Source organism: Pristiophorus japonicus, chromosome 24 (genome assembly GCF_044704955.1).
Source record: "Pristiophorus japonicus isolate sPriJap1 chromosome 24, sPriJap1.hap1, whole genome shotgun sequence".
In the NCBI taxonomy this organism is placed as follows: domain Eukaryota; kingdom Metazoa; phylum Chordata; class Chondrichthyes; family Pristiophoridae; genus Pristiophorus; species Pristiophorus japonicus.
In genome coordinates, this window is record NC_092000.1 from 3,408,018 (window position 1) to 3,470,076 (window position 62,059).

Genomic DNA, 62,059 nt, shown 5'->3' on the forward strand with positions numbered 1-62,059 from the left:
ACACACGGTGGTCTTTCAGGACGACATATTGGTCACGGGTCGGGACACCGCCGAGCACCTACAAAACCTGGAGGAGGTCCTCCAGCGACTGCATCGCGTAGGGCTGCGACTGAAGAGGTCGAAATTCATCTTCACGGCAACAGAAGTGGAGTTTTTGGGAGAAAGATCGCGGCGGACGGCATTCAGCCCACAGACGCCAAGACAGAGGCTATCAGGAATGCGCCCAGGCCACAGAACGTCACGGAGCTGCGGTCGTTCCTGGGACTCCTCAACTATTTTGGTAACTTCCTACCGGGGTTAAGCACCCTTTTAGAACCCCTACATGTGTTATTGCGCAAAGGTGAGAACTGGGTATGGGGAAAAAAACAAATAATTGCTTTTGAGAAAGCCAGAAACATTTTATGCTCCAACAAGCTGCTTGTATTGTAAAACCCGTGTAAAAGACTTGTGCTAGCATGTGACGCGTCGTCGTACGGAGTCGGGTGTGTATTACAACAAGCTAACGTTGCGGGAAGTTGCAACCTGTCGCCTATGCTTCCAGGAGCCTGTCTAAGGCCGAGAGAGCCTACAGCATGATTGAGAAAGAGGCATTAGCGTGTGTGTTCGGGGTAAAGAAAATGCATCAGTACCTGTTTGGCCTCAAATTTGAGCTGGAAACCGATCACAAGCCCCTCATATCTCTGTTCGCTGAAAACAAGGGGATAAATACTAATGCCTCAGCCCGCATACAAAGGTGGGCACTCGCGCTATCAGTGTATAACTATACCATCCGCCACAGGCCAGGCACCGAGAACTGTGTGGATGCTCTCAGTCGGTTACCATTGCCCGCCACGGGGATGGAAATGGATGGAAATAAGCCCAGTCGATCCAGTCTTTCTTCATATGTCAGCCCTGCCATCCCGGGAATCAGTCTGGTGAACCTTCGCTGCACTCCCTCAATAGCAAGAATGTCCTTCCTCAGATTAGGAGACCAAAACTACACAATGCTCAAGGTGTGGCCTCATCAAGGCCCTGTACAACTGCAGTAAAACCTCCCCGGAAAGAATTTGAGATCGTCGATGACTTTGGTTGGGTGAACCACGAGGTGTGATTTTACATAAGAACATAAGGAATAGGAGCAGGAGTAGGCCATTCGGCCCCTCGAGCCTGCTCCGCCATTTAATACGATCATGGCTGATCCGATCATGGACTCGGGTCCACTTCCCCGCCCGCTCCCCATAACCCCTATTCCCTTATCGTTTAAGAAACTGTCTATTTCTGTCTTAAATTTTGAGCTTCATAGGCTGGGAGGGAGCCGCCTGATTGATCTTCTGTCCTCTCTATGGGGACAGTGGTTAAGGGATGATGGTGGTCTCTCTATCCCAGCCCTGTGGTGAGGAATAATCAGCCAGGGCTCCTGTTGTTGGTCATTGTTTGGCGGTCACTGTGTCCGTGGTCAGCCTCAGCCTGACTGCGATGAGATGTAGAGGAGAGGGCAACCTGTCTCCCATCCCTCGCCCCCTGCCAGACTCTGGACCCACTCCCGAGCGGGGTGGGCAGTGGGCCAAGGCTGCCTGATGAACTCTAACCTCGTGTCAGCTGGGGAGGTTAGACAAGAATACCAACGCAGAAATGGAGAGAAGGCGGTCCTTTTATTAAAGTGCGGACAGTGAAATCATTTCATCACCTCAACACCCATTCCAAGTACGTGCTTTAAAAAATTTATTCCCGAGATGTGGGCGTCGCTGGCCAGGCCGGCATTTATTGCCCATCCCTAATTGCCCCTTGAGAAGGTGATGGTGAGCCGCCTTCTTGAACCGCTGCAGTCCTAGAATTATAGAAATGTACTGCACAGAAGGAGGCCATTCGGCCCATCGTGTCCACGCCAGCCGACCAAGAGCTACCCAGCCTAATCCCACTTTCCAGCTCTCGGTCCGTAGCCCTGTTGTTACGGCACTTCAGGTGCACATCCAAGTACTTTTTAAATGTGGTGAGGGTTTCTGCCTTTCAGGCAGTGAGTTCCAGACCCCCACCACCCTCTTGGTGAAGATATTTCCCCTCAAATCCCCTCTAAACCTCCCCCCAATTACTTTGACTCTATGCCTCCTGGTTGTTGACCCCTCTGCTAAGAGAAACAGGTCCTTCCTATCCACTCTATTGGGCCCCTCATCATTTTATACACCTCAATAAGCTCTCCCCTCAGCCTCCTCTGTTCCAAGGAAAACAACCCCAGCCTATCCAATCTTTCCTCATCATTACAATTTTCCAGTCCTGGCAACAGTCCGTGTGGTGAAGGTGCTCCCACAGTGCTGTTAGATGGAAGTTCCAGGATTGTGACCCAGCGACGATGAAGGAACGGCCGATACATTTCCAAGTCGGGGTGGTCTGTGAGTTAGAGGGCTAATGTTTCAGGTCGATGACCTTTCGTTAGAACTGCAAAAAGTTAGAGATGTAACAGGTTTTAGGCAAATGTCGGGGCAGGGAAAGGGGGAGGGGAGGGAATGTGTGTGATCGGGCAGAAGGGCAGGAGAGATTAAATGACAGAAGGGATGATGGGCAAATTGAGATGGTAATGGCACAAGTTAGGAAACAAAAGATGGGTCTAGATGGGGTGTGAATGGCGAAATCATCAACCAGCTGCCACACCTTCCCTTTAGTGTTCTTCTCCCCTCCCGCTCTCACTGCCCCTGCTCTGCCTCAACAATCTCTCACACCCCAAGCTTTTTCAGTTCTGACAAAGGGTCACCGACCCGAAACGCTAACTCTGTTTCTCTCTCCACAGATGCTCCCTGGCCCGCTGAGATTTCCAGCATTTTCTGCTTTTAAGGAAAGGAATGTTAACCTGCTTACGTTTGTTAATGAGTTGTTCTGTTTTGCGGGGCAGTTTAAGTCGAGCTGCTGCAAGCAGGTGTCTGTCGTGGGCTGGATGTCTCTTGTGCCGGGCGATGTGGAGAATGTGGAGACGTTCCTGCTCACAGACTCTGAGCACGGTGAGCCCCACCTGGTCTGGGTCACGAGGGGAATCGCTTCCTGCTTAAACACCCGAGGCCCCTCCGGCCAATCCCTCTGGGAGGGGGCTGTGCGGGGTGTAAAGGGGAGAGTGTTGAGCGATCGCTGTGTCGATGGGGTCGGTTAAGTTGCTTGTTATGCCGATGCTGGACGTGAAAAGTCTCCAAAAGGGGCAACAGGGCACGAGCTTAAAAACGGCCCTTTAGTCTCCTAACCACGTGATCCAGGGATTGAAAAAATATTTATTGGTTCCTGGGATGTGGGCGTCACTGGCAAGGTCAGCATTTATTGCCAATCCCTAATTTTTTTTTTTTTTTTTTAATTCGTAGCCAATCGTTCCAATTCTTTGTCAAATCACAAACGCCAGAGGTCACCTTGGGCCCATTTAAGGATCACTCTGCGCCAATGCTCTTAGCCAAAAGGCCTAGAGCCACTGCACCGTTCCTGGAAGTACTGCAATACCAGGTTCGTGCCATGGAGGTGGATGGGTCAGGTCCCCCACACACCTCCGTGGAGGTGGATGGGTCAAGCCACCCCACCCACCTCCTGTTTCCAAAAAAGCAAGCATATACCTTCCTGATCCAGGGAGAACCACCCGGAGGTCATGGTGGCTACTCCCCTGTCAGGTCAGTTACGCATGATCTTAGCCAAAAGGCCGAGAAGCTCGAGAAGGTGGTGGTGAGCCGCCATTTCACAGGGCAGTGAAGAGTTAACCACATTGCTGTGGGTCTGGAGTCACATATCGGCCAGACCGGGTAAGGCCGGCAGATTTCCTTCCCGAAAAGACACGAGTGAACCCGATGGGTTTTTAACAACAATCCACTAGTTGCATGGTCACCATTACTGACACTAACTTTTTATTCCAGATTTATTTAATTAGCTGAATTTAAATTCCCCAGCTGCCGTGGTGGGATTTGACTCGTGTCTCTGGATCATTGGTCCAGGCCTCTGGGTTACTGGCCCAGTAACATCACCACTGGGCTACTGCAGTCTGTCTGTCAGATTGTAGAAGGCAGCATTGCTGATTGGAGCAGTGTAGATTAGGGATAAGGACAGACTGACCCTGGCCAAATGGCCCACAATGGCCACTTCCAGCCCTGCACATTGCTGAGTATTCCAGGGCCTGTAGTGCCTCACCCGGCTGTCTAATGACAGATTTATAATCCGCTGTCGGCTTCCATGCGTTGAGGAGTTTCTGCTGGAACGGAGCATGGACTGAGTTACATAGAAACATAGAAAATAGGTGCAGGAGTAGGCCATTCGGCCCTTCGAGCCTGCACCACCATTCAATATGATCATGGCTGATCATTTTTGCAACTTCAGTACCCCATTCCTGCTTTCTCTCCATACCCCTTGATCCCTTTAGCTGTAAGGGCCACATCTAACTCCCTTCTGAATATATCTAACAAACTGACCTCAACAACTTTCTGTGGCAGAGAATTCCACAGGTTCACCACTCTCTGAGTGAAGAAGTTTCTCCTCATCTCAGTCCTAAATGGCTTACCCCTTATCCTTAGACTGTGACCCCTGGTTCTGGACTTCCCCAACATCGGGGGCATTCTTCCTGCATCTAACCTGTCCAATCCCGTCAGAATTTTAAATGTTTCTATGAGATCCCCTCTCATTCTTCTAAAAGATCCCCTCCTCCACCCTCACTGCAGGGGCATAAGTCACACTTTGCAAACGTACCCTCTCGCCCCGCGTACCCTCTCGCCCCACGTACCCTCTCGCCCCGCGTACCCTCTCGCCCCGCGTACCCTCTCTCCCCATGTACCCCTCGCCCCCCGCACCCTCTTGCCCCCCCGCACCCACCCAGATGACCCGTGGGCCCTGGGCGTTGTCACACTCTGGTCTGGTGCAGTCTGTGAGCGACCCAAGGTTGGGTTCACCCAGACCCGAGATCAGGAGTCCGGCACGTGTAAAACCCAACACTCGGCTGGTTTGGGCGATGTCTGGGTTGACAATCCTTCTCTCCCTCTCTCTCTATACAGCTGGAGCAGGACTTCGTTGCTTTTATCTCCTTCCATTTGCCACTTTGCACCTTTCCTGTGTGACCAGGCTAAGGTTAGGTGCTCACTATGTGCAGCATCACAGACATAACCCCATGTCCCATTTACAGCACAGTGTGAAGCTCTGCGGGTAATACCTTGCTCCCTGTTACTTGAGATCTCACAAGTAGTTTGTGCTTTGGGGCACTGTCCTTTCTCGTATTGTGCTGTGCTGTGCCGTGACAGTCTAAGCCTATATCCTCCTGCACAGGGAAGTCCTGCTCCAACTGTACAGGGTATTGGTGAGGCCACACCGAGAGTACTGCGTACAAGATTGGTCACCTTATTTAAGGAAGGATATACTTGCACAGGAGGCAGTTCAGAGAAGGTTCACGAGGTTGATTCCTGAGATGAAGGGGTTCTCTTGTGAAGAAAGGTTGAGCAGGTTGGGCCCATACTCATTGGAATTGAGAAAAATGAGAGGTGATCTTATTGAAACATATAAGATTCTGAGGGTACTTGACAAGGTGGATGCAGAGAGGATGTTTCCACACGTGGGGGAATCTCGAACTAGGGGGCATAGTCTCAGAGTAAGGGACTGCCCATTTAAAACTGAGATGAGGAGGAATTTCTTCTCTCAGAGGGTTGTAAATCTATGGAATTCTCTGCCCCAGAGAGCAGTGGAGGCTGGGTCATTTAAGGCGGAGATAGAGAGATTTTTGAACGATCAGGGAGTAAAGGGTTATGAGGAGCGGGCAGGGAAGTGGAGCTGAGTCCATGATCAGATCAGCCATGGTCTTATTGCATGACTGAGCAGGCTCAAGGGGCCGAATGGCCGACTCCTGCTCCTATTTCTTATGTTCTTATGTTTTCCAAGCAGGGAATTCCTACACGTTTCACGCAGGGAGCAGACTGGTCGCGGTGCTGTGGTTCAAACACCTCAGCAGGGCCTGCAGGAGCAACAGGAAGCAGGTATGTGCGGCCCGAGTGGGGACAGACCGATTCCAAGGTGTAACTTGGCAGGAACGCGCAGCGCTGGGCCGACATGTTTCGGGCAGCTGCTCGCTGGGCCATGGAGGGGTCATGGGGGGGGGGGGGGAGGGGGAGAGAGGAGAGGAGAGGAGAAGAGCTGTGTTCTGCCCATCTCCCCGTCACCTCTCGCCCTCAGTACTGCCCCTGATGAGTGAGGGGTTCCACTCACTTTGCTCAGCTGTGAGGTGTTGACTGAGAAAGAAAGCACTTGAATTTACAAATCCTCTTTCAGGGCCTCGGGAAATCCTAAAACGCTTTACAGCCAATGAAGTACTGTCAATGTCGGAAAGTGGGAAACACAGCAGCCAATTTGCGCACAGCAAGCTCCCACAAACAGCAATGTGATAATGACCAGATAATCTGTTTTTGTGATGTTGATTGAGGGATAAATATTGGCCCCAGGACACCGGGGAGAACTCCCCTGCTCTTCTTCAAAATAGTGCCGTGGGATCTTTTACATCCACCTGAGAGAGCAGACCAAGCCTTGGTTTAACGTTTCCTCTGAAAGACGGCACCTCCGACAGGGCAGCGCTCCCTCGGTACTGCCCCTCCGACAGTGCAGCACTCCCTCAGTACTGCCCCTCCGACAGTGCGGCGCTCCCTCGGTACTGCCCCTCCGACAGTGCAGCACTCCCTCAGTACTGCCCCTCCGACAGTGCGGCACTCCCTCAGTACTGCCCCTCCGACAATGTGGCGCTCCCTCAGTACTGCTCCTCCGACAGTGTGGCACTCCCTCAGTACTGCCCCTCCGACAATGCGGCGCTCCCTCAGTACTGCCCCTCCGACAATGCGGCGCTCCCTCAGTACTGCCCCTCCGACAATGCGGCGCTCCCTCAATACTGCCCCTCCAACAATGCAGCACTCCCTCAGTACTGCCCCTCCGACAGTGCAGCGCTCCCTCAGTACTGCACTAGGAGTGCCAGCCCTGGAGTGGGACTTGAACCCACAACCTTCTGACTCCGAGCCGAGAGTGCTGCCCACTGAGCCATGGCTGACACTGATGACGGCCCCCTTGTTGGTGTGGTGTCTGTCCCGAAACATGCATCTGATCTGAACTGAGTGAATTTTTCTTGCAGTTTCCGCCGAACCTGATGTCTTTGGAATGAGTGAGGAAGGGGAAGCCCCATGGAGGAAGATGTGGAAAACATGATGCCATTTATAGATTATTTTTAAAAATCGAAGCGGCGTGTTTGATGTGTGAGCTTGCCGGAGAATCTCGACCAACATCTCCAGCTGTCTCTCAGCCCCTTGAACTTTCCGCTGTGGCCACCAGAGAGATGTCCAGTGCAGATCAGTTCCGGGGACTCGACTGGAGGTCAGGGGTCGGAGGTCGGGGGAGTGAGGTCAACCTGTCTGACCAACGCCATCTTTAAACTGCCAATCGTCCACCACAGCCGAGGGAAAGTGACTGCTGCCCCCAGCAATTAGATTTTGATGCACATGTTTGATTTTCTTTGTGAATGGAGGAAATCTTCACTGATAATCTCACGTCGATTTTTTTTGTCGGGTCCGGACATCTTGGGCGATGTGTTGAGGGTCTCTCGGTATTAATGAGTGTTTGTCTCGGGCGATGCCTTGATCTGTCATTCACCCACCCTGAGCTGCTCGAATGGGCAGGCTACCCTCCCCTTGGGCCTCTGCCTGCGTCGCTCTGCGGGCAGCCATTGGGAGATGGAGGATAACGTATTCCTGTCTCTCTCTCTCTCTCTCTGGGGGAGATTCTCCATGCCTCCATTGGATTACCCCTTCCAATGGTGGCACAACTCGGATCAGGATCTCTTGGGGGATCCTGGGCATGAACCTGCTCCCTGTTACCACTTGGCATAGCAAGCTCGAGGTCTGCTGTACCCCACCAACACTTTGCCCCAAGCTGTAACTGTCCTGGACGTTGGCCAGTTGGGTCTGCTTATCCTTGGGGCACGTTGTCTGATCGTTGCAGGGCACAACCTGCACAGAAAACACTGGGTGCGCGACCTTTTCACTTGACCCGACGACGTGACACTTGCACAGAACACGGCGGTGGAAATGACCCGGGAATTTTGCACCCATTGTCGATGCTTTTCACGGAGATTTGCCCCAATTTAAATGCACCGATGCCTTCCGTGCTTTTTACCCCAGTGAAGGGATTTGGGCTCGAGTGGTCCAGCTTGTAATTGCGCCTCTGACTGCTGCTGCCACGGTTATAATATCCCGACTGGGTGCAGGGGTACCCAGCTGGGTCCGCATCCCCCACCCCCCGCTCCCACCATTGGTCACTCGACACATCCGTCCCTCGCGACGCTCCCCCTCCCCTGCGCCCATTGGAACGGGGACGGCCTCTTCGTTACCCCAGTGGGTGATGCTCAATCACACGCCCCTCCCCCCATCTCCAATATTGTTATAAATAATAAATGAAAGTGATGACAAAAATAAAGTTAAAGGTACTGATCTCAGGATTGCTACCAGTGCCACGTGCTAGTCAGAGTAGGAATCGCAGGATAGCTCAGATGAATACGTGGCTTGAGGAGTGGTGCAGAAGGGAGGGATTAAAATTCCTGGGACATTGGAACCGGTTCTGGGGGAGGTGGGACCAGTACAAACCGAACGGTCTGCACCTGGGCAGGACCAGAACCAATGTCCTAGGGGGAGTGTTTGCTAGTGCTGTTGGGGAGGAGTTAAACTAATATGGCAGGGGGATGGGAACCTATGCAGTGAGACAGAGGGAAATAGAATGGGGGCAGAAGCAAAAGATAGAAAGAAGAAAAGTAAAAGTGGAGGGCAGAGAAATCCAAGGCAAAAATCAAAAAGGGCCACATTACAGCAACATTCTAAAGGGGTAAAGTGTGTTAAAAAGACAAGCCTGAAGGCTCTGTGCCTCAATGTGAGGAGTATTCGTAATAAGGTGGACGAATTAACTGCGCAGGCAGCTATTAACGAATATGATATAATTGGGATTACGGAGACATGGCTCCAGGGTGACCAAGGCTGGGAACTTAACATCCAGGGGTATTCAACATTCAGGAAGGATAGACAGAAAGGAAAAGAAGGTGAGGTAGCGTTGCTAAAGAGGAAATTAACGCAATAGTAAGGAAGGACATTGGCCTGGATGATGTGGAATCTGTATGGGTGGAGTTGCAGAATACCAAAGGGCAGAAAACGCTAGTGGGAGTTGTGTACAGACCACCAAACAGTAGTAGTGAGGTTGGGGACAGCATCAAACAAGAAATTGGGGATGCGTGCAATAAAGGTTCAGCAGTTATCATGGGTGACTTTAATCTACATATAGATTGGGCTAACCAAACTGGGAGCAGTACGGTGGAGGAGGATTTCCCGGCGTGTATTAGGGATGGTTTTCTAGACCAATATGTCGAAGAACCAACTAGAGGGCTGGCCATCCTAGACTGGGTGATGTGTAATGAGAAAGGACTTATTAGCAATCTTGTTGTGTGAGGCCCCTTGGGGAAGAGTGACCATAATATGGTAGAATTTATTAAGATGGAGAGTGACACAGTTAATTCAGAGACTAGGGTCCTGAACTTAAAGAAAGGTAACTTCGATGATATGAGACGTGAATTGGCTAGAATAGACTGGTGAGTGATACTTAAAGGGTTGACGGTGGATAGGCAATCGCAGACATTGAAATATCACATGGATGAACTTCAACAATTGTACATCCCTGTCTGGAGTAAAAATAAAACGGGGAAGGTGGCTCAACCGTGGCTAACAAGAGAAATTAGGGATAGTGTTAAATCCAAGGAAGAGGCATATAAATTGGCCAGAAAAAGCAGCAAACCTGAGGACTGGGAGAAATTTAGAATCTAGCAGAGGAGGAAAAGTATTTAATTAGGAGGGGGAAAATAGAGTATGAGAGGAAGCTTGCTGGGAACATAAAAACTGACTGCAAAATCTTCTATAGATATGTAAAGAGAAAGAGATTAGTGAAGACAAATGTAGGTTCCTTGCAGTCAGAATCAGATGAATTTATAATGGGGAACAGAGAAATGGCAGACCAATTGAACAAATACTTTGGTTCTGTCCTCACAAAGGAAGACACGAATAACCTTCCGAAAATACTTGGGGTCAGAGGATCTAGCGTGAAGGAGGAACTGAAGGAAATCCTTATTAGTCAGGAAATTCTGTTAGGGAAATTGATGGGATTGAAGGCCGATAAATCCCCAGGGCCTGATAATCTGCATCCCAGAGTACTTAAGGAAGTGGCCATAGAAATAGTGGATGCATTGGTGATCATTTTCCAACAGTCTATCGACTCTGGATCAGTTCCTATGGACTGGAGGGTAGCTAATGTAACACCACTGTTTAAAAAAGGAGGGAGAGAGAAGGCGGGTAATTATAGACCGGTTAGCCTGACATCGGTAGTGGGGAAAATGTTGGAATCAATTATTAAGGATGTAATAGCAGCACATTTGGAAAGCAGTGACAGGATCGGTCCAAGTCAACATGGATTTATGAAAGGGAAATCATGCTTGACAAATCTTCTGGAATCTTTTGAGGATGTTTCCAGTAGAGTGGACAAGGGAGAACCAGTGGATGTGGTGTATTTGGAATTCAAAAGGCTTTTGACAAGGTCCCACACAGGAGATTGTTGTACAAAATTAAAGCACATGGTATTGGGGGTAATGTATTGATGTGGATAGAGAACTGGTTGGCAGATAGGAAGCAGAGAGTCGGGATAAACGGATCCTTTTCAGAATGGCAGGCAGTGACTAGTGGGGTGCCGCAGGGCTCAGTGCTGGGACATCAGCTATTTACAATATTCATCAATGATTTAGATTAAGGAATTGAGTGTAATATCTCCAAGTTTGAAGATGACACAAAGCTGGGTAGCGGTGTGAGCTGTGAGGAGGACGCTAAGAGGCTGCAGGGAGACTTGGACAAGTTAGGTGAGTGGGCAAATGCATGGCAGATGCAGTATAATGTGGATAAATGTGAGGTTTTCCACTTTGGTGACAAAAACAGAAAGGCAGATTATTATCTGAATGGCGGCAGATTAGGAAAAGGGGAGGTGCAACGAGACCTGGGTGTCATGGTACATCAGTCATTGAAAGTTGGCATGCAGGTACAGCAGGTGGTGAAGAAGGCAAATGGTATGTTGGCCTTTATAGCTAGGGGATTTGAGTATAGGAGCAGAGAGATCTTACTGCAGTTGTTCAGGGCCTTAGTGAGGTTTCACCTGGAATATTGTGTTCAGTTTTGGTCTCCTAATCTGAGGAAGGACGTTCTTGCTATTGAGGGAGTGCAGCGAAGGTTCACCAGACTGATTCCAGGGATGGCAGGACTGACATATGAGGAGAGACTGGATCGACTGGGCCTGTACTCACTGGAGTTTAGAAGGATGAGAGGGGATCTCATAGAAACATAAAATTCTGACGGGGCTGGACAGGTTAGATGCAGGAAGAATGTTCCCGATGCTGGGGAAGTCCAGAACCAGGGGACACTGTCTAAGGATAAGGGGTAAGCCATTTAGGACTGAGATGAGGAGAAAGTTCTTCACTCAGAGAGTTGTTAACCTGTGGAATTCCCTACCGCAGAGAGTTGTTGATCCCAGTTCATTGGATATATTCAAGAGGGAGTTAGATATGGCCCTTACGGCTAAAGGGATCAAGGGGTATGGAGAGAAAGCAGGAAAGGGGTACTGAGGTGAATGATCAGCCATGATTTTATTGAATGGTGGTGCAGGCTCGAAGGGCCGAATGGCCTAATCCTGCACCTATTTTCTGTGTTTCTATGTTAAATAGACACAGCGCCTCATGATTTATCCCCTGGGTGTTTGCTCCCAGCAATGACCCGGAGATTAATCCTTCATTCCTGGAGACCACATGGCAATGCCGGAACATTGGTCAGCCCAGTCCCAAGGCTGTTGCTGGGTTTATGGATGGGATAAATTGTGTGTTTAATGTGTGTCTCTGTCTCTCTCTCTGTCATTTAGTGACCCAGCTTCCTGCATCATATTCGCTTCGTGACAAACTATCTTTGTTCTGAAAATGTTCAGTGTTCATCCTTTCCTCCCGTAACTCCCTCCCTCCTGCCCTATAACGCTTTCCCTCCCTCCCTTCCTCTTTCCCTCCCTCCCTCCTTTCCTCTTTCCCTCCCTCCTTCCCTCCCTCCCTCCTTCCTTCCCTCCCTCTTTCCCTCCCTCACTCCTTCCCTCTCTCCCTCCCTCCCTTCCCCTCTCCCTCTCTCTCTCCCCCCCTTCCCTCCCTCTCTCCCTCCCTCACTCCCCCCTTTCCCAATCTCCCTCTCTCCCTCTCCCCCCTTTCCCTCTCTCCCTCCCTCTCTCCCTCCCTCTCGCTCCCCCCTTTCCCTCTCTCCCTCCCTCTCTCCCTCTCTCCCGCTCCCCCCCCTTTCCCTCTCTCCCTCCCTCCCCCCATGTCCACTCATGCCTCAGTGTAGCTGTGCTCTGTTGCCTCATTGTGACCATCTCCCTCTCACTGCTTGTGGTGAAAGGGACATTGTTTTTCATCAAATAATTTCCTTCAGTGGTTTCCCGTTCTAAGGATTGAATTGAAGAACAACAATGTCCCAATATTTGGTCTGTAGTTCATTTGAAGGGCGACTCTTCAAATGTGTGTGTTGTCCCAGCAGTGCCCCCGCCCCCCCATTGAATACAACTGGCTCGCTCTTGGGTGGGTGCCGATTGCTCTACAGATCCCCCTCTTGTCTCCATCACCACAAAGTTTAATTAAATGGGGGAAAAGCACCGAGAAATACTCCGGGCTAATCCCTACTATCTTTTCTTTTTTCCCCCCTCTCTCTTTCCCCCACTCAGTAACTTCCACATTGCTGATCCAGAGCCCGAGAGCCTGAATCTGGCAGCAGTAATTGTGTTTGTGTGGGGTGTGTGTGTTAGTTAGTAAGTGAGTGAGTGAGTGAGTGTGTGTGTGTGTGTGTGTGTGTGTGCGTTAGTGAGTGTGTGTGTGTGTGCGCGTGAGTGAGTGTGTGTGTGTGTTAGTGTGCATGTGTTAGTGAGTGTGTGTGTGTGTGTGTGTGTGTGTGTGTGCAGGTGTTAGTGAGTGAGTGTGTGTGTGCGCGTGAGTGAGTGAGTGTGTGTGAGTGAGTGAGTGTGTGAGTGAGTGTGTGTGTGTGTGTGTGTGAGTGAGTGTGTGTGTGTGAGTGAGTGAGTGTGTGTGTGTCTGCATTAGTGAGTGAGTGTGTGTGTGTGTTAGTGAGAGTGTGTTAATTGTGAGAGGTTTTAGAATTGTGAAACCACTGACTCCGTTTTCTCTCTGAGGGCTGTTTATACTAATACAACAACATTTTAAAAAGAACATAAATATGTAGATATGAATCTGATTGCAGTAAGACCCAGAGCCTGTGACCTGTGAATTCAGCCCCACAGACTCATGGGCAGTGGGTCTGCTGCGGGTCATGGGTCAGCGAGGAGGGGCCGAGGTTAGATTCCCAGCACCTGGGGGTTAGACGGGTCAGCCTGACCGAGGGGAATGGAGCTATCTGTCCCGCTGCACTGCAGTGAGTGCCGGTGTTTGAAGCTCACATTGTTTTGGGCGCAGTCAGAGATGACACTGAACCTGTTCTGAAGGGTTTTTCTCTGTTCAGGTTTTATATATTTATAATAAAGTTATAAAGATGGAATTATATTTTTAATACAGTTGATGCCTTAACCCTGGGCCTATTGAGTGTGTTGAAGAACTGGCCCATGTATCTTCACTTTTCTCTAATGTATGTCGATGTTCACCCAAGCTTGATGGTGTTTTATTAAAAATAAATATTTCTGATGTAACCCTGCACTTGGCTCTGGAACATGTTCCTCCCCTGCCCTTTGTTTTGTTTCTATGCCCTGCTAAACTCAGTCTGGTCTGCAATACTCTCTGTGCTCAACTAGCTGTTGGCCAGAATAGCAGTGGGTCCACCACGGTTATCCTCCCTGGCCCAGAAACTGAGCGCTCCTCTTAACGTTAAGCAACGCCTCGATATCAAAATTCTCATCCTTATTTTCAAATCCCTCCGTGGCCCTCGCCCCTCCCTATCTCTGTAATCCCCTCCAGCCCCACAACCTCCCGAGATGTCTGTGCTCCTCTAATTCTGCCCTCTTGAGCATCCCTGATTATAATCGCTCCAACATTGGTGGCCGTGCCTTCTGTTGCCTGGGCCCCAAGCTCTGGAACTCCCTCTCTAAACCTCTCCGCCTCTCTCTCCTTTTAGACGCTCCTTAAAACCGACCTCTTTGACCAAGCTTATGGTCACCTGTCCCTAATTTGTACTTACGTGGCTCGGTGTCAAATGTTTATCTCATTATCATCATCATAGACAGTCCCTCGAAGCGAGGATGACTCGTTCCCACGCCAAAAAAGGGATAAATTCACAGGTGTTTCAATATTCCAGATCCCGAACTACATCCTGAGGGGGTGGAAGATGCCTGTGGGTGGATTGTTTTAACGTGGGGTGGCCGTTGCACACCAGCCACCACACGGGCTTGACAGAGCGAGGTCTTGGTCCAGGGGCAAGGGTTAACCAGGACGACTGGAGACCAGCTCTGATGCCTGAAAAGGAGGTTGGAAGGTCAGCAGATTGCTGAGAATAGGGTCAAGGGAGCAGGAAGCGGGTCTCATGGACAGGATGAGCTCGGAGAGGTCATGAGGGAGACCAGAGAGAAACTGGAGAAAGATGCGAGGTCAGGGCTAGGGCTTAGGAGGAAGTTTAGGCCGGCGGGCTCGGGGAAGGAAGGGAAGAGGCGGCTGAATGGATGGTCTCAATCTTAAGAGACAAAGGAGCTGATGAGCTCCTCACACATTATCAGAGGTGAAGGTGGAGACAGGGGAGAGGGGTTTAAGAAGACAGTTAGCAGTGGGGAATAGACCCGCTGAGTATTTCCAGTATTTCACAAAAATAACCCTTGACCCCTCCATCCTTGTAAACTGCTGCCCCATCTCCAACCTCCCTTTCCTCTCAAGTCCTTGAACAACTCCATGTATGAATCCCTCTGATTCGGTTTCTGAGCCTGCCACAGTACCGAAACGGCTCTCATCAAAGTCACAAATTACATCCTTTGTGACTGTGACAAAGGCAAACTATCCCTCGTCCTTCTTAACTTGTCTGCTGCCTTTGACACAGTTGACCACTCTACCCTCCTCCAACACCTCTCCACCACCGTCCAGTTGGGTGGGACTGCACTCGCCTGGTTCCATTCTTATCTCTCTAATTGTAGTCAGAGAATCACCTGCAACGGTTTCTCTTCCCACTCCCGCATCGTTACCTCTGGTGTCCCCCAAGGATCTATCCTTGGCCCCCCCCCTATTTCTCATCTACGTGTTGCCCCTTGGCGACATCATCCGACAACACGCAGTCAGTTTCCACATGTACTGATGACACCCAGCTCTACCTCACCACCACTTCTCTCAACCCCTCCATGGTCTCTAAATTGTCAGACTGCTTGTCCGACATCCAGTTCTGGATGAGCAGAAATTTTCTCCAATTGAATATTGGGAAGACCAAAGTCATTGTTTTCGGTCCCCGCCACAAACTCCGTTCCCTAGCCACTGACTCCATCCCTCTCCCCAACTTCAGTCTGAGGCTGAACCACACTGTTCAAAACCTTGGTGTCATATTTGATCCTGAAATGAGTTTTCAAACACATCTGCTCAATATAACACCGCCTATTTCCACCTCCATAACATCACCCGTCTCCGCTCTTGCCTCAACTCATCCGCTGCTGAAACCCTCATCCGTGCGTTTGTTACCTCTAGACTTGACTATTCGAACACACTCCTGGCTGGCCTCCCACATTCTACCCTACGTAAACTAGAGGTGATCCAAAACTCAGCTGGCCAGTGTCCTAACTCGCATCAAGCCCCGCTCACCCATCACCCCTGTGCTCGCTGACCTACATTGGTTCCCGTTTATTCAACGCCTCAATTTCAAAATTCTCATCTTTGTTTTCCAATCCCTCCATGGCTCTCGTCCCTCCCTATCTCTGTAATCTCCTTCAGGGCCACAACACCCCCCCCCGCCCCCACACCCCCCCGAGATGTCTGCGCTCCTCTAATTCTGCCCTCTTGAGTATTGCTGATTGTAGTCGCTCGACCGTCGGTGGCCGTACCTTCAGCTGCCTGGGCCCCAAGCTCTGGAATTCCCTCCCCGGATCTCTCCGCCTCTCTACTTCTCTTTTACCTTTGGGATGCTCCTTGGAGCCTGCCTCTTTGACCAAGCTTTTGATAACCTGCCCTGGTTTCTCCTTGTGCGGCTCGGTGTCAAATATTTAGCCTCATAATACTCCTGTGAAGCGCCTTGGGACGTTTCCCTACGTTAAAGGCACTATATAAATACGAGTTGTTGTTACTGCATTCTGTTCCACAGCATTAACTCCTCGCACTTTGATTCACCCAACACTGGTGGCAGTGAAAACAGCTCACACTGTGTTCCCCCACAGCAGGAGCTGATTGCTGTATCGATTCACTCCTCAGCAAAACAATCTAATCAGAATCATAGAACGGTTACAGCGCGGCAGGAGGCCATTCGGCCCATCGAGCCCGTGCTGGCTCTCAGCAAAAGCACTTCAGCTCGTCCCATTCACCCAAAGCAGTCAAAGCAAGACTGGGTGGGGACTAGACAAAAGAAGAAGCAATTCTTACATGTGTTGCAAATCTGGTGTGTGAACATTGTCTGGATAATTGTCCCAGTAATTGGAAATGCTGAGAAGCAAAATTAGAAAAATCCCTGAGGATTACAGGAAATTCCCAGGATTTTCTTTTCAGAATCGTTGTGCAATCTATCCTTTCTATAAAGAAAAAGACTTGGGTTTATATAGCAACCACTGGGCATCTCAAAGCGCTTTACACCCAATGAAGTACTTTTATCTCATAACACTGCGGTGAAGTGCCTTCAGATGTTTCATTACGTTAAAGTTGCTATATAAATACAAGTTGTTGTTGTCCCCCCATCGAGTGACCATATCATCATCATCATAGGCATTCCCTCGGAATCGAGGAAGACTTGCTTCCACTCTTAGAATGAGTCCTTAGGTGGCTGAACAGTCCAATACGAGAGCCACAGTCCCTGTCACAGGTGGGACAGACAGTGGTTGAGGGAAGGGGAGGGTGGGACTGGTTTGCCGCACGCTCCTTCCGCTGCCTGCGCTTGATTTCTGCATGCTCTCGGCGACGAGACTCGAGGTGCTCAGCGCCCTCCGGGATGCACTTCCTCCACTTAGGGCGGTCTGGACTTTAGCCAGGGACTCCCAGGTGTCGGTGGGGGATGTTGCATTTTATCAGCGAGGCTTTGAGGGTGTCCTTGTAACTTTTCCTCTGTCCACCTTTGGCTCATTTGCCGTGAAGGAGTTCCAAGTAGAACGCTTGCTTTGGGATTCTCGTGTCTGGCATGCGGACAATGTGGCCCGCCCAGCGGAGCTGGTCGAGTGTGGTCAGTGCTTCGATGCTGGGGATGTTGGCCTGGTCGAGGACGCTGATGTTGGTGCGTCTGTCCTCCCAGGGGATTTGTAGGATCTTGCGGAGACATCGCTGGTGGTATTTCTCCAGCGACTTGAGGTGTCTACTGTACATGGTCCATGTCTCTGAGCCATAGAGGAGGGTGGGTATCACTACAGCCCTGTAGACCATGAGCTTGGTGGCAATTTTGAGGGCCTGGTCTTCAAACACTCTTTTCCTCAGGCGGCCAAAGTCCATAACAACGTAACTCACTGTCCACCCATTCTCTGCCAGTCTGGACAAAATGTGGACACATTGGCTCACCAGGCCCAGCCCTGCCCTGGCACCAGGTGACACACCTCAAACACAAATAAAACCTTTCCTGCACATTGTCCAAGCGTTAAAAAGGGAGGGTGTAAAAAATAAACACACTTTAGTTGAGAAATGTGACTTTTCACCATCTCACCCTGAGCACAGGTGCTGCCGCTAAAGCTTCCCCCGGCTCCAGGGCGGAACCTTTGTGCGGGGCCGCGGGCGGCGGGCGGAGGACGGAGCGGGTGCACTCGGACACACGTGTCAGCGGCGGCGGCGGCAAGATGGCGGCGGGCGGAGAGTGAGCGATAACCCGGCCCTAAACCCCCAAAATACCGGCCCTAAACCCCCAAAATACCGGCCCTAAACCCCCAAATACCGGCCCTAAACCCCCAAATACCGGCCCTAAACCCCCAAAATACCGGCCCTAACCCCCAAATACCGGCCCTAAACCCCCAAAATACCGGCCCTAAACCCCCAAATACCGGCCCTAACCCCCAAATACCGGCCCTAAACCCCCAAATACCGGCCCTAAACCCCCAAATACCGGCCCTAAACCCCCAAAATACCGGCCCTAACCCCCAAATACCGGCCCTAAACCCCCAAATACCGGCCCTAAACCCCCAAATACCGGCCCTAAACCCCCAAATACCGGCCCTAAACCCCCAAAATACCGGCCCTAAACCCCAAAATACCGGCCCTAAACCCCCAAATACCGGCCCTAAACCCCCAAATACCGGCCCTAAACCCCCAAATACCGGCCCTAAACCCCCAAATACCGGCCCTAAACACCCAAATACCGGCCCTAACCCCCCAAATACCGGCCCTAACCCCCCAAATACCGGCCCTAAACCCCAAAGTACCGGCCTTAAACCCCCAAATACCAGTCCTAAACCCCCAAATACCGGCCCGAAACCCCAAAATACCGGCCCGAAACCCCAAATACCGGCCCTAACCCCCAAAACCCCGGTCCTAAACCCCCAAAATACCGGCCTTAAACCCAAAATACCGGCCCTAAACTCCCAAACCCGGCCTTAAACCCCCAAATACCGGCCCTAAACCCCAAATACCGGCCCTAAACCTTAAACTGACCCTAACCCAGACTCCTAAACCCAACCCGCAGGCCCCTCTCTCTCTCTCTCAGGCCGCACCATGGGGCGGCGCGACCGGGTGAGTGAAGTTCAGGGGGTGGCGGGGCCGGGACTGAGCCCCCCGGGGGCGGGGGGGACATTGTGATTGTTGGGTGGAGGGTGTTTGGGTTTGTGAATGTGGTGGGGGGTGGCCAAATGGCCACCTGCTGTTATTGAGGGGCACTGAGGCCAATCTGGGCTGCGGGGTGTGTGGGTTGTTTGTTGGGGGAGGTGTTTGATGGTTACAGGGGTGCTTGTGTGGTGGGGGAGGAGGTTGTGAGATGGGGGGGTTGTCAGGGCGTGTGATGTGCATCTGTAGGGGGCTTGTGGAGATCTGTAATCGGACACAATCGGCCAAGGCAACTCCATCCAGTAGTCCCACCCTGTGTACGCTCCCCCCTGTCTGTGAGATTGGGAACATTGGATGAGGACAACATCGACTGTGATTCACCCCGTGGTCGACATCCACTGTAGACTCGTACCTGGGAAGTGGCCCCTCGGGTGGGGAATTTACACCGTGAGCAGCGCTGGTGGAGCCAGCCCCTTTAGGAAAGGAAAGGAGAAAGTGTTTAACCAGCGCGAAACCAGGGGATCGAGGAAATCTACTGAGTGTATCTTTTGAGATTTCGGAGAGCACGAGTAGTTCAGTGGAAAGTAAAGAAAGAGTTGCATTTCTATAGCGCCTTTCACGAATTTAGGGTGTCCCAAAGAGCTATACAGTGTTTTTGAAGTCACAGTTGTAATGCAGGTTTGGAGCTTTGAGGCAGTTCAGTAGAAAGCTATACCCTGTCCTCGGTTGTACTGTGTTGCTGGTAAATTATTGGCAGCTGTTGTTGGATATTTTTTGTAATTCTAACTTCCCCGGTTAACGTTAAAGATGAATTTGTTTAAATCCTGTTTCAGACTAAGAATCAGAAGAAGGCGCGTGCAAATGCGATTCACATCGCACAGGAGGAGTTTGCCAATGTCCCTCACTCCTTCGTCTTCAACCGAGGCCAAGTGGGGCAGAATGTGCAACAGCTGATCACAGACACGAGGCGGATCATGGAGCCCTTCACCGCCCGCACACTCAAGGTGAGTCTCGTGCTGCCTCGCGAGATGAAGGTTCAGAGGAAGCTCCAGCCCGGGAGATCTGGTGATTGAGATCACCCGCAATGCCGGAAATCCGTGGACAGATCCATCAGCAAGTGATTAGCAGGCAGCAAGCTTGGGCCTTAAAAGCAGCATGTTGGGTCTCCCAGACAGGAAGTGTGAGCCCTTCCCTCCCCACAGACTGGTTACCAGTGGAATCGGTCAGCGGGTGCTTGTCATCTTTCCTGGGGATTGAGATTTGTTCCTTTGCATTGAAGGGGAAACATTTGAGGGAGAAGGGATTAGAGTGATATACTGATAGCATGAGATGAACTAAAGCAAGAATTGCATTTATATAGTGCCTTTCACGACCACCGGACGTCCCAAAGCGCTTTGGAGCCAATGAGTACTTTTAGCGTGTAGTCACTGTTGTAATGTGGGAAACGCGGCAGCCAATTTGCGCACAGCAAGCTCCCACAAACAGCAATGTGATAATGACCAGATAATCTGGTTTAGTGATGTTGATTGAGGGATAAATAAAAGCCCCAGGACTCCCCTGCTCTTCAAATAGTGCCATAGGATCTTTTATTTCCATCCAAGAGGGCTTCGGTTTAATGTCAACAGTGCGGCGCTCTCTCAGCACTGCCCCTCCGACAGTGCGGCCCTCTCTCAGTACTGCCCCTCCGACAGTGCGGCGCTCCTTCAGTATTGCCCCTCCGACAGTGCAGCACTCCCTCAGTACTGCCCCTCCGACACTGCAGCACTCCCTCGGTACTGCCCCTCCGACAGTGCAGCACTCCCTCAGTACTGCCCCTCCGACAGTGCAGCGCTCCCTCAGCACTGCACTGGGAGTGTCAGCCTAGATTATTGTGCTCAAGTCCCTGGAGTGGGTCTTGAGCCCACAATCTTCTGACTCGGAGGCGAGAGTGCTGCCCACTGACGCATCAGTTAGAGTGGGAGAAGGCTCTTGTGGAGCGTAAACACCGGGGTAGACCAGTTGGGCTGGGTGGCCTGTTTCTGGGCTGTAAATACTATGTAATTGTCTAGAAACTGTTCTGGGAATTTGAATGTATTTCTTGTCAGCCTGGGCCTCACTGAGGCAGTGTCCCAGCCACCTGGCGTCCGTTATTCTGGGGACTACATTTGGAGCCGACAGTAGGGGACCCTTTGTCTGAAGTGATGCCCCATACGTAGGTTGTGACTGTCTCTGGGAACAGGTTACTGGTCTGCAACTTGGCGAGAGGGGAGATCGGAGAAAGATGAAAGTTTTGTGAGTCTGCTAGAACTGTGGGGTTGGGGGGAGAACAGCCAGCAACACACTTGCAGATTGTGGACCCCATGTTTGGGATGTGACTGGAGAGAAGGTTTGAGCTGTGTGTCACACACTGAGCTACAGGTGTTCACGGGTCAGCCACCGCTGGTTCGGGGTGGGAGCAGTTAGAATTAATGAGTTAAGTGGATCACACAGGAGGTGTATCGGCACATTGAAGTGTGTGATTTTGCTGTACAATATTGGTGCCAGTGTGTTCGGTACGCCCAGTGACTCTTTTTCCTGTTAACGACATCACTCTGTCACTAGGTGCGGAAGAAGAATTTGCTGAAGGATTTTGTCTCCGTGGCTGGGCCGCTTGGTGTGACCCATTTCTTAATTTTTTCCAAATCATCGACAAACTTAAACTTTGTAAGTATGCTGGAGATCTTCCTCCAGGGGGAGATTTTTCTTCCTCTTTCTCCTAAACTTTATAGTTACTTTACTGATTCTTGTGCCTATTCTTCTATCCACTGAAACGTGACTTTATCGACGATGTAACGAGAGGTGCTGTGCCCAGAGAGAGTAATGATCCTCTTTATCGCCGAGATCAACATCAGAATTTCCATCGCCAGCACCTGATTTGTGTTTAAATTCGTTCTTACGGTGTAGAAGACCCTGGCAAGGTCGCAAGTATTGTCCCATCCCTACTCAACTGGTTAGCTTGCTAGCAACCTTCCCCCTGAGCTACACGGCTGGGCATGGATTGTAGGGTCCCATGAAGGGGCCGGGGAGGGGGTCCAGTCCTGTGCAGGGATCGTGGGGTCCCACGCAATGATCGGGGGAGAAGTGGGTGGCTCCCGTCCCATGCAGGGATCGGGGGGAGGGGTCCTGTGCGGGGATCGTGCGGTCCCACGCAACGATCGGGGGGGGTGGGGGGCTCCCGTCCCATGCAGGGATCGGGGGGAGGGGTCCAGTCCTGTGCAGGCCGCTCACCAGCTGTTCCACTGGAAAAGATGCCGCATAGCAAATTTAAAGGGACCGCGCACCTAAAAAATTTTTAGGGAACATTGCTTGCGAGGTGACTTCAGAGGGTGTTTTAAGAGTCAAACAAAATGATCAGTTTTATTGAATTCACATTTCACAACTTTCCGTGCTGGGATTTGAACTCACGACCTCTCGATTACCATCAGTACCAGTACAACACTACTGCACCCCAACTGTCAGACTCTGTTATAAATGATCAATCAGGCTTATTTAGTAATGAACAGATCATTTCCCATCAGTACTTCAAAATAATAAACATGTTGAAACTTTCTCAACATGGAATGCCTGCCTGTGAGGGGAGAGTCGAGTCGGAAATAGGAGCTCCCGCTTGTTCACCTCTCTGACCGAGCAGAGATTCAGGATACCAGCTCTACCCACTCTTTGCTGAGACAAGAGAATATCAAAAGATGTCTTTCATTATTAGTCAAAAGCTGTGATAAAAATGAGACCAAATTCACCCGCAATTAATGAGCATATCTCGATCATTGGAGTGGACTGTGAGATCTCTCTCTCTCTCTCTCTCTCTCTCTCTCTCTCTCTCTCTCTGCCTCTCTCTCTCTGTGTCTCTGTCTCTCTCCCCCCTCTCTCTTTCTTCCCCCCCGCCCCCCCCCCCCTGTCTCTGTCTCTCTCTCTCGGACATTTCACCTGAACAGAGACGGATTATCTGCACTTTACTCCGCGCTAGGAGTTCCACCCTATTCCAAATATCGTCAGCGGAGTCTTTCTTCCAAAATGCAGTTTGGGGAAGTGGCCGTGAATTGCACAAGCGAGAAATTTTATATAAAGACGTATGAAATTATTGAGACTCTTACACCTGAAACAAGACCGATCTTTTGTCACCATTACTCTCTGCTTTCTGGTTGTAGTGGGGTTACTGCGAAAGCTGCCCTCCCCCTCTCCCCTCTCCCCCTTCCCTCTCTCCCTCTCTCCCTCTCTCCCTCTCCCCTCCCTCTCCAGCCTGTTGTGACTGGGGATGAAGTGATGTACTGTGTATCGCTAACACTCCCCACGTGGTGAGTTCTGGCTATCATTGAGTTGGGAGCCAGGAAGACGGGAAATCTGCTCGAGTGCTGGATCTGTGGAGGTTTCTTCCAGTTCTCTGTCGCACTTCCGTTGTCCCGCCCCGTCCTGGAAACTGGAAACACAGACTAAATGGTGGCACAATTGAGGAACAGTGGAGGACTTTTAAAGAGCTCTTTCATAGTGCGCAACAAAAATATATTCCAGTGAAAAAGAAGGGCGGTAAGAGAAGGGCTAACCAGCCGTGGATAACCAGGGAAATAAAGGAAAGTATCAAATCAAAGACCAATGCGTATAAGGTGGCCAAGGTTAGTGGGAAACTAGAGGATTGGGAAAATTTTAAACAACAGCAAAGAATGACTAAAAAAGTAATAAAGAAAGGAAAAATAGATTACGAAGGTAAACTTGCGCAAAACATAAAAACATATAGTAAAAGCTTTTACAGATATATAAAACGGAAAAGAGTGACTAAAGTAAATGTTGGTCCCTTAGAAGATGAGAAGGGGGATTTAATAATGGGAAATGTGGAAATGGCTGAGACCTTAAACAATTATTTTGCTTCGGTCTTCACAGTAGAAGACACAAAAACCATGCCAAAAATTGCTGGTCACAGGAATGCGGGAAGGGAGGACCTTGAGACAATCACTATCACTACGGGGGTAGTGCTGGACAGGCTAATGGGACTCAAGGTAGACAAGTCCCCTGGTCCTGATGAAATGCATCCCAAGGTATTAAAGGAGATGGCGGAAGTTATAGCAGATGCATTCGTTATAATCTACCAAAATTCTCTGGACTCTGGGGAGGTACCAGCGGATTGGAAAGCAGCTAATGTAACGCCTCTGTTTAAAAAAGGGGGCAGACAAAAGGCAGTTAACTATAGGCCGGTTAGTTTAACGTCTGTAGTGGGGAAAATGCTTGAAACTATCATTAAGGAAGAAATAGTAGGACATCTAGATAGGAATAGTGCAATCAAGCAGACGCAGCATGGATTCATGAAGGGGAAATCATGTTTAACTAATTTACTGGAATTCTTTGAGGATATAACGAGCATGGTGGATAGAGGTGTACCGATGGATGTGGTGTATTTAGATTTCCAAAAGGCATTCGATAAGGTGCCACACAAAAGCTTACTGCAGAAGATAGAGGTACGCGGAGTCAGAGGAAATGTATTAGCATGGATAGAGAATTGGCTGGCTAACAGAAAGCAGAGAGTCGGGATAAATGGGTCCTTTTCGGGTTGGAAATCGGTAGTTAGTGGTGTGCCACAGGGATCGGTGCTGGGACCACAACTGTTTACAATATACATAGATGACCTGGAAGAGGGGACGGAGTGTAGTGTAACAAAATTTGCAGATGACACGAAGATTAGTGGAAAAGTGGGTTGTGTAGAGGACACAGAGAGGCTGCAAAGAGATTTGGATAGGTTAAGCGAATGGGCTAAGGTTTGGCAGATGGAATACAATGTCGGAAAGTGTGAGGTCATCTACCCTGGGAAAAAAACAGTAAAAGGGAATATTATTTGAATGGGGAGAAATTACAACATGCTGAGGTGCAGAGGGACCTGGGGGTCCTTGTGCATGAAACTCTTTTAGATCCTTGTGCATGAATCCCAAAAAGTTAGTTTGCAGGTGCAGCAGGTAATCAGGAAGGTGAATGGAATGTTGGCCTTCATTGCGAGAGGGATGGAGTACAAAAGCAGGGAGGTCCTGCTGCAACTGTATAGGGTATTGGTAAGGCCGCACCTGGAGTACTGCGTGCAGTTTTGGTCACCTTACTTAAGGAAGGCTATACTGGCTTTGGAGGGGTACAGAGACGATTCATGAGGCTGATTCCGGAGATGAGGAGGTTACCTTATGATAGATTGAGTAGACTGGGTCTTTACTCGTTGGAGTTCAGAAGGATGAGGGGTGATCTTATAGAAATATTTAAAATAATGAAAGGGATAGACAAGATAGAGGCAGAGAGGCTGTTTCCACTGGTCGGGGAGACTAGAACTAGGGGGCACAGCCTCAAAATACGGGGGAGCCAATTTAAAACCGAGTTGAGAAGGAATTTCTTCTCCCAGAGGGTTGTGAATCTGTGGAATTCTCTGCCCAAGGAAGCAGTTGAGGCTAGCTCATTGAATGTATTCAAGTCACAGATAGATAGATTTTTAACCAATAAGGGAATTAAGGGTTATGGGGAGCGGGCGGGTAAGTGGAGCTGAGTCCACGACCAGATCAGCCATGATCTCATTGAATGGCGGAGCAGGCTCGAGGGGCTAGATGGCCTACTCCTGTTCCTAATTCTTATGTTCTTATAAATACCCCTCCCCCCCCCCCCCCCCACAGCGCGGAGGGTAGAGCGGACAGTGATTTATTCGGAATTGCTGTTTTCGCATCCAGTTCCGACACCAGACTAACGGAGGCCACGGAAACCGGATACCTGCCGCCCCCTCCCGCCCTGGGAGTGATGCCGCTGGTTCGGGGGGGGCGGGGAGGATGCTGACCATAAATGTGTGGGGGAGGGGAGTGCTGACCATAAATGTGTGGGGGAGGGGAGTGCTGACCATAAATGTGTGGGGGAGGGGAGTGCTGACCATAAATGTGTGGGGGAGGGGAGTGCTGACCATAAATGTGTGGGGGAGGGGAGTGCTGACCATAAATGTGTGGGGGAGGGGAGTGCTGACCATAAATGCGCAGTGTTGTCCCCACTAACTTGTATTTTCTTTTTCCAACTTCCCCCTTCAGAAAATGGCTCGTTTGCCGAGGGGCCCCACGCTGACCTTCACAGTTCGCCAGGTACGTGTGCACCGTTCAGTTGCCTCACAGCCTCACTGTAAATGGTCAACGTGGGCAGTGGTCGCAGGCAGTCCCACAGCTCAGACGCCCGAGTGTTGGGAATCGCAGCTAAATGGCTTGTGTCTATTACCCCAGGATAGTCCGATCAATCCACCTGGGGAATGTCCTGAGTTTGATGCAGTGCTTGCCGTGATTGGTCAATAACTCCCATCGTTGTGCGACTGACTGAAGGTCAACCAGATGGACCCTGGTCCTTTAGTCCAGTGTCTTTGTCGGTATTAATGGTGTTTGGTCTGGTTACTGAGCAAACCCGGCTCCTTCTGCCTCATGTGTCACAGGGCAGCCAGGTTCAGGCTGGTATTCTCACCCCTCTCGGTTATTACGGGAGGCGGAGTGTCAGCGGGACTCGGTTGGTAGGATTCATTGCCTCTAGATCAGCAACTGGAGGGTTTCAGCCTCACACCAGGGCTTTGAAAGGCTGATCTAGCCCCACGCTCCAGTGCAGGACTGAGGGAGTGCCGCACTGTCAAGAGGCCCCATCCTTCTGATAAACCAAAGCCCCATGTGCCTGTGCGGGACTCGGTGAATATTAATGGCCCTATAGCACTATATGGAACAAGTGCACAAGGTTCTCGCGATGCCCCGCCCCCCCCCTCCGCGGGACCTTACTCTGCAGCCCCTCATCCTCTGGGTGGAAGTTTAATCCAACTTTCTTCCCACTCCCATCGCCCCCGAGCACCGCCATCCTGGGATTTGAAGTGTTGCGAGCGGTATTCCTGGACTCACCCGGTGCTTCCTGTGATTCCCAGTATTCCCTGGTGAAGGATATCGTCTCGTCTTTGAAGAGACACCGAATGCACGAGCAGCAGTTTAGCCACCACCCTTTGCTGGTGCTGAACAACTTTGGAGGGGACGGGATGCACGTCAAGCTGATGGCCACCATGTTCCAGAACATGTTCCCCTCCATCAACGTCTACAAGGTAGGAGAATTTTGGGGGGGGGGGGTGTGGGTGGGGGTGTGGTGGGGTGGGGTGGGGGGTGGGGTGTGGGGTGGGGTGGGGGGTGGGGTGGGGTGGGGTGGAGTGTGGGGGGGGGTGTGGGGGGGGGGGGGGGGTGTGTGGGGGGGGTGGGGTGGGGTGTGTGGGTGGGGGGGGGGTGTGTGGGTGGGGGGGGGGGAGGGGGGAGGGGAAGGGGGGAGAATGACAAAGCGGCTGGTGTGAAAATCGCAGAATGGAGTGAGGGGGAGGTATATCCTCCGACTCTCACCGTGGATTGCCAATTCCCATCGCTCCACCATTGGCGGCCGTGCCTTCAGCTGCCTGGGCCCTGAGCTCCCAATCCGTATCCAACACAATGGTCCAATTAAACACAGTGTAACCAAGCTTCAAGCTGCATTAAGGAGGCGTTCCAATGGTCACTGTGGTAACCGTGGGTGGTAATCTGCCAATGGGACATTCAACATAGACTCAGGCAATGGGGTAACAACTCAAACGCAGACTGAGCTCTGGAACCCCCTCGCTAAACCTCTCGACCTCTCCTTCAAGACGCTCCTTAAAACCTACCTGTTTGACCGAGCTTTTGTAATATCTCCCTATGTGGCTCCCTTGATAATACGTGAAGCACCTTGGGATGTTTCACTACATTAAAGGCGCTGTATAAACACAAGTTGTTGTATCGCCTGACCCGTGAAAAGCAGGTCTTTGATTCCATTCCGTCATCTGAGCTGGGTGTCTGCAGTCAGCCTCAGGACCCCGAGCTCACCCCGGACTCGATCGGCCGGGACTGTTGCTGCTTGCCGTGCAGTGACTGGGGCCGGTCGGCCTGCGTGTGTCTGATGAGAACAGGTTTCGATCCTGCTGTGACGGCCCTTGCCCTCCTCCCCCCCCCCCCCCCCCTCCTGCCCGAGCTGTGGGCGGGTGTGTTGGGGCCGTGTGCCCGCCCCGCGCACCGCCTCGCCGAGTCCTAACCCTGTCGTGTCCGTCTCCTTTACAGGTCGGCCTAAACGCCATCAAGCGCTGCGTGCTGATAAACTACAACCCCGCCACACACACGGTCGACATCCGGCATTAGTAAGTGAGCACCAGCAGCGGCTCAGACCCCGGCTTTGTCACATGCGAGGGAGGGGGAAGTTCCTTCTGAGTCTGTGGGTAAACGCCCCACCCCCAGGGTCTGGGTTTGGGGGAGGGGGATCAGCTGCCCAGCAATGTTCCCCCTCAGGTCCGCACCGGGCGTCTTTCGGGAGGGGCACGCGGGCCATTCACTGTCGCCGCAGTAACAAATTTAAAGGGACCGCACACAGGAAAATTAGAGGGACTTTTGTCATCCGGGGTGGAGGGGGGCGGTTGAACAGGATTCCCCCCCTCCCCCAAATTAATTTGGGAGCAGTTCATTTAACTGGAAATCTGGAAGTGTCTCCCTCAAAAGGCTGAGGGTCAGCTGAATCTTTCAGGGCTGTCAATGAGATCTTTGGGTCAGGGGGTCACGCGATACGGAGCATTAGCAGAGTTTGAATTGCGGACGGATCAGTCATGGTCTAATGGCGGAGCGGGCTGGGGCAGCTGAGCGGCCTCCTGGCCCTGTGTAACTGCGGCAGTAACTCTCTCGCGCTCCCTGTTCCAGCTCCATTAAGGTGGTTCCCGTGGGGATGAGCCGAGGGATGAAGAAGCTGCTGCAGGAGAGGTTCCCCAACATGAGCAAGTTTGAGGATATCAGCGAGCTGCTGATGAAGTAAGTGTCGGAGCGGGAGCCGGGCACGCTTCAATTCCTCGGCCTTCCCCCTCCCGGGCTCTCTCGCTGTGCCCAGTCCCCAGCCCCCCCGCCTCTCGCCCGCTGGCCCCCTCCCCGCCCTTGCCCGCTCCCACCCCGCCCGCTCGCTCTCACCCCGCCCCACCCCACCCCGCCCGCTCGCTCTCCTTCCCTCCCCTCTCACTCCCTGTGCATTAATGCAAAGCGACTCGGAGTCACTTTCCTGGTGTGTGTTTTTTCAGGGGAGCCAATCTCTCGGAGAGTGAGGCCGAACAGGATGGAGACCACAACATAACCGAGCTGCCTCAGGTGTACGCGGGGCGCGGGAACCTGAAGGCCCAGCAGAGCGCCATCCGACTCACCGAGGTCAGTGGGTGTTATGCCGATTCCAGCAGTGTTCGGGCAGGTTTAGCTTTCATAGAATAGAATCACAGAACGGTTCCAGCACAGTAGGAGGCCATTCGGCCCATCGAGCCCGTGCCGGCTCTCTGCAAGAGCACTTCAGCCAGTCCCACTCCCCGTCCTTTCCCTGTAACCCAGCAAATGTTTTTCCTTCGGGTACTTATCCAACTCCCTTTTTGAAAGCCATGATTCAGTCTGTCTCCACCATCCTTTGCAGTTTTGCACCAATCCCAGCCTCCTGGGGGCACAGCTTGGGCACGGGCCGAAGCTCAGCACATTCCCACATCATCGGCTGCCCTTCACCCCCTGGCTCAGAGTATGTACCCCACCCAGTGTGGCGCTGAACCCAGCGGGCCGTCCGGGGTTAGACTCCAGGACTACGTCCCCTAGGCCAGTGTGGCCATTGTCCCCTGCTGTCACTGCCCCCTGTGCTAGGAATGGGGGAAGTCAGCCAGGGGCTCCCCCTGCTGATCGCTGTCCAGTAGCCCCCGGCGGGAAGGTGAGTGTTGGCCGAGGACAGGAACCGGGCTCAGCTGCGGTGAGGCCCCGCCCAGTCGAGCAGCCTGCTGCCTCCACTCGAGGTGAGGCTGGTGCCCGAGAGTCACGGGGTGAGAGCGGGAGACGGGCAGAGCAGCCCATCCCCACGGGCCCTCCCCCCCCTGCTCTGTGTTGCTGAGTGATCGTTGCTGGAGAGGATGAGGCGGCAGAGACTGTTGGTACTGCTCCTTCCTGCGTTCTGGAGCCCAGCCGCTGTCCCCCGGGAAATGCTGCGGCCCGGGAAAAGGCTGCCCCGAGGTGGGGGGGTGGGGGGGGCTGTGCACTCGAGCAAGTTGTTGGTTTGATGTGGTTTACAAGCGGAGTCCGGTTTGCCCCCAGCCGCTTGGCGATCTGGATGTCGGTGGTGCCTGGGATAATGTACTGCCGGTCGGTGGGATTTCCTGAAGCAAACGTCCAGTCTGTCGGCACTGGGCCTGCTGGGTGCAGAGCCGGTGGGTGTAGTGGGAGAGAGTGGTGAGGGACAGGAGTCGGAGAGAGGCTTTGACTCATTCTCTGGCCACACCTTCAATCGTTTCCAAAATCGTTTATTTTTCACGTCATCTTTAAGCATCAAACATTGTGGTATTTCTTTTAGAGTAAAAGCACAGGCCGGTGTTTTCCTATTTTGGGAAAAGTCTACGCTCGCGGCGACACCAAGGTCCAGATTAACCAGGGATGCAGTGACCCGTGTCGTGATGTGGAGGGGTGATGCACCCTTACTATCTATCCAGCTGTATTCTGTGCTCACAGTACTCGCTGGCTCAGCCCTGAGTGTGCGTGTATCGCCTGTAAAACACCGTATCAATGAAATCTTGTGTCTCTCAGATTGGCCCTCGAATGACCATGGAGCTGGTGAAGATTGAGGAAGGGATGTGCGATGGACAAGTGATGTACCATTCCTTCAGTAAGTACTGGTGAAAGAACTGAATCTGACACCTGTCGTAGAACCACCTGTTGGGGGCGGGACCTCGACTCACCTGTTGGGGGCGGGGTCCGAACTGGTCGGTCGGGGGCGGGGCCTCATGGTTGGGTCGGACTGAAGGTGGGGACAGTCAGTTTGTTTTAATGTTCTCTATTTTGAGCTTTGTTGCTGCGTCAGCCAAAAATAAAAATAACGTCATGTGGCTCAGTGGGGTTATCCAGTTCCCTGCGGAGTGAGGGAGGGAGGAAGACCTTTCATGATCACCGGATGCCTCAAAGTGCTTTACAGCCAATGAAGTAGTCACTGTTGTAATGTGGGAAACACGGCAACCAATTTGCGCACAGCAAGCTCCCACAAACAGGATTGTATTAATGACCAGATAATCTGTTTTGGTGATGTTGATTGAGGGATAAATATTGGCCTCATCACACTGGGGAGAACTCCCCTGCTCTTCTTCCAAATGGTGCCATGGGATCTTTTACGTCCACTTGAGAGAGCAGACGGAGCCTCGGTTTAATGTCTCATCCGAAAAATGGCCCCTCCGGCAGTGCGGCACTCCCTCAGTACTGCCCCTCCGACAGTGCGGCGCTCCCTCAGTACTGCCCCTCCGACAGTGCGGCACTCCCTCAGTACTGCCCCTCCGACAGTGCGGCGCTCCTTCAGTACTGCCCCTCCGACAGTGCGGCGCTCCTTCAGTACTGCCCCTCCGACAGTGCGGCGCTCCTTCAGTACTGCCCCTCCGACAGTGCGGCGCTCCTTCAGTACTGCACTGCAGTACCAACCTAGATTTTTGTGCTCAACTCCCTGGAATGGGACTTGAACCCACGACTTTGTGACTCGGGCGAGGATGGTGCCCCTCGTGTATGCTGGGCAATGTTGCTTGCACTGTGTCGCCCTGTGTCAGGGAGGGCGAAATTACCCAACGCCCCATGTCACTCTGTGCACGGGTCGAGCTGTGAGGCTCCCCATGGTGGAATGACCCTCACTGCAGAAGCTGACACATAAATAGTGGGCACGTGGGTGAGGTTTTGTTGGTTGTCCCGTGAAGCAAACGTCCAGCAAGCGTAAAATCAGCATTTTCAAGAAAAGGAATGTTTGTGTGATGGCTGCGTAACGTGTTTTATCCTTTCCACTCTCCCAGTTCAGAAGACTGAGGAGGAACTCCAGGCGATGCTTCAGCGGAAAGAGAAGCGACTGAAACTGAAAGAGGAGAGACGTAAAAAGCAAGAGGGAGACGTTCATCGTAAGCGGGAGGAGCGAGAGTTACACAAGTGAGAGCAGCGCTGCCCACCTTCGCCCCCGCGTCCCTCCGGGCTTCCCCCCCTCCCCTCCCACGCTCCCCCCTCCCCTCCCACGCTCCCCCCGTCCGCTCCCCCCTCCCCTCCCACGCTCCCCCCGCCCGCTCCCCCCTCCCCTCCCACGCTCCCCCATCCCCTCCCCTCCCCCACCCGCTCCCCCCTCCCCTCCCCGCTCCCCTCCCCTCCCCGCTCCCCTCCCACCGCTCCCCCCTCCCCTCCCACGCTCCCCCCGCCCGCTCCCCCTCCCCTCCCACGCTCCCCCCACCCCCTCCCCTCCCCCCGCCCGCTCCTTCCTCCCCTCCCACGCTCCCCCCGCCCGCTCCCCCCTCCCCCGCGTCCCTCCGGGCTTCCCCCCTCCCCCCGCCCGCTCCCCCCTCCCCTCCCACGCTCCCCCCGCCCGCTCCCCCATCCCCTCCCCCGCCCGCTGCCCCCTCCCCTCCCCTCCCACGCTCCCCCCGCCCGCTCCCCCCTCCCCTCCCACGCTCCCCCCTCCCCTCCCACGCTCCCCCCTCCCCTCCCACGCTCCCCCCTCCCCTCCCACGCTCCCCTCTCCCCTCCCACGCTCCCCTCTCCCCCCGCCCGCTCCTTCCTCCCCTCCCACGCTCCTCCCGCCCACTCCCCCCTCCCCTCCCACGCTCCCCCCGCCCGCTCCTCCCTCCCCTCCCACGCTCCCCCCGCCCGCTCCCCCCTCCCCTCCCCTCTCACGCTCCCCCCGCCCGCTCCCCCCTCCCAAGGGCTGATTGGCTCCTGCTATTTCTTATGTTCATACAATGGAGATACTGACCAATCGCAGCAATCGATCTCGATCAGTGAATGTACACCAGACCCAGACACGAGGTGAGGAAACCCCCGAGGGGGAGAGCTCTGGGAACCAGAGACCCAAAGTCCCCTGTTTCCCCCCCCCCCCCGAGCTCGCTGCACTCCCACACGGCCGGGCTCACGTTACTCACATATTGGAGCACAAACAACAACAACTTGTATTGATATAGCGCCTTTAACAGTGAAACATCCCAAGGCCCGTCACAGGAGCGTCTCCAGGCAACAAAAAAAATTTACACCGAGCCACAAGAGGAATTTAGGGCAGGTGACCAAAAGCTTGGTCAAAGAGGTAGATTTTAAGGAGCATCTTGAAAGCGGAAAGAGAGGTTTAGGGAGGGAGTTCCAGAGCTTGGGGCCCAGGCAACAGAAGGCACGGCCACCGATGGTGGAACGATTATAATCAGGGATGCTCAGGAGGGCAGAATTAGAGGAGCGCAGACATCTCGGGGAGTTGTGGGGCTGGAGGAGATTACAGAGATAGGGAGAGACGAGGGCCATGGAGGGATTTAGAAAACAAGGATGAGAATTTTGAAATCGAGGCATTGCTTAACCGGGAGCCAATGTAGGTCAGCGAGCACGGGGTGATGGGTGAGCGGGACTTGGTGTGAGTTAGGACACGGGGCAGCGAGCACAGGGGGTGATGGGTGAGCGGGACTTGGTGTGAGTTAGGACACGGGGCAGCGAGCACAGGGGGTGATGGGTGAGCGGAACACGGTGTGAGTTAGGACACGGGGCAGCGAGCACAGGGGGTGATGGGTGAGCGGGACACGGTGCGAGTTAGGATACAGGGGGCAGTGAGCACAGGGGGTGATGGGTGAGCGGGACTCGGTGTGAGTTAGGACACGGGGCAGCGAGCACAGGGGGTGATGGGTGAGCGGGACTTGGTGCGAGTTAGGACACGGGGCAGAGAGCATAGGGGTTGATGGGTGAGCGGGACTCGGTGCGAGTTAGGACACTGGGCAGTGAGCACAGGGGGTGATGGGTGAGCGGGACTTGGTGCGAGTTAGGACACGGGGCAGAGAGCATAGGGGTTGATGGGTGAGCGGGACTCGGTGCGAGTTAGGACACTGGGCAGTGAGCACAGGGGGTGATGGGTGAGTGGGACACGGGGCAGCGAGCACAGGGGGTGATGGGTGAGCGGGACTTGGTGAGAGTTAGAACACGGGGGCAGCGAGCACAGGGGGTGATGGGTGAGCGGGACTTGGTGTGAGTTAGGACACGGGGCAGCGAGCACAGGGGGTGATGGGTGAGCGGGACTGGGTGCGAGTTTGGACACTGGAGGACGAGGACATTTTAGAGAAATGACTGGGAAAAAAGACAGGAACATTATTTTAATTTGCAATGAAAATCCTTTTCATTTCAGAAAAAAGAGTCTGGATGGAATTAAAAGGAAAAAGCTTCAGGCGGGTGAGGCTGACGGGGACAGTGAGGCTGAAGACCCGTGCACCAGGGAGACGCAGGTCCCGAATGACCAGTCCGAGGCCGATTCGGACCGGGAGTACTACAGGCAGGAGGTTGGAGTTGAGCCCGACGAAGGTACGGTTTTATTTCACTTTGTCAGTAGTTGCAGCAGGAAACGCAAACTATATTTAACTCCGATAAAGCTTCGAAATGATCAGCAGTCCTTGTGTGGGTTTGATCGTGTGGCGTTGATGGTTGCGACATTGTGAGGGGAGGTGCTGGGGTGGTTCCCTTGCTGTGCGTGGAGAGACCAATTTGTTCCTCTCGTGTATGTTGGTTATAAATAAATCTGTGCCTGTCTGATCAGGAGGGGATTAGCTCTTTCTCTGGGATACCAAATGGGCCCTTTATCCCATCTCTTTAAGATAGCGTGAGCCGACATATGATACTTAAAATTAAAACTACTTTTCCTATTTCATTGTCTCCATTAGTACTGAGTATTTATAAAGGCTCTTCTCAAATATGTTTAGGTTTAGAAATTTTAGTCAGAACCTCCCTCGAATGGTCGTTCCATCATTTGCCTTCCAAATTAATGATATCTGCTGACGGCTCTGCATGTTCTCTGAAAGGAATGACGTTGCTCTTTATGGTGGTTGTTTATGGTTTTGTTTGGTTGCTGCAAAAAGCAGGAGCGGCTCGAGAGGCCAAACAGTCTATCTTCTTTAGAGTAAATTGCGAAATACAAATTAAAAAATAAAAGTGTCAAAAATTGCAGTGTTTTACACGTAATACGGGCTAATTGTTAACTATGTTCCTTGAATATAGCAACAGTTTAAGCAAAGCTGCCTCAAAATAATTAAATTTGATGTTTTATACAAAAATAACATTCAAATTCCTTTCACTACAGACACAAGAATTAGGAGCAGGAGTCGGCCATTCGGCCCCTCGAGCCTGCTCTGCCATTCAGTGAATCATGGGCTGATCTTCTACCTCAACCCCACTCTCCCCACACTATCCCCATATCCCTTAATTCTCAAAACTCTATCGATCTCGGTCTTGAATACACTCAAAGACTGAGCCTCCACAGCCCTCTGGGGCAGTAAGTTCCAAAGATTCACCACCCTCTGAGTGAAGAAATTCCTCCTCATCTCAGCCCTAAATGACCGACCCCTTATCCTGAGACTGTGACCCCCCTGGTTCTAGACTCCCCAGCCCGGGGGGAAACACCCTCCCTGCATCTACCCTGTCAAGCCCCCCTCACAATCTTGTATGTTTCAATGAGATCACACCTCATTCTTGTAAACTCCAGAGAGTATAGGCCCAATCTACACAATCTCTCCTCATAGGAAAACCACATTATTCCAGGAACCTCTAGCTGAACAAGAATGATTTCCTTGAAGCTTTAGTCAGCAACGTTCCACGAATGTGGGATACACATCGGCAGCAAGTCTCGGCAAGCTCTGCAAATGACCTTGCTTGTTGTCAATCATCAAAGAAATTCTGCAATTACTATCTGGGAGCTGCTGCATTTTGCACCTTGTATCTCGTCACGTTCTGTACACGGACTGACGCCCCGGGCTTTCTCGAGTGCACTGGCAGCTGTTGGGAAACATTGGGAATTTAGTGATCATTCTGTTGGCACGGTGAATCGATTTTCATACACTCAAGTGCGACGCCCAATATATGGTGGTGAAGATACCGGATACAGTGTCTGGATAAAAACACCCCATGCCAGAGACGCATTGTCTACAGGCTCTTAACACGCTCCAAATTGATTGATAATGAACTCACTCAGTGTTTACTTAACAACATTTGTCATCCGACAGCAGCGGGGGGGGGGGCAACGGGGGGGGGGGCAATTTTAACCGAATGCCCGTCAGTAAGCTATGGGGATATTCCTCTCCATCGATGTCAGTACCGGCATTCTCTTCCCCCTCCGCCCCCCCCACACCGATCCTGGGGGTCTCCCAACCCGAGCTTGCGGTTTAAGTTGCTCCCTTGGTGTTTTAATGGCAAAGCACTACCGTCCTGAGTAAAACCTGTGACTCCTCCTGTTCACGGTCTCCCCGCACTCGCTAATGCAAGTCCCGTCACTGTGTGTCGCGGTCTCTGAGCTGGGCACTGAGAGCGTGTGAAAGGACAGTGTGCTGCGCCGGCTCTTGCTCTTGTCGGGCGTGTGGTGAGGGCACGGTGATACGTCACGGCGGTCGGGTACGTCAGGTTTTCTGGACCTATTTGCAACTGTTCTTTTCTCCCCCCGCCCCCCCCCCCCCCCCCCCCCCCCCAACAGATCTGTTCCCAGCGGCTTCGCGCAGGAAAAGGAAAAGGGACTGGTCATCACAATCGGCCGGAAAGCCCAAGAGGGCGAGAGGCTCGGATAAAGCGGCCAGCAAGCAGCGCGCCGACCCAGACTCACAGAGGGACGACAGGAGGAAGAGTTTGCCGGGGAGGAAACCGCGACTGATGGGGACACGCCTGACTAATTCCCGCTTCACGGGCTCCGTCCTCGGGAGCAAAATTGCATCCAAGGGTCGTCGCTCTCTGGGCTCCAAGGGCAAGGGTCAACCAATGGGCTCCAAGGGCAAAGGTCGAGGTCCCGGCTCCAAGGGCAAGGGTCAGTCGATGGGCTCCAAGGGCAAGGGTCAACCGACGGGCTCCAAGAGCAAAGGTCGAGGTCCGGGCTCCAAAGGCAAAGGTCAACCAATGGGCTCCAAGGGCAAAGGTCGAGGTCCAGGCTCCAAAGGCAAGGGTCAATCACCGGGCTCTAAGGGCAAAGGTCAACCTCAGAGAAAACCCAGAATAAAACGTTACTTTAACAAGAAATGAAAATAAGCCCAGACGAATGCAGAGAGACAATAAAGAAAGACTTGGATTTTGCCGGATTTATACGATCGTTTCTCCATTTTGTGGGACAGCCCCGGATTATGCAGCTTGAAGCCTTCGGCAAGTTGCCAGTGTTGGAGGGCAATACCTTGTGTATTGAGCTTTACTCGAAGCTCACGCTCCCACAGACCGAAATCTGGGAGAGAGAGCTATTAAAAAAATATATTTTTGCACCGACTCCCATGGCGGCTGGTAATCGTGTTTTTTTGGGGGTTGTGCGAATTGAGGTGAAATGCAGAATCTGAGGCCCATTGTTCAAAGGTGGCTTTTCCATCACGAGGTGCTTGGCTGGAACCCTCTATGTTCCAGCACCTGTACTCACAGCGGGGGGGGCTCTTAGTGTGGTGTGGGGGGGAGGGGGTGCTCGGTGCTGGAGGGCTCCAGTCTCCAGCAGTGATGGCAGTCCCGCTCGACACACTGGCCCCTCGCCACAGGAATTGCAGACTCCTGCGGGGGTGGGGGGGGGGGGTTCGGTCACTCCCTGGCTTTTGACCCAGTCTCGGCTGATTGTACTGGCAATTCGAACATGTTTCTACCCAGAGTGCCGCACTGTCGGAGGGGCAGTGCTGAGGGAGCGCCGCACTGTCGGAGGGGCAGTACTGAGGGAGCGCCGCACTGTCGGAGGGGCAGTACTGAGGGAGGGCTGCACTGTCGGAGGGGCAGTACTGAGGGATCGCCGCACTGTCGGAGGGGCAGTACTGAGGGAGCGCCGTACTGTCGGAGGGGCAGTACTGAGGGAGCGCCGCACTGTCGGAGGGGCAGTGCTGAGGGAGCGCCGCACTGTCGGAGGGGCAGTGCTGAGGGAGCGCCGCACTGTCGGAGGGGCAGTGCTGAGGGAGCGCCGCACTGTCGGAGGGGCAGTACTGAGGGAGCGCCGCACTGTCGGAGGGGCAGTACTGAGGGAGCGCCGCACTGTCGGAGGGGCAGTGCTGAGGGAGATCTGGTCATTATCACAGTACTGTCTGTGGGAGCTTGCAGTGTGCAAATTGGTTGCCGCGTTTTCCACATTACAACAGTGACTACACTCCAAAAATACTTCATTGGCTGCAAAGCGCTTTGTGACATCCAGTAGTCGTGAAAGGTGCTATATAAATGCAAGTCTTTGTACCTTTGTCTTTTTCTCCCATGTCAGAGCGCAACTTGTACCAGTTTTATTCCAGTTCCCAACCTTTGCCCTTCCCACAGTGTGAGTTGGTGTGTAATGCTGACACTATTTATATGTGCACACTGCAACTGTGTCACTTGGAAGGACCCTATGGACTATATATATGGGTTAACTTGGGCGACTTGCGTTTCTTCACCATTTCGGGTTTATGTTAGAAATCAGATTATATTTCAAGTGGAGCCATCCAGCCCCCGCTGCAGGAAGTGTTTCACGATGAACTGATAAGGAAGAACATGTACTTAGACATGCTTTAACTTGTTTTTTCTATCTGAGTAACAAAATACCTGTTTACAAGTGGGGTATGAATAGATTTATTTTATGTAAAGGAGGGGAACTTGTGAACGACAGAAAATATTTCCCCAGAGCAAGTAACCTCTTGGTCACGGAAATTCCAGTACAACTGGAAGACAACGGAGCAGTTGGCGTGATCTGAATCACATTGCCATGATGTCCTTTTAAAGAGAGGTTGAGATGCAAGGCTGGCATATTAACTGCCTGTAAGGTGTGAAATCGATCTTTACATTTGTGGGTGCTAACATTTTTCTTGCAAGTTTCCACTTTACACGTAAGTACTTGTACTTACATTTGTGTAGCTATATTACACATCCGATTAGATTCGCTTGGGCTGCTAGGACTAGTTTAAACTTTTAAATTATACGTTAGTATTTATACTCTACAGAAGTGAAACAAACTTGAAAATTTCCCTGCAATTAGATTCATTTTTTTGCGAGTTGAATAATTAAAAACATTTATTTTGTTTTGAGAATGTTTTATAGTTTATTGAGCAGGGATGTCGTCCGATGCATCACCGTATCAAATCTCTTTACTTTTCTAATTCTGAGGTGATTGATCAGCACGTTTGTGATGCAAAAAAAAAATGAATACAATTTAAGTATAACATCTTTCTAAAGTATCTCAAAGTGCTTCGCAAAATGAATTACTTTGTGTGGACAAATACAGCAGCCATTTTGCACACATGAATGTACCACAAACAGCAGAACAATACAAGTGGTTCTCTTTTGGGACTGTTCAGCCACCTAAGGACTTATTTTAAGAGTAGAAGCAAATCTTCCTCGATTCCGAGGGACTGCCTATGATAGTGACAAGTTTACCAACACAGATGGAGACCATTTGCTTTTGCTGGGTTTTTTTGATGGAGCAATTCAAAACTAATCCAACTGTCCCACTCTCGCCATAATGCTGTACCTTCCACCTGCTTCAAATATTTATCTACTTTTCCCTTAAAACATGTAGTGGGTTCTGCCTCAACCACACTGTGCATTTTATGCTCTGAAAGCACTCTTTTTAAAAAAAATAATTTTCCTAATCTATCTTGCCACACCTAGTTATTTTAAATTGATGACCCGTCATCACTGACTACCCAAACACAGGAAATAGTCCTTCCCTATTGTATCAAAATTCATAATTTAACAATCTCCATTAAATCTCCACAGCCTTCTCTGCTCTGGTGGAAATAGTTCTAATATCTCAAATCTCGTAATTACAACTTCCCATCCTTAGCATCATCAGAGGCGGTCCCTCGAACGAGGATGACTTGCTTCCACATGAGTTCACAGATGTTTCAATGAAGAACCCGATGTTCCAGTCCTAAACTCCAGTTGAGGGGGTGGAAGATGCCTGTGTGTGGATTTTTTTTAAACGTGTGGTGACCGTTGCACACCAGTCACCACACGGGCTTGACAGAGCTAGGTCTTGATCCAGTGGCAAGGAACCAGGATGACTGGAGACCAGCTCTGCTGCATGGACCTAGTGCGCACACACATCAGGGGTCATAGTCTAAGAATAAGGGGTAAGCCATTTAGGACCGAGATTAGGAGAAACTTCTTCACCCAGACAGTGGTGAACCTGTGGAATTCTCTGCCGCAGAAAGTTGTTGAGGCCAATTCGTTAGATATATTCAAGAGGGAGTTAGATATGGCCCTTACGGCCAAAGGGATCAAGGGGTATGGAGAGAAAGCAGGAAAGGGGTACTGAGGTGAATGATCAGCCATGATCTTATTGAATGGCGGTGCAGGCTTGAAGGGCCGAATGGCCTACTCCTGCATCTAATTTCTATGTTTCTATCGAATGTGGGCTGGGCCCGTGCTGCCCCTGGGCCCTCGGCTCTTCTGGGCCCCGTACCCTCATTCGCCGCACCTTCACCCATGATGTCCCAGGGCCCAGCGCTCCAGCTCTATTTATAGCCCCGACCTGCGGTGATGGTCTCACAGGTCGGGGCGGCCCATCCCTAGCATCATCCTGGTGAATCTACGCTATTGGTTCTTTATGGCTTTAATGTCCTTTCTATAATGCAACATCCAATACTGTGCATAGTACTCTTTTAATTATGACCTAACCAACGTTTAGCATAAATTCATTATCATTTGGATGAAGTATTAAACCTATACGGAAGCAGGGGATCTCATGGCACTATTCGAAGAGGAGCAGTGTGCCGGCCAACTTTATTGTCTCAACAATCATCATGAAGCCTCGATTTTTAAAATTCTCACCCTTATTTTCAAATCCCAAATGGCCTTGCCACTCCATATCTCTCAAATCCTCCAGCCCTACAACCTCCGAAATCTCTGCACTGTGCAATTCTGGCCTCTTGTGCATACATGGATATATTAGTTTTACGGGTGTTTTCTGACTAAGGGGAGTGCATTTTATTTGTCATTTGTTTTTTGTTATTCAATAATTAACTAATTAGCTATAAAATGGGACTGGAAGGTTTGAAATGTTTAGAAAATAAGAATACTTTCCATTGCACTTACAAAACTGGAAATGAGGAATGATATTTTGAACGAAGCCCTGAGTTACACAGACCTGACTTAGAACAGACAGTAATTATAAATGGTACTTTTGCTACACACACACACACTTTCACAATTGGATACAGGAGGGCAGAGTTTTTGCTTTGGCTGCAGCCGTCGATTCCAGCACAATTTGCGCCCAAAATTGCACCGGTTTGAAATGTTTCTGCCCCATCGCCCTGAGTTTCCTCTCAAACTCATTTGCAAATTGACGAACGTTAAATCTGCCCGTGACCCAGCGCTATCGGGCAGAGTGTGGAAACATAATTGTTTTAAAAAACCCAATTTGCTTTATAAACTATCCCTTGATATATTGAACTTGGTGCAGTTTGATTAATGCAGTTGACAATGGGTTTATCACAAACAATACACACTTTGAATCACACTGTCGATCCACCATCTGTGAATAACCCGATTTTAAATGACTGAAATTCACTTAAAAAAAATATATACTAAACTATTTTCTAGTTGGGTTAGGCTGGGTAGCTCTTTGTCGGCTGGCACAGACACGATGGGACGAATGGCTTCTTTCTGCACTATGAATTTCTATGATCCCTGATTTTATTTGTTTCATAAGAACATAAGAATTAGGAGCAGGGGTAGGCCATACAGCCCCTCAAGCCTGCTCTAGCATTCAATAAGAAATCCACTTTCCTGCCATGTCCATATATCCCTTGATTCCTCTCGCATCCAAAACTCTATCCATTGAAATCTATCGATCTCTGTCTTGAATATACTCAAAGACTGAGCCTCCACAGCCCTCTGGGGCAGAGAATTCCAAAGATTCACCACCCTCTGAGTAAAGAAATTCCTCCTCGTCTCAGTCTTAAATGGCCGACCCCTTACTTTTGCTATCTTCCAATCCGCTGGGATCGTTCCTGAAATTAAGGAATTTTGAACGATCACAACCAATATATCTCTGCAGCAGCCTCTTTTAAAACTGGAGGATGTAGGCCATCAGGTCCAAGGGATTTGTCAGCTTTTAGCCCCATTAGTTTCTCAAGTACTTTTTCCAGACAGATAAATGGAGGAAGTGCTCGATCAAAATTTATATGGTTGAAGAAAGTTGCATAAAATATTCTTTTAATGATGTACATTCATTTAATTTTGGTGGTGTTATAACTACACTTTTCACTTATTATGCAAGTTTGAGTGGGATTTAGAGCTGTGGCTCAGCGTCGTGGCGGAGGTGCGGCTAATGAGGGTATGGGGCCCAGAAGAGGCAAGGGCCCAGGGGCAGCACGGGCCCAGCCCACACTGCGATATAGGTCCGTGCAGCAGAGCAGGTCTCCAGTTGTTTTGGTTAACCCTTGCCACTGGATAAAGACCTCGCTCTGTCAAGCCCCGTGTGGTGGCTGGTGTGCAACGGTCACCCCACGTTAAAACAATCCACGCACAGGCACCTTCCACCCCCTCAACTGGAGTTCAGGACTGCAATATCGGATCCTTCATTGAAACATCTGTGAACTCTTGTGGAAGCAAGTCATCCTCGTTCGAGGGACCGCCTATGATAAGTTATAGAGTATAAAAGTGGGAATATTATGGTGAACCTGTATAAAACACTGGTTCAGCCTCAACTGGAGTATTGTGTCCAATTCTGGGCATCACACTTTAGGCAGGATGTGAAGGCCTTAGAGAGGGTGCAGCAAAGGTTTACGAGAATGGTTCCAGGGATGAGGGACTTCAGTTCTGTGGATAGACTGGAGAAGCCGGGGTTGTTCTCCTTGGAGCAGAGAAGGTTGAGAGGAGATTTGATCGAGGTGTTCAAAACCATGTGGGGTCTGGACAGAGTAGGTCGAGAGAAACTGTTCCCATTGGGTGGAAGGGTCGGGAACCAGAGGACACAGATTTAAGACGATTGGCAGAAGAACCAAAGGCGACACGAGGGAAAACGTTTTCCTGCAGCGAGTGGTTAGGATCTGGAATGCGCTGCCTGAGAGGGTGGTGGAGGCAGACTCAATCGTGGCTTTCAAAAGGGAGTTGGATAAGTGCCTGAAGGACAAAGAATGTGCAGGGTTACGGGGAAAGGGCGGGGGGAGTGGGACTGGCTGAAGTGCTCTTGCAGAGAGCCGGCACGGGCTGGACGGGCCGAATGGCCTCCCGTGCTGGAACCGTTCTGTGACTGTGACAAGGCATTCAGTGTTTGTGCGTCAAATCCCTGCTCAGTGTAAGTCCCACGTTTAGTGAGTCACACTCTCAGCGACATTCCGTGAAGAGGAAAAGGAAATCGGGCTGGAAATCCGATGTCTGCAATCCAGTCTCCCGGCTCCCAGTGTCAGTTATTCGCAGGGCTGTGACCTTTCACCTTTCCTGCTCATTTGCTGCGCTCTTCCCTATTCTGTGCCTTTCCTTCTAACTTTAACTCATCCCTTGTTCTTAACTCTACCTGATTTCCTGTCCCCCCTCCCCCTTTTCTCTTCCATTTTTGTCCTGACTCCAAACTTGCCCAAGCCCTTCCTGATCAATGCCACTGTCTCCCAGCATGCTGTCTCGATGCTTCCGGCCGGTAAACACTGTCACCAAAGGTCACGTGGGTCCCGCAGGTCATGGCGTGACCTGGAATACACCTGAACCACACAGTTCAAGGTCCGAGCTTTGACCCCGGGTTTAACTAGTCTGGGTCTTTGGGTAGAAGGCACTACAATTGGACGCTGCACCGTACTCTGTCAGCCAGGACTGCTGCTCCAGCTCCAATAGCCGCTGCCGCTGTGTTGGTTGCAGGTGTGCAGCCCCCATGGTTGAATATCCAGTCCCGGCTTAATCGCTTACAAGACTGGGCACTGGAGGTGGGCAAAGTCCTGTCGAACTGTAAGCCGGCAAGTCCCAATTCTTCTGATGAGGGGGAGGGAGGAGCACTCTTATGTTGCTGGGTGATATTATTTGATATTCTGATATCAAGTTCACCAGGTCCGTGGCAGAAATGGCTGAGGCTCAACCCGCTGACCGTCATGTGACTTGCAGCTGTTAAAAAAAGACAGAAAATTACATTGAGCTAAAACAACAGAGAATGCTGGAAATCTCAGTGGGTCAGGCAGCATCTGTGGAGAGAGAAACAGAGTTAATGTTTCGGGTCTGTGACCCTTTGTCATTACATTGAGCTGCCCCAATATCTCAATGGATTAACCCGGTGAGTATCAGTCCTGTCGACCAGGTCCCTGGGCAGTGCTGCCTGTTAATCTGATGCAGAGTGATGCAAAGCTGCTACAAGTGGTTCCACTGCCCCCTGGGTTCGGGAAGGGAATGGTCCCGGTTTCCTCCTCCTGGTCCACCACAATCTCTAACCTCATGGCCCGGCATATCCCTCACTCTACCATTACCATCAAGCCAGGGGCCAACCCTGGTTCAATGAGGAGTGCAGAAGAGTATGCCAACCTGGGGAAGCTGCAACACAGGACTACATGCATGCTATAGACAGGGCTGAGTGATCCCACAACCAATGGATCAGATCAAAGATCTGCAGTGCTGCCACATCCAGTCATGAATGGTGGACAATTAAACAACTAACAGGAGGAGGAGGCTCCATGAATATCCCCATCCTCAGTGATGGTGGAACCCAGCACGTGAGTGCACAAGGCAAGGTTGAAGCATTTACAACCATCTTCAGCCAGAAGTGCCGAGTGGATGATCCATATCTGCCTCCTCCTGAGTTCCCCATCATCACAGAAGCCAGTCTTCAGCCAATTTGACTCACTCCACGTGATATCAGGAAACGGCTGAGCGTGCTGGACACAGCAAAGATTTTAGGCCCCAACTCCATCCCGGCTGTAGTGCTGAAGACATGTGCTCCAGAACTAGCCGCGCCTCTAGCCAAGCTGTTCCAGTACAGCTACAACACTGGCATCTACCCGACAAAGTGGAAAATTACCCAGATATGTCCTGTCCACAAAAAGCAGCACAAATCTAATCCGGCCAATTACTGCCCTATGAGCCTTCTCTCAATCACCAGCAAAGTGATGGAAGGTGTCGTCGACAGTGCTATCAAACGACTTACTCACCAATAACCTGCTCACCGGTGCTCAGTTTGGGTTCCGCCAGGGCCACTCGGCTCCAGACCTCATTACAGCCTCGGTCCAAACATGGACAAAAGAGCTGAATTCCAGGGGTGAGACGCGATTGGCAGTATTTGACCGGGTGTGGCATCAAGGAGCCCTAGTGACATTGGAGTCAATGCGGCTCAGGGGGAAAACCCTCCCAAACCCGCGACCTCTACCCGCGAAGGACAAGGGCAGCAGACGCATGGGAACACCACCATCTCCACGTTCCCCTCCGAGTCACACACCATCCTGACTGGGAAATATATCGGCCGCTCCTTCAACATGGGCCAACAACAGTGGACCTAAGCACTGTGAGAGCACCCTCGCCACACGGACTGCAGCTGTTCAAGGCCATGGCCTTGCCAGCAACACCCACATCCTGAGAATGAACGAATAAATAAATGGTGTGGTCAGCGGGCCCCATACAGACGAGGTGGGGTTGAGAGAGAGCAGTATAATTGGCTGGAAGCCAGATGTGAGAGCAGAGGTGTCATTTACTGGAAGTACTCAATCTTATCACTTCATTCACTTGCTTTCCTGTTATTCATCGGGGCTTTCAAACCGGAACGTTGTACAGAGTTGAGTCTCGAGATTTGGAGACGGGGTCAGAATGAGAATGTAGCTACCCTCCGAATAAACCACATCCTTTGATACATGCATAATGTCCCTCGTGAGTTCAGAGCTGATGGCGCACAGTCGCAAACAGCTTCAATACAGAAAGTACCTCAACTGCCCCATCCCGGTCTGTTATGTACTGTAGCGCAGAAGGTCTTGGGGCGGGTGATGGGTCTTTGAGGGAGCAGGGTAGTGTTGGGGTCATGGCACCGAGGAGGAGGGGGAAGGGTGGAGGGGAAGGGTGTGAGGGGAGGGGAGGGGTGAGGGGAGGGGGAAGGGTGTGAGGGGAAGGGTGTGAGGGGAGGGGGAAGGGTGGCGGGGCAGGGTGTGAGGGGGGGTGGGTGGAGGCGGAGGTGTGAGAGGAGGGGGGGGTGTGAGAGGAGGAGGGTGTGAGGGGAGGGAGAGGTGTGAGGGGAGGGGGAAGTGTGAGGGGAGGGGGAGTTTGGGGGGAGATGTGAGGGGGAGGTGGGAGGTGTGTGGGGAGGGGGAGGTGTGAGGGGAGGGGGAGGTGTGTGGGGAGGGTGTGTGAGGGGAGGGGGGTGTGTGAGGGGGGGTGTGTGAGGGGAGGGGGGTGTGAGGGGAGGGGGGTGTGTGAGGGGAGGGGGGGATATGGGGGGTGTGTGAGAGGGGAGGGGGGTGTGTGAGGGGAGGGGGGTGTGTGAGGGGAGGGGAGGGGGGTGTGTGAGGGGAGGGGAGGGGGGGTGTGTGTGAGGGGAGGGGGTGTGTGTGAGGGGAGGGGGGGTGTGTGAGGGGAGGGGAGGGGGGTGTGTGTGAGGGGGGGGTTTGTGGGAAGGGGGGGTGTGAGGGGAAGGGGAGGGGGGTGTGAGGGGAGGGGGGGTGTGTGTGAGGGGGGGGTGTGTGGGGAGGGGGGGTGTGAGGGGAAGGGGAGGGGGGTGTGAGGGGAAGGGGAGGGGGGTGTGAGGGGAAGGGGAGGGGGGTGTGAGGGGAGGGGAGGGGGGTGTGTGTGAGGGGGGTGTGAGGGGAGGGGAGGGGGGTGTGTGTGAGGGGGGGTGTGGGGAGGGGGGGTGTGAGGGGAAGGGGAGGGGGGTGTGAGGAGAAGGGGGTGTGAGGGGAATGGGAGGGGGGTGTGAGGGGAATGGGAGGGGGGTGTGAGGAGAAGGGGGTGTGAGGGGAACGGAAGGGAGGGGTGAGGAAAAGGGAAGGGGGGTGTGAGGAGAAGGGGGTGTGAGGGGAAGGGGAGGGGGTGTGAGGAGAAGGGGTTGTGAGGGGAAGGGAAGGGGGGGAAGGGGAGGGGGGGTGTGAGGGGAAGGGGGAAGGGGAGGGGGGTGTGTGAGGGGAGGGGGGTGTGTGAGGGGAGGGGAGGGGAGGGGGGTGTGTGAGGGGAGGGGGGTGTGTGTGAGGGGAGGGGAGGGGAGGGGGGTGTGTGAGGGGAGGGGGGTGTGTGTGAGGGGAGGGGGGGTGTGTGAGGGGAGGGGAGGGGAGGGGGGTGTGTGTGAGGGGAGGGGGGGTGTGTGAGGGGAGGGGAGGGGGGTGTGTGTGAGGGGGGGGTGTGTGTGAGGAGGGGGTGTGTGGGGAGGGGGTGTGTGAGGGGAAGGGGAGGGGGGTGTGAGGGGAAGGGGAGGGGGGTGTGAGGGGAAGGGGAGGTGGATGGGGGGGTGAGGGGAGGGGGGTGTGAGGGGAAGGGGAGGGGGGTGTGAGGAGAGGGGGTGTGAGGGGAAGGGGAGGGGGGTGTGAGGAGAAGGGGGTGTGAGGGGAACGGAAGGGAGGGGTGAGGGAAAGGGAAGGGGGGTGTGAGGAGAAGGGGGTGTGAGGGGAAGGGGAGGGGGTGTGAGGAGAAGGGGGTGTGAGGGGAAGGGGAGGGGGTGTGAGGAGAAGGGGGTGTGAGGGGAAGGGAAGGGGGGGGTGAGGGAAAGGGAAGGGGGGTGTGAGGGGAAGGGGAGGGGGGTGTGAGGGGAAGGGGAAGAGGAGAGGGGGAGAGGGGTGTGAGGGGAAGGGGAGGGGGTGTGAGGGGAGGGGAGGGGGAGGTGTGAGGGGGGGAGGTGTGAGGGGAGGGAAGGGGGGAGGTGTGAGGGGAGGGGAGGGGGAGGTGTGAGGGGAGGGGGGAGGTGTGAGGGGAGGGGGGAGAGGGGAGGGGGAAATGGGGGAGGGTGTGAGGGGAGGGGGAGGTGAGGGAGGGTGTGAGGGAAGGGGGGAGGTGTGAGGAGAGGGAAGGGGGGAGGTGTGAGGGGAGGGAAGGGGGAGGATGTGAGGGGAGCGGAGGGGGTGTGAGGGAAGGGTAGGTGTGGTACGGAAGCGGCTGAGGACAGGAGCAACACTGGGTAGGGGGTGGGGGAGAGAACGAGATTTACGAGGATGTTGCATGGACTGGAGAATTTTAGCTATGAGGAAAGATTGGATAGGCTGGGGTTGTTTTCTTTGGAACAGAGGAGGCTGAGGGGAGACCTGATTGAGCTGTATAAAATTATGAGGGGCCTGGGTAGAGTGGATAGGAAGGACCTATTTCCCTTAGCAGAGGGGTCATGGATTTAAAGTAATTGGTAGGAGGTTTAGAGGGGATTTGAGGGAATGTTTTTTCACCCAGAGGGTGGTGGGGGTCTGGAACTCACGGCCTGAAAGGGTGGTAGAGGCAGAAACCCTCACCACATTTAAAAAGTACTTGGATGTGCACCTGAAGTGCCGTAACCTGCAGGGCTACGGACCAGGAGCTGGAAAGTGGGATTAGGCTGGGTAGCTCTTGGTCAGCCGGCACAGATACTGTAAAGTCCTGACCCTGCAGTAGACTTACACGAGGCACATGTTGAAGTCAAGGTCACTCTGGACCTGCACCTTTATTTCACAGCTCTCGAGTGCCTCACTTAGAAACATAGAAACATAGAAACATAGAAAATAGGTGCAGGAGTAGGCCATTCGGCCCTTCTAGCCTGCACCGCCATTCAATGAGTTCATGGCTGAACATGCAACTTCAGTACCCCATTCCTGCTTTCTCACCATACCCCTTGATTCCCCTAGTAGTAAGGACTTCATCTAACTCCTTTTTGAATATATTTAGTGAATTGGCCTCAACAACTTTCTGTGGTAGAGAATTCCACAGGTTCACCACTCTCTGGGTGAAGAAATTCCTCCTCATCTCGGTCCTAAATGGCTTCCCCCTTATCCTTAGACTGTGTCCCCTGGTTCTGGACTTCCCCAACATTGGGAACATTCTTCCTGCATCTAACCTGTCTAACCCCGTCAGAATTTTAAACGTTTCTATGAGGTCCCCTCTCATTCTTCTGAACTCCAGTGAATACAAGCCAAGTTGATCCAGTCTTTCTTGATAGGTCAGTCCCGCCATCCCGGGAATCAGTCTGGTGAACCTTCGCTGCACTCCCTCAATAGCAAGAATGTCCTTCCTCAGGTTAGGAGACCAAAACTGTACACAATACTCCAGGTGTAGCCTCACCAAGGCCCTGTACAATTGTAGCAACACCTCCCTGCCGTTGTACTCAAATCCCCTCGCTATGAAGGCCAACATGCCATTTGCTTTCTTAACCGCCTGCTGTACCTGCATGCCAACCTTCAATGACTGATGTACCATGACACCCAGGTCTCTTTGCACCTGCCCTTTTCCTAATCTGTCACCATTCAGATAATAGTCTGTCTCTCTGTTTTTACCACCAAAGTGGATAACCTCACATTTATCCACATTATACTTCATCTGCCATGCATTTGCCCACTCACCTAACCTATCCAAGTCGCTCTGCAGCCTCATAGCATCCTCCTTGCAGCTCACACTGCCACCCAACTTAGTGTCATCCGCAAATTTGGAGATACTACATTTAATCCCCTCGTCTAAATCATTAATGTACAGTGTAAACAGCTGGGGCCCCAGCACAGAACCTTGCGGTACCCCACTAGTCACTGCCTGCCATTCTGAAAAGTCCCCATTTACTCCTACTCTTTGCTTCCTGTCTGACAACCAGTTCTCAATCCATGTCAGCACACTACCCCCAATCCCATGTGCTTTAACTTTGCACATTAATCTCTTGTGTGGGACCTTGTCGAACGCCTTCTGAAAGTCCAAATATACCACATCAACTGGTTCTCCCTTGTCCACTCTACTGGAAACATCCTCAAAAAATTCCAGAAGATTTGTCAAGCATGATTTCCCTTTCACAAATCCATGCTGACTTGGACCTATCATATTACCTCTTTCCAAATGCACTGCGATGACATCCTTAATAATTGATTCCATCATTTTACCCACTACCGATGTCAGGCTGACCGGTCTGTAATTCCCTGTTTTCTCTCTCCCTCCTTTTTTAAAAAGTGGGGTTACATTGGCTACCCTCCACTCCATAGGAACTGATCCAGAGTCAATGGAATGTTGGAAAATGACTGTCAATGCATCCACTATTTCCGAGGCCACCTCCTTAAGTACTCTGGGATGCAGTCCATCAGGCCCTGGGGATTTATCGGCCTTCAATCCCATCAATTTCCCCAACACAATTTCCCGACTAATAAGGATTTCCCTCAGTTCCTCCTCCTTACTAGACCCCCCGACCCCTTTTATAACCGGAAGGTTGTTCGTGTCCTCCTTCGTGAATACCGAACCAAAGTACTTGTTCAATTGGTCCGCCATTTCTTTGTTCCCCGTTATGACTTCCCCTGATTCTGACTGCAGGGGACCTACGTTTGTCTTTACTAACCTTTTTCTCTTTACATATCTATAGAAACTTTTGCAATCCGTCTTAATGTTCCCTGCAAGCTTCTTCTCGTACTCCATTTTCCCTGCCCTAATCAAACCCTTTGTCCTCCTCTGCTGAGTTCTAAATTTCTCCCAGTCCCCGGGTTCTCTGCTATTTCTGGCCAATTTGTATGCCACTTCCTTGGCTTTAATGCTATCCCTGATTTCCCTTGATAGCCACGGTTGAGCCACCTTCCCTTTTTTATTTTTACGACAGACAGGAATGTACAATTGTTGTAGTTCATCCATGCGGTCTCTAAATGTCTGCCATTGCCCATCCACAGTCAACCCCTTCAGTATCATTCGCCAATCTATCCTAGCCAATTCACGCCTCATACCTTCAAAGTTACCCTTCTTTAAGTTCTGGACCATGGTCTCTGAATTAACTGTTTCATTCTCCATCCTAATGCAGAATTCCACCATATTATGGTCACTCTTCCCCAAGAGGCCTCGCACAACGAGATTGCTAATTAATCCTCTCTCATTACACAACACCCAGTCTAAGATGGCCTCCCCCCTAGTTGGTTCCTCGACATATTGGTCTAAAAAACCATCCCTTATGCACTCCAGGAAATCCTCCTCCTCCGTATTGCTTCCAGTTTGGTTAACCCAATCTATGTGCATATTAAAGTCACCCATTATAACTGCTGCACCTTTATTGCACGCACCCCTAATTTCATGTTTGATGCCCTCCCCAACATCACTACTACTGTTTGGAGGTCTGTACACAACTCCCACTAACGTTTTTTGTCCTTTGGTATTCTGCAGCTCTACCCATATAGATTCCACATCATCCAAGCTAATGTCCTTCCGAACTATTGCCTTAATTTGCTCCTTAACCAGCAATGCTACCCCACCTCCTTTTCCTTTTATTCTATCTTTCCTGAATGTTGAATACCCCTGGATGTTGAGTTCCCAGCCCTGATCATCCTGGAGCCACGTCTCCGTAATCCCAATCACATCATATTTGTTAACATCTATTTGCACAGTTAATTCATCCACTTTATTGCGGATACTCCTTGCATTAAGACACAAAGCCTTCAGGCTTGTTCTTTTAACACCCTTTGTCCTTTTAGAATTTTGCTGTACAGTGGCCCTTTTTGTTCTTTGCCTTGGGTTTCTCTGCCCTCCACTTTTCCTCATCTCCTTTCTGTCTTTTGCTTTTGCCTCCTTTTTGTTTCCCTCTGTCTCCCTGCATTGGTTCCCATCCCCCTGCCATATCAGTTTAAATCCTCCCCAACAGCACTAGCAAACACTCCCCCTAGGACATTGGTTCCGGTCCTGCCCAGGTGCAGACCGTCCGGTTTGTACTGGTCCCACCTCCCCCAGAACCAGTTCCAATGCCCCAGGAATTTGAATCCCTCCCTGTTGCACCACTGCTCAAGCCACGTATTCATCTGCGCTATCCTGCGATTCCTACTCTGACTATCACGTGGCACTGGTAGCAATCCCAAGATTACTACTTTTGAGGTCCTACTTTTTAATTTAGCTCCTAGCTCCTTAAATTCGTTTCGTAGGACCTCATCCCTCTTTTTACCTATGTCGTTGGTACCAATGTGCACCACGACAACTGGCTGTTCTCCCTCCCTTTTTAGAATGTCCTGCACCCGCTCCGAGACATCCTTGACCCTTGCACCAGGGAGGCAACATACCATCCTGGAGTCTCGGCTGCGGCCGCAGAAACGCCTATCTATTCCCCTCACCATTGAATCCCCAATCACTATTGCTCTCCCACTCTTTTTCCTGCCCTCCTGTGCAGCAGAGCCAGCCACGGTGCCATGAACTTGGCTGCTGCTGCCCTCCCCTGATGAGTCACCCCCTCAACAGTACCCAAAGCAGTGTATCTGTTTTGCAGGGGGATGACCACAGGGGACTCCTGCACTACCTTTCTTGCACTGCTCTTCCTGTTGGTCTTCCATTCCCTATCTGGCTGTGGACCCTTTCCCTGTGGTACGACCAACTCGCTACACGTGATACTCATGTCATTCTCAGCATCGTGGATGCTCCAGAGTGAATCCACCCTCAGCTCCAACTCCGCAACGCGGTCTGTCAGGAGCTGGAGGCGGATACACTTCCCGCACACATAGTCGTCAGGGACACCGGAAGTGTCCCTGAGTTCCCACATGGTACAGGAGGAGCATAACACCCGACCGAGCTCTCCTGCCATGACTTAACCCTTATATACACTTAAATTGGCAACAACAATGTTAAAAGTTACTCACTGATATAGAAGAGAAAAAAGAAAAACTACTCACCAATCACCAGCCAATCACTTACCCTCTTGGCTGTGACGTCACCTTTTGATTTCTTTCTACTTCTTTTTTGCCTTCTCCCTGTAGCTGCACAAGTCACGCCTTTTATAGGCCGCTCCACGCACCTCCTCGACGCTGCTCCCGACTGCCGCCGACGCTGGGCCCCGGACTCCCTGCTGTGCCTTTTATAGGCCTCTCCACGCACCTCCTCGACGCTGCTCCCGACTGCCGCCTGACATCACCTCTTGATTTTGCACCCCTCTATCTTTGACTGTAGCTGGTTGGGCTGGTCTCTGGGCCTCCGTCTCCTACTCTCGCACTCCTTATCAGCTGCTCTAGTGTCAGCACTGGGAGGAAAAACAAGACAAAACAGCACCTGCCGCCCCTACTTGCCCGAACTCACCCACTTACCAAACTCACGAATGCCACTCTATGCTGCTGCACTCCGTGCTCTGCACGAGCTGACTCTTTTTAAACTGTAGCTAGGTCGGATGACCCACTACTGGTCAGTCGTTTACAGAACTGGTTTTAACTAGCTGCTAATTGCCTCCTACTGGAGAGTTACCTTGTTTTTCTCTGCCTAAACCTGAAAGATTCCCAATGATTTAACTTTTCCCCTTTAAATTAAACTGCTACTACGTAGAAGCTACTGGCAATTGCCACTAACAGTTTACTCCAGCCTCCAAATGGTTTAAAGAGAATAACCCTTAAAACTCACCCACTTACCAAACTCACCCACTTACCAAACTCTATGCTGCTGCACTCCGCGCGCTGCACGAGCTGCCTCATGAGAGATTGACTCGCTCCTGTGTCCAGTTCCATGTTGATGGGTATCCCGTTGCGTAGGACCCTCATCATTATTGGAGGCGTCTTGTTGTAAGAACAGTGGACATTGATCGTGTTGACCCGCTGTACCCCGACGTCCCAGGCACTGTCCCCACCGTCTTCTGGTCCGCTTTCCGACCCTTCCGATTCGTATACCAGCCGAGCTGCTGTTTTTCTGCACATGCGAGCCAGATGCCCTGTATAGTTGCAGTTTCTGCAAACAGCATGCTGAAATCGACACCCCCTTTTTGAGTGCCTTCCCCCGCATCTCCAACACAGACCGCTTCCATTGTTTCCGAAGGATGAGCTGCGCCTGGCTGATCTCTCTTGAGCTTCTCTCAGTCTGTAGTTGATTGCTCGCATTGTGGGTTGATGATGTGTGAACGGTCGTTCATGTGGCCCTTGATGGCTTCTGGCGCCACTGCCTGCTGTTGAAGGCCTCCTCTCCTGCCTTTGTCTGTGTGTGGGGGTAGCAGCTTGTTTCACGCTGTGAACCCCTTGTTCCGATGTTTCGTTAGTTGTCGTACCCGCAGTGTAGATCAACCTCGTTTCTTCTTCTCCTGCCAAGAATGTCTGTGCAACCAGTGCTGCTGCCTCTAGGGTCAAGTTCTTGGTCTTTATAAGCTTGCGGAATATGCCTGAGTGGCCTATTCCTCCAATAAAAAAGTCTCTCAGTACTTCTCTCCTTAGTTCATCAGAGAACTCACATAAACTAGCCAGCCTCCAAAGTTCCGCCACGAAGTCGGGTATGCTCTGGCCCACACAGCGTCTGTAGTTGTAGAACCTGTGTCTGGCCATGTGTAGGCTGCTCGCTGGCTTCAGGTGGTCTCTCACCAGTGTGCTCAACTCCTCAAACCACTTGCTTGCTGGTTTCTCAGGTGCCAGCAGATCCTTCATTAAAGCGTATGTTTTCGAGTCACAGCTGGTCAAGAGATGAGCTCTTCTCTTGTCTGCCTTATCGTCGCCCAGCCAGTCTTTGGTCACAAAGCTTTGCTGGAGCCTTTCTATAAAGTCATCCCAATTGTCTCCGGCATTGTATTTCTCATCTGAGCCGTTGGTAGCCATTCTGTGGATTCTGTGATCCCGTAACTCGTCGCCACTGTAAAGTCCTGACCCTGCAGTACAGACTTACATGAGGCACATGTTGAAGTCAAGGTCACTCTGGATCTGGACCTGCACCTTTATTTCACAGCTCTCGAGTGCCTCACTTGCCTGAGACCTGCCTTTATATACCTGTGTGGAACAGGTATGCAGTGTCTCCTGCAAGTGCACCCCTGGTGGTAAAGTATGCTTGTGGTTACAGGTCATATCTAGTTACAGTCATGTATAGCATGGTAAGATACAGTTATATACAGTAGTGTGAGATACATGACAGATACAATGGCCTCCTTGTGTGCTGTAAATTTCCCCACCGACACCTGGGAGTCACTGGCCAGAGACTGCCCTAAGTGGAGGAAGTGCATCCGGGAGGGCGCTGAGCACCTCGAGTCTCATCGCCGAGAGCATGCAGAAACCAAGCGCAGGCAGCGGAAGGAGCGTGCGGCAAACCAGTCCCACCCTCCCCTTCCCTCAACCACTGTCTGTCCCACCTGTGACAGGGATTGTGGTTCTCATATTGGACTGTTCAGCCACCTAAGGACTCATTTTTAAGAGTGGAGGCAAATCTTCCTCGATTCCGAGGGACTGCCTCTGATGAAATTTTTATGTTTCGATGATGAGGTTCTCGGGGGAAATGTGATAATAACTCAATGCCTCACTTAATAATTGGCGGCTTCCTGTTTATATGCAAGTTCAACAAACCCCACCGCAGGAAATGTGAGTTATTGATTTGTGATAGCCCGCCCAGCTTTTGTTCTCAACGTGGTTGGCTGTGTTGTACAGACACGGCTGGCTGCAATTGTGCAACAAAGGTTCAAGCAAAGAACTCTCCTGAGGAGAAGGACTGGAACGTCTACTTACAGGTGCGCTGTTCCCATTCGCAGAACCACACTGTGTGGTCGGGGGTTGCTGGGCCTTCGCTGTCGGTGAAGGTGAGTGTCAGGGAGATTATTTAAACCCTGCTTTAACTCGTGGTTACCAGTAACGCCCGCTGAGCAGCATGCAGTGCTGACTGTACTGAACATAGAAACATAGAACATAGGAGCAGTAGTAGGCCATTCGGCCCTTCGAGTCTGCACTGCCATTCAATATGATCATGGGCTAATCCTCTACCCCAACACCATATTCCCGCTTTCTCCCCATACCCCTTGATGCCTTTTATTTCTAGAAATCTATCTATCTCCCTCTTAAATATATTCAGTGACTTGGCCTCCACAGCCTTCTGTGGTAGAGAATTCCACAGGTTCACCTCCCTCTGAGTGAAAACATTTCTCCTCATCTCGCTCCTACATTTCCTACCTACCTACGTCTCCGCTCTCTTAATAATTAACGGGACTTTTACCGGTGTTTTAGGAGGTGGGGGGGGGGGAGACACGTTTCACAATACTGTACACTGAGAGAGTGCTGCACTGTCGGAGGGGCAGTACTGAGGGAGCGCCGCACTGTCGGAGGGGCAGTACTGAGGGAGCGCTGCACTGTCGGAGGGGCAGTACTGAGGGAGCGCCGCACTGTCGGAGGGGCAGTACTGAGGGAGTGCTGCACTGTCGGGCGGACAGTGCTGAGGGAGTGCCGCACTGTCGGAGGGGCAGTGCTGAGGGAGCGCCGCACTGTCGGAGGGGCAGTACTGAGGGAGCCCCGCACTGTCGGAGGGGCAGTACTGAGGGAGCCCCGCACTGTCGGAGGGGCAGTACTGAGGGAGTGCCGCACTGTCGGAGGGGCAGTACTGAGGGAGTGCTGCACTGTCGGAAGGGGAGTACTGAGGGAGTGCTGCACTGTCGGAGGGGCAGTACTGAGGGAGTGCTGCACTGTCGGAGGGGCAGTACTGAGGGAGTGCCGCACTGTCGGAGGGGCAGTACTGAGGGAGTGCTGCACTGTCGGAGGGGCAGTACTGAGGGAGTGCTGCACTGTCGGAGGGGCAGTACTGAGGGAGTGCTGCACTGTCGGAGGGGCAGTACTGAGGGAGTGCCGCACTGTCGGACGGACAGTGCTGAGGGAGTGCTGCACTGTCGGAAGGGGAGTACTGAGGGAGTGCCGCACTGTCGGACGGACAGTGCTGAGGGAGTGCTGCACTGTCGGACGGACAGTGCTGAGGGAGTGCTGCACTGTCGGAAGGGGAGTACTGAGGGAGTGCTGCACTGTCGGAGGGGCAGTACTGAGGGAGTGCTGCACTGTCGGAGGGGCAGTACTGAGGGAGTGCTGCACTGTCGGAAGGGGAGTACTGAGGGAGTGCTGCACTGTCGGAAGGGGAGTACTGAGGGAGTGCTGCACTGTCGGAGGGGGAGTACTGAGGGAGTGCTGCACTGTCGGAGGGGCAGTACTGAGGGAGTGCTGCACTGTCGGAAGGGGAGTACTGAGGGAGTGCTGCACTGTCGGAGGGGCAGTACTGAGGGAGTGCTGCACTGTCGGAAGGGGAGTACTGAGGGAGCGCTGCACTGTCGGAGGGGCAGTACTGAGGGAGTGCTGCACTGTCGGAGGGGCAGTACTGAGGGAGTGCTGCACTGTCGGAAGGGTACTACTAAGGGAGCGCTGCATTGTCGGAGGGGCAGTACTGAGGGAGTGCCGCACTGTCAGAGTGGCAGTGCTGAGGGAGCGCCGCACTGTCGGAGGGGCAGTGCTGAGGGAGCGCCGCACTGTCGGAGGGGCAGTGCTGAGGGAGCGCCGCACTGTCGGAGGGGCAGTGCTGAGGGAGCGCCGCACTGTCGGAGGGGCAGTGCTGAGGGAGCGCCGCACTGTCGGAGGGGCAGTGCTGAGGGAGCGCCGCACTGTCGGAGGGGCAGTACTGAAGGAGAGCTGCACTGTCGGAGGGGCAGTGCTGAGGGAGCGCTGCACTGTCGGAGGGGCAGTGCTGAGGGAGCGCTGCACTGTCGGAGGGGCAGTGCTGAGGGAGCGCCGCACTGTCGGAGGGGCAGTACTGAGGGTGTGCCGCACTGTCGGAGGGTCAGTACTGAGGGAGTGCTGCAGTGTTGGAGGGGCAGTGCTGAGGGAGCGCCGCACTGTCGGAGGAGCCATCTTTCGGATGAAACATTAAACCGAGGCCCACTCTGCTCTCTCAGGTGAACATTAAAGATCCCAGGGCACTATTTCAAAGAAGAGCAGGAAGTTATCCCCGGTGTCCTGGGGCCAATATTTATCCATCAACCAATATCACTAAAATGGATTATCTGGTAATTATCACATTGCTGTGTGTGGGAGCTTGCTGTGCACAAATTGGCTGCTGCGTTTCCCACATTACAACAGTGAATATACTGTAAAAGTACTTTGTTGGCTGTAAAGCGCTTTGATCGTCCGGTGGTTGTGAAAGGCGCTATATAAATGCAGGTCCAACCAAAAGACGCCACCTGTGACAGTGCAGCACTCCCTCAGCACTGCCCCTCCGACAGTGCAGCGCTCCTTCAGTACTGCCCCTCCGACAGTGCGGTGCTCCCTCAGTACTGCCCATCCGACAGTGCGGCGCTCCCTCAGTACTGCCCCTCCGACAGTGCGGCGCTCCCTCAGTACTGCCCCTCCGACAGTGCTGTGCTCCCTCAGCACTGCCCCTCCGACAGTGCAGCACTCCCTCAGTACTGCCCCTCCGACAGTGCAGCACTCCCTCAGTACTGCCCCTCGGACAGTGCGACGCTCCCTCAGTACTGCCCCTCCGACAGTGCGGCACTCCCTCAGTACTGCCCCTCCGACAGTGCAGCGCTCCCTCAGTACTGCCCCTCCGACAGTGCAGCACTCCCTCAGTACTGCCCCTCGGACAGTGCGGCACTCCCTCAGTACTGCCCCTCCGACAGTGCAGCGCTCCCTCAGTCCCGCACTGAAGTGTCGTTGGGACGTCCTGAGTTCGTGAAAGACGCTACAAAATGGGTCATTTGTCCTTTCCTTAACCACCTGCTAACCAAATTGACAGAAATGACAGACGGTATAATCCAGCATATGGAATTACAGCGTTTGTTGATTCCTGGAGAGACACATTCCACATCTGAAAGCAGATCCTCACAGAGGTTAATGTTTGTGAATGTCTGGTAATCAGTCACTTTCTGTCTGCTCTCGGTGCCCTGGGAGCAGGGTAGTACTGAGCGTAAGTAAAGCAGTCCCGCCTCACTCCAAGTACAGGGGTGATTGGAACAAATATGGAAGAGAAGTGAGTGTTTATTTCCTCAAAGTTTGTTATTCAAGGCGCTGTTCCCATTTATACACAGAACTGTGGAATGCTTGTTTGCAGAGTCGCGCCGTGGCTGGGTATTTGTGGGAGGGACTGCTTGGCATCATCTCTCTGGGTCCCGGCGACAATTATCTACAGGTTCAAAGTGAAACTTTGCTGAATGCACTCGGCTGCTGTCGCTGGGCGAGGGAGCTGACGCTGGGTGATTGTCTTGTCATTTTAGGAAGCCTGTTAATGCCTCTCGTTATATCTGCAGGATGTCAGAGAGCTGGGGCACTGAGCCGAGCCAGTGAGCTGTGGGAGCAAGAGCTGAGCGGCTGAAGACAAGTGAGAATGGTGGGAGCTGCCAATAGTTGGTCCAACGCTTCGCACGGGGATATCCAGCAGGCGATTCTGCCCCCGCTGTTTGGAGTGGAGTTTGTGGTGGCGTTCCTGGGGAACAGTCTGGCCATCTGGCTGTTCCTGGGCCATGACAAACCCTGGCACAGCGGCATCACCTACGCCTTCAACCTGGCCGTGAATGACCTGTCGTATGTGGTCACCCTGCCGCTGTTGGTGGCCTATTACTCCAACGGCAAGGACTGGATGTTTGGGGGCTGGCTGTGTAAAGTCGAACGCTTCCTATTCACCTGCAACTTGTATGGCAGTGCACTGTTCATCACCTGCATCAGCCTGAACCGCTACCTGGGCATCGTGCACCCCATGTTCACCCACAACCACCTGCGCCCAAAGCACGCCAGGGTGGCGAGCCTTGTGACCTGGGTGCTGGCCATCGCTATCACCGCGCCCACGCTGGCCTTCTCCGAGGTGACGATGGAGGGCAACAGGTCGGAGTGCTTGGGCACGGCCCGGTATGAAGCGTTGCCCCAGTACATCACCTACAGCCTGTTCCTGGCCGCCTTCGGCTGCGCCCTGCCCTTCGCCGTGACCCTGCTCTGCTACCTGGCCATACTGCGAGCGGTCCGTGGCAGTCGCGGCGTGGACGGGCCGGAGAAGAGGCGGGTGGCGCTGCTGGCGGCGGTGGTGGTCATGCTGTACGCCATGTCCTTCGTCCCCTACACCGTGCTGCGCAATGTCAACCTGTACCGCCGTTGGCACCAGCTGGACCGGGGGCAGCTCAGCCCCATCTACACAGCCTACCAGGTCAGCAAGGCGCTGGTGTCCCTCAACACCTGTGTCCACCCGCTGCTCTACGCCACCCTGTTGGACAATGCCAGGGACATGTGCAGCGCCTGCACTTGGCAACAAGTCAGTGTTGATTCCCGGGATGGCAGGACTGACATATGAGGAGAGACTGGATCGACTGGGCTTACACTCACTGGACTTTAGAAGGATGAGAGGGGATCTCATAGAAACATATAAAATTCTGACGGGACTGGACAGGTTAGATGCAGGAAGAATGTTCCCGATGTTGGGGAAGTCCAGAACCGGGACACACAGTCTAAGGATAAGGGGCAGGCCATTTAGGACCGAGATGAGGAGAAACTTCTTCACTCAGAGAATTGTGAGCATGTGGAATTCTCTACCGCAGAAAGTTGTTGAGGCCAGTTCGTTAGATATATTCAAAAGGGAGTTAGATGTGGCCCTTATGGCTAAAGGGATCAGCGGGTATGGAGAGAAAGCAGGAAAGCAGATTGTGACCCCTGGTTCTGGACTTCCCCAACATTGGGAACATTCTTCCTGCATCTAACCTGTCCAGTCCCGTCAGAATTTTATACTTTTCAATGAGATCCCCTCTCATTCTTCTAAATTCCAGTGAGTGTAAGCCTAGTCGATCCAGTGCTGGGACCACAACTGTTTACAATATACATCGATGACCTGGAAGAGGGGACAGAGTGTAGTGTAACAAAATTTGCAGATGACACAAAGATTAGTGGGAAAGCGGGTTGTGTAGAGGACACAGAGAGGCTGCAAAGAGATTTAGATAGGTTAAGCAAAGGGGCTAAGGTTTGGCAGATGGAATACAATGTCGGAAAATGTGAGGTCATCCACCTTGGAAAAAAAAACAGTAAAAGGGAATATTATTTGAATGGGGAGAAATTACAACATGCTGAGGTGCAGAGGGACCTGGGGGTCCTTGTGCATGAATCCCAAAAAGTTAGTTTGCAGGTGCAGCAGGTAATCAGGAAGGCGAATGGAATGTTGGCCTTCATTGCGAGAGGGATGGAGTACAAAAGGAGGGAGGTCCTGCTGCAACTGTACAGGGTATTGGTGAGGCCGCACCTGGAGTACTGCGTGCAGTTTTGGTCACCTTACTTAAGGAAGGATATACTAGCCTTGGAGGGGGTACAGAGACGATTCACTCGGCTGATTCCGGAGATGAGGGGGTTACCTTATGATGATAGATTGAGTAGACTGGGTCTTTACTCGTTGGAGTTCAGAAGGATGAGGGGTGATCTTATAGAAACATTTAAAATAATGAAAGGGATAGACAAGATAGAGGCAGAGAGGTTGTTTCCACTGGTCGGGGAGACTAGAACTAGGGGGCACAGCCTCAAAATATGGGGGAGCCAATTTAAAACCGAGTTGAGAAGGAATTTCTTCTCCCAGAGGGTTGTGAATCTGTGGAATTCTCTGCCCAAGGAAGCAGTTGAGGCTAGCTCATTGAATGTATTCAAATCACAGATAGATAGATTTTTAACCAATAAGGGAATTAAGGGTTATGGGGAGCGGGCGGGTAAGTGGAGCTGAGTCCACGGCCAGATCAGCCATGATCTTTTTGAATGGCGGAGCAGGCTCGAGGGGCTAGATGGCCTACTCCTGTTCCTAATTCTTATGTTCTTACATTCTATGTTCTTTCTTCATATGTCAGTCCTGCTGTCCCGGGAATCCATACTGAAGTTGCATGATCAGCCATGATCATATTGAATGGTGGTGCAGGCTCGAATGGCCTACTCCTGCACCTATTTTCTATGTTTCTATGTTTCTATGTGTAGCCCGGCCCGGCCTGGCTCCCACCGTGTCCACAAACTCTCATCCCGCACTGGCGCGATTGCAACCTGCATCCCTCGGATTAGTCCGTACCTGGGGTTCGCTGGGCCAGGATCACAGCCACTGCCACGTGCCCTGATCCTGCTCACCCTCTACATCATCCCTGGGCTTCCCAGACATCTCCGGCCCAGCACACTCCGGGCATTCCAGGGGTCACTGAACACTTCATTGTGAATGTCAAAGTGGTGAAGGGCTGTCAGTGGATTTAATCTCACCCAGCATCACTCACAGCCCGAGGCAGACCGATCGTTAAATGTGGGGCGGGGGGCGCGTGGGCAGTGTGTGTGTGTGTGGGGGGGGGGGGGGGGCGGGCAGTGTGAGTGTGTGTGTGTGGGGGGGGCAGTGTGAGTGTGTGTGTGGGGGGGGGGGCAGTGTGAGTGTGTGTGTGGGGGGGGCAGTGTGAGTGTGTGTGTGGGGAGGGCGGGGGCAG

At 52.3% G+C, this 62,059-nt stretch overlaps 1 protein-coding gene and 1 pseudogene across 1 annotated transcript; one reads left to right on the top strand and one right to left on the bottom strand.

Annotated features, from left to right (window-relative positions):
• Positions 1-3,416: 3,416 nt before the first annotated feature.
• Positions 3,417-3,655, bottom strand: LOC139238044 (U2 spliceosomal RNA; annotated as a pseudogene).
• Positions 3,656-17,962: 14,307 nt separating this feature from the next.
• ppan (peter pan homolog) lies at positions 17,963-59,940 on the top strand. The gene is made up of 13 exons (XM_070867406.1): positions 17,963-18,868; positions 19,732-19,902; positions 21,479-21,580; positions 25,945-25,995; positions 26,805-26,975; positions 27,988-28,064; positions 28,615-28,722; positions 28,983-29,106; positions 30,505-30,583; positions 31,743-31,872; positions 34,082-34,254; positions 36,410-36,944; positions 58,992-59,940. Exons 1-13 carry the CDS (start codon positions 18,851-18,853, stop codon positions 59,923-59,925), a joined length of 2,673 nt encoding a protein of 890 aa, XP_070723507.1. The 5' UTR covers positions 17,963-18,850; the 3' UTR covers positions 59,926-59,940.
• Positions 59,941-62,059: the final 2,119 nt, after the last annotated feature.

What these genes read in the sequence shown, in the direction of transcription:
- ppan (XM_070867406.1), top strand. An exon ending in ATCAGCGAGCTGCTGATGAA is followed by an intron (nt 28,723 to 28,982) that starts GTAAGTGTCGGA and finishes GTGTTTTTTCAG; the next exon opens with GGGAGCCAATCTCTCGGAGA. An exon ending in TGGAGTTGAGCCCGACGAAG is followed by an intron (nt 34,255 to 36,409) that starts GTACGGTTTTAT and finishes CCCCCCCAACAG; the next exon opens with ATCTGTTCCCAGCGGCTTCG.